At 33.8% G+C, this 72,089-nt stretch overlaps 3 protein-coding genes, 1 long non-coding RNA gene and 1 pseudogene across 4 annotated transcripts in view; 3 read left to right on the top strand and 2 right to left on the bottom strand.

Annotated features, from left to right (window-relative positions):
• The window catches only part of LOC143560223 (uncharacterized), a 1,118-nt gene extending 216 nt beyond the window's left edge, over positions 1-902 (top strand). Inside the window, exons 1-2 of the mRNA XM_077048566.1 lie at positions 1-546; positions 615-902. The exon at positions 1-546 is cut by the window's left edge and continues 216 nt beyond it. Coding sequence (XP_076904681.1) covers positions 115-546; positions 615-770 — 588 coding nt within the window. The 5' untranslated portion in view covers positions 1-114 and the 3' untranslated portion in view covers positions 771-902. The remainder of the gene's footprint in view (positions 547-614) is intronic.
• A 10,818-nt stretch (positions 903-11,720) lies between these two features.
• Positions 11,721-15,223, bottom strand: LOC143560222 (uncharacterized). Its single transcript, XR_013140085.1, has 2 exons — positions 15,092-15,223; positions 11,721-14,439 (listed from the first exon to the last, which is right to left on the bottom strand). It is a non-coding gene; the product is annotated as an uncharacterized LOC143560222 (long non-coding RNA).
• Positions 15,224-36,140: 20,917 nt separating this feature from the next.
• LOC143560221 (uncharacterized) lies at positions 36,141-38,693 on the top strand. The gene is made up of 2 exons (XM_077048565.1): positions 36,141-36,691; positions 38,011-38,693. Exons 1-2 carry the CDS (start codon positions 36,340-36,342, stop codon positions 38,025-38,027), a joined length of 369 nt encoding a protein of 122 aa, XP_076904680.1. The 5' UTR covers positions 36,141-36,339; the 3' UTR covers positions 38,028-38,693.
• Positions 38,694-42,805: 4,112 nt separating this feature from the next.
• LOC143560232 (uncharacterized) lies at positions 42,806-44,931 on the top strand. Its single transcript, XM_077048574.1, has 3 exons — positions 42,806-42,811; positions 44,521-44,677; positions 44,763-44,931. The coding sequence occupies exons 1-3, from the start codon at positions 42,806-42,808 to the stop codon at positions 44,807-44,809; spliced, it is 210 nt and encodes a 69-aa protein (XP_076904689.1). The 3' UTR covers positions 44,810-44,931.
• Positions 44,932-45,092: 161 nt separating this feature from the next.
• LOC143560230 (F-box only protein 6 pseudogene) lies at positions 45,093-47,390 on the bottom strand (annotated as a pseudogene).
• Positions 47,391-72,089: the final 24,699 nt, after the last annotated feature.

Raw genomic sequence — 72,089 nt, 5'->3', positions numbered from 1 at the left:
TTTTAATGTTGTTAATGTTGTTTTAATTTTCTGTCTTAGGGCCTAATTCCAGCATTACAAAACGTGTTCCCTAGGGCTGAGCATCGATTTTGCGTTAGACACATCCTTGAGAACATGAGAAAGCAATGGCGTGGAGATGTGTTCAAAAATATGTTCTTAAAAGCGGCCGGTGCCACTTCCATTCCTTACTATTTGAAAGCCATGGAGGAAATAAAAGAAGCAGATGCTACATTATATGATTGGCTCAATCAGATTCTAGCTAAATCATGGTCAAAAGCACATTATTCAGGTAGGGCAAAGTGTGATATGCAGTTGAACAATATGTGTGAGAGCTTTAACAAGCAATTAGTTGGAGCAAGGGACAAACCTGTGATCACATGCTTGGAGTATATCAGAAAATACATGACAAGGCGGATTATCAATGTGAGAAAGATGGTTTCAAAGGCTGCAGGCCCGTTAACGCCAAATGCTACAAACACATTTGAAGAAATCAAGACCGAGGCTTCACAATTGACTGTTCTTATGGTGGATGCTCATAATTACCAGGTAAAATACTATACACGCCATTTGTTATTCTTAATTTTTTATTCTAAAGTTGCTTTTTATATTGATAGGTGAACAGTATAAGGTCTCAATGCGTGGTGAACGTGAAATACAAAACATGCACTTGTAGGAAGAGGGATTTGACAGGGATGCCGTGTAAACATGCGGTGGCGGCTATAAATGACATGGCTATCAATACTATGAATGTTGGCATACCCGAGCAATGAGTGTCTGAGGTTTACTGGTTAAATACTTGGGAAAAGGTGTATGACAACCAAATAATGCCAATCCCAAGTGAAGATTATTGGATGCTTTCACGGTGTCCAACAACACTGATTCCACCAAAACATCATAAACAGGTAACAATCCAAATGTTATTATGTCTTTTGCATATATTGAAAAAAGTATTAATTCTACATGTTATTACATCTTTTGCATAGATTGATAGGCCAAAGAAAAAGAGAAACAAGTCATGGGATAAGAGGACAAATAGAGTTGCTGAGGAGAAGAGGACGAAAAGAGTTGATGAGGTTGAGAAAGTGTTTTCTAAGGGAGGAAGAATGACAAGAAAAGGAGGCACGGTAAAATGCGGCAAGTGTGGTGGTTTTGGCCATAATCGTAAAACCTGCACCGGTGCGCCACTTGGGTGATGGTCTTGACTTTTTATAGTTTTGGGATGGTTATGTGATATTGACTTTGTTTTGGACTTGGTTATGTGTAATGGTATTGGCTTTGTTTTGGACTTGGTTATGTGTAATGGTATTGACTTTGTTTTGGACTTGGTTATGTGTAATGGTATTGACTTTGTTTTGAACTTGGTTTTGTGTAATGGTATTGACTTTGTTTTTAACTTGGTTATGTGTATTGGTATTTAAATGAAACATTAACTATGGTCTACTTTATAAACATTAAAAACTATAAATAGAGTGAACATAAACAACTACCATTAACATTCAACCATTAAAAGTTTACAAAGTACAAATAAAAACAACACAAGAATCAAAACATACAAACGTAAACAAGGAAAAGCATCCAACTAATTCCTAAAACAATCTTCAACTTGGTGACTTCCTTGGCTTTGGTTCTTGCATACTCGTCTTTCTTGTTCATACTTTTCACCAATGCAGGGATCCTTTCACACCCGGGACAAGTAGGCGTATCCGCCCACCTTAGCCATCCACAAGAACCCTTCTGTAATGACCAACCACAATCAACCATCCAATATAATCAACTAATTTCTTTCGGAATTAACAAAAATACCAACTAATATCATTCAAAATTAAGTTAAAAATCAGTTGAATACATTAACAACACTTACACAACACAAAAAACGTCGGCCGGGGTTAGCATTCGTCCGAGATATACGATATCACGTACCCGCACCACATGAGCAAAACAAATCTGATGCACCGACACCTTGCGACCTAGATTTCGCTGACAAAGATGAAGAAAATTGTGACATTTTCGCAAAAATATTGACCGTGGCACCTTGTGATATACTCCTGATCAATCAACACCATAAACACATAATCAATTAATAAAAAGCAATCAAAATATCAAAGTAACAAAAACTGAAATTAAATCTCAAACCAGATTTAAACATACATAAGTGATGAACTGATTATGTAAACACTTGAGGTTACCTGATCGTGGCTGTAAGGGTTTGAGGGTGACGGGCTGTGGAGGATTGCTTGACGGGCTGTTGACGGAGGAAGGGACGGATTGAAGTCCAGCGCTGACTGTGATGAACGGGATGGTCGCCGGCTTGAGTTAATTGTCGCTGACTGTGATGAATGGCTATGATGGGCTGCTTAGGGTTCCATGTCTGAACAGGGCTTGTGAATTGATCAGTGAACAAGAAAGGGGGATATTTTATTTCTTATAATCAGTAAGGGTACGAGAGTAATTTCATGCTTTTTTGGATGGAAAACTTAACAGATCTTAGACAGAGGGACTCATATAGTTCAGTTTGTAAACCATGGGGATATAAGAAGTTCATAATTTCTGGCAGAGACTAAATGTGACTCCGTAGAAAGACCACAGGGACTCATTTGGCAATTTTATCTTTAATTTATCTAATTTACATGTTCTTTGTTGTTGGTCTATCATCTCCATCGCCGATTAACTTCCGATACTACCCACCATCGTCAAGTACATCAACGTCCCCTTTTTCATTAGACAAATATTTGTGATCATGTTTGTTCATTTAAAAAAATATCGTGTTCGTTTATATTTGTTCGTTAAAAATCTACACATCTCAATTGGAAAAACCCAAACGCTAAAAAATATAATAAAAAACTAATATATATATATAACAAACCTACGTTAAAAAATAAAATAAATCATCATAAAATAGCAAAACGATTAAAAATAAAAACTAAAACAAACTCTCGTAACACGGGAGGATCAAACTAGTATATATATATATATATCGTGTATATATATATATATAAAAGTGTTCAAATAAAAAGAAAGAGTTTCCTAAAAATGATAAGAACTAATAGATTTTTGACAAGTGGCATTACAACATATGGTGAAAGAACAATTCTAATAAACTATGTCGGTTATAGTGGTGAAAGAGTAATTATAGAAAACTATGTCGGTTTTTGGTAATTTAAATCTCAACCATTGATTAACATGATACAATGGCTATAATTTATTCCTAGTCTGTTTAGGAAACTACTTCTTTTTAGTATAACTCTCCCCTATATATATATATATATATATATATATATATATATATATATATATATATATATGAAAATTTTGAGTTGGGATGTAAATTATACAATTCTAATTTTTATTGTATTTTGAAAATATTAGCGGGTTTATAAAAGGTTTGTGCTTTTAATTCTAAATTTTTAAAAATATTATTATTGTTAATAGTATTTGAAAGCTCCGGTCTGAATGGACCCCAAGTGGTTGTCGAAACCCGTCACACCTAAATATCAGCCATGGAAATCATATTATGATTTGAAACTTTAGGACATGTTGAGAAATATACATGTATGAGTGATGATACATACGGGTCGGGTTTGTGGAAACCAAACACATTGTCTATTCTTTTATATATAGATAAATTAAATACCATTAAATTTTTTAAAAAAATGGTAATAGTCTTATTAATGTTTATTGAAACTATTTATCATAAATTGATATGTTTAATTTTGTTTGTTATTAAAAAATAAATAAATCTATACTACTAAATAAATACAAGTTTTCTTAAGCCACGTGTCATCCATTTACACCACTATTACACTCATATTCCCGCCTCCCACTACACTCCATTTAGAAACCCGTTTCCACTCCTTACCCGACTGGATTTACATCTATCAACCAGAACAACTCTTCCCCGTCTTTCATATAAGCCCTACCAAAATCCATTCTCTCTTCTCTTCAATCCTGCAATTGTTATCATAATTATCATCCATGCATCGACAATCCGGCCACCGTATTCTTCTATTTCGATTTGATCCGGCCACCATATTCTTCTATTACGATCAGATCTGGCCACCGTATTCTTCAATTCCGATCAGAGAACATTTTTGTTATATCTTGCTCTGGCGGTTTAGGTCACATTTCGTTCTTAATTGCTTCTTTCTATGTGTTTTACATACTTTTTGATGTATAGGCTTGGGGATGTATTTCATGTATACTACTTATGTTGGCTTCATATATCAATTATATTTGCTATCTTATACAAGTTTAGTCGGCTTCATATATCAATTATATTTGTTATCTTATACAAGTTTAGCCGATTTTGATTATTGTGTTTACAAATATGAAATTATAGTTATAAATAGCGATTTTTGTTTTGTCTACGGGTCTATAAATCATCTTTTGTTTTGGCCTAATCTTTTTTGTGCTCCATAAAGACTCTCTTTCACTTCAAATATTTCTTTTTCTGATATAGTTAATCTACCATAACACACTTGCATATCTGTTTGATGTTTGTTTTCGTAATTGTTAAATAAAATGTTCTTTTTCAATTTTGCAAACGATTTTGTAATTCGTATACATGTACATAACTTATAAATTTTTGATTATGTCGGTTTCCTGAAAGATATTTGTACAATTTTGCGTTCATATGATACCAATTTGATGTTCTTTTTTTTAATTTAAAATAAAATGTTTTTATACAATTTATTATCATATAATTTTGTTTTTATTACTTCAAACGTTTTTTACACGTTTGTTATATTGTTCATGTTTGACAAACGATCATTTTCCTGCCATGAATTGATTTTATCTTATTCAGTTGAATCAATGTTTTCATTTTTTGATTTGATCGATTTGTGCGCAGTGTGATGGGCTCTATTGTCTATAGATGTTATACTACTTCTATCAATATTAGATAAACTGAGAGTTCAGCTTGTGTGCAATCTGCGTCCTATTTGTGGGAAGTTTCTGAACCGTACATTTGTACAACAGCCAACGGGCTATCTAGCACCAGGAGTTTTTATTATTTTTATTATTATTGTTATTAGTATTACTTTTTTCTTATTTGATCGATTCAATGATTATTCATTGAGCTTTGATTTGATTCTTAATTGCCCTTTTCAGTCGTCCCACGAATCACGTTAGACGAAGATCTTCCTGGAATGGGCAAATATTATTGTTAAACCGCCGGTAAATAATTGAACTCTATATATTTTGTCGATTATTGATTTCCATGTTTTGTTTATTGTTATTGATTGATTGATGAATACTAAATCAATTTTGTGTTTCTTTTTTTAGTAACTTTGCTGGACATATGTTCAAGTTTGTAAGATTTACATGTTTGCGATTCCTTTTTGGGTATTCCTGCTGATGCAGTCCTTTTTTTGGGTATCCAATGACCATAACTTTTATTAATTATGAATATATGACTTCCATTATTTTTGTAAATTGTAATGGTAAAATTTAATATATGAATTAATGAATTAAGTATTTGAGCAAACTTTTATTATATCAATTAAGTATCTGAGACACCTCTATTTATACCTATGAATTAAGTATTTGAGCAAACTTTTAAGTTATTATATCAATTAAGTATCTGAGACACTTCTATTTATACCTGTTGGAGTTAAAGGTCATAACATAAATTTGAACTAGCCATACAGGCACTCACACATATATTTAAAGCTTATATATCATTTGTAATATTAGTATGTGTTAATGATTACAGGTACATTAAAAGGTTGAATCACCGACCAACTTGAGGATATCGGGTGCCAGATTATACTTGGAAATACATATATGAGCTAATAGATGAATTAGCTGGACTTCACAAGTTTATGAACTGGTCTGAGGCGTTTCTCACCAATTATGGTGGTTTTCATATGGTAATTCTTTACTCTTCATAACTCTGTTTTATTCTTTTTTTTTACTCATGACATGAATAACTAACTGTATTATTTATATTGTGTTTAGTCATATAATATTTGGATTAAACCATGTATGTGTTCATGTTGTTATTGGTGAATCATGTATGCACTAAAACAGATAAAGTTTTTCAAAAGGTATACCCGTTATAACTTTGGAATGGATTAATACAAACGCATAATTTCATTTAATATGTACGCTTTCATTTTAATTCGATTTGAATTTAATAAAGGAAATTATTTGAAGTTAATTTCCATTACAAATTGAAATTTAAATTTTAACTTATTTTTGTTAAGTTCATATTTTTTTGACAATTTACTTTAACTATGGAATTTATTTTAAATATGTAATATATAATTATCATGTTAACAAAATACCATTAAACTCATTCAATGATTGTTAATTATATAATGTTATAAATGCCATAATATGATTTCAAATATATATAGGATCTACTTCTCTACACCTTTTGGTAAACCCAATTTCTTGATCACAAGCATCCTAAAATTTAAGTTTTTTTGTTTACCTACCTTGCTAATCATAATTTGTTATATCTTATTAAATACAAAACACAACAAATAATTAGGTAATTATGCTATCAATGTTTCTAATGTTTATGATGTGACACCATTTTTTATAAATTCACCAATCGGTGAAATCCTTGAATTTAAAAAAAAAAGGTATATTATTATTCAACTACAAATATAAAATAATGACTATCTATGTTACATTTTATTTCTAAAAATATGTCTTGCTTATACTTTATGATTTTGTTATTCAAAGTTAGTTACTGAATATAATAAATAATGTTTCATCACACCAGTTTTCTGTCTAACATTAATGAAATTGATTTCATAGAGTAAATATGATACCTACAGACAACAAGATTCCTTTCAAATTTCAGAGAAGACAATTTATAATATCAATATGTTTTGTAATGACGATCATCAAAAGCCAACGACTGTCACTATCAAAAGTTGGTTTGTATCTAAAACATCCGATTTTCAGCCATGGACAGTTGTATGTGGCACTATCAAGAGTCAAGAACAGAGATGGAGTCAAATTATTAATATTTTATACAGATGTCAGATGATAAACTTACAAATAGGACATCTAATGTTGTGTACAAAGAGAGATTTCGAGATTTGTGATTTACGTTTAACTTCGGAAAATTTGATTGTAACTTAATTTCACCTTAGTTAATGTAATTTACCACCTTTTGTCCTATTTTTTTCACTCACTACATTAATAAATGCATCATTTATATTGCGTACGATCATATAATATTTTACATGTTTTATGATTAATGTATTACTAATTTTTTTAACCACAAAGTATATATTTTTATGATAGTTAAGATGTTTCAAACTTATAAAATTAAATTTGTTAAACTTGTGTTGTACACGGTTACCTAACCTAGTAAATAATACAACATACCCGAATCTCATGATACTGGGCCCACTTTAGCAATCGATACATCATCTCTTAACCCTTAAGCTCAACTGTGCGCCCACTTAACATATATGCTAAGCCCGATAAGATCCAAATGGAAGGAACACTTTTGATAAAAGTAAGAATGAATTTTTATGAATTACAAGAGAAGATTAAAAAATAATCATAAAATAAGATTATACTATTGCGTTGATTATACTGGATAATCATATGGCAGTCATATGGGTGGGAAAAAGTTAACAATTTTGGTTAACACACTTGTCAAGTTGTCATGTTTTAGTACGGATGACGACAAAATGGGCCGAGTTGGTATGACCCACTATCACTTTCTTGTCTAAAGTTTAATATATTTTGTGACTACATGATTAAAATAATAATACATTTTTTCAAAATGGATAATGCAAGGAAAATTTAGCATCCTTTGACCAATTTTAACACCATTAGGTGTGCATAAAAACAAAAAAAAAAACAAATAGAAACCGATAAAATTAAAACCGAATTAGAAACCGACGGGTCGGTTTTAAACTTTAGCAAAAACTGAAATATTGGTTTTGGTTCGGTTTTGTATTTTGTTAAGAACCGAAAAACCCGAACCAAACCTAACCGAAATAACCAAAAAATTGAAATAACCATAATATCTTAACCATAACCATTAAAACAAAATATACCGACGACCATTTGTTTAGTTTTAACATATGGTTAATAACTAATGATATTAGTACTTGTAGTTTAATTTTGATTTTTGATTTTAAATGTAACTTTTCATGGCCTTTAACATTTGAAGCTCAAATACTCAATATTCTGTTAATCATCAATTTAAAGAAAAAAAATATCATGCCCAATTTCAATATCTTGGGCCAAGTGTTTATTTTGCCCAAAATGTTTTGGCACGATTATGAAAACCGAAAAAACCGCATCCAAAACCGAATTGAACCCAAAAACCAAAAACAGAAACCGAATGGTTTTAAAAAATCATAAAATTGAAAGTTTGGTTTTGGTTCGGTTTTAGTCAATAACCGCACAGTACCGCACCTCCCACACCCCTACGACACATAATTCTAGATCGTTGAATTATTTAACATTAAACAAAACCAAAATCAACTCATCTGACTTATAAGAACCAGATCAAGAGTACTATCTCTAGTACTCTCATTAAAAACATGTGTTCCACCAATCCACTAACACAGACAATATATAGAACCAATACACAGTACTACATAAGGCCATGTTTGGATATTAATTTACATGCTAGAATGGTTGCAATGTAAAAACTTGTAACGGAATTTTGAGGTGGTGCGCGGGGGCAGAACTATAGTGTTCTATGGGGTGTTAATAGAGACTAATGACCTTTTTTTTAGTACAGCATGTAGAATCGAACTTAAAATAAAGGCCAAGGTTTTTTGACATTTCGTGAAAGAATTAGCGAAAACTAAAATGCGATATTTCTGTACTTGTTAATCCCATTCCTTTAATGTTTACTTTTAAGGTCAGCTATGCAAACCCTGCCTAGTGGTTGAAACCAGTTAAAATCTACGGGCTATTCCACTTGTTCAATTGATCAGGTGATCAACTTAAACTTGAGCAAGCTGACGTATTACCAATTTAGTTTAAACCGGTTTCAACTTATGCCAATGATTATCATATATGACAGCTAACCCGTTTTGAATATTTTAAACAACTAGATTATATAATATCATGTGAAAAATGGGAAACGTGTCAGCATCACTTCCACACATGATACATGTTGTAGACTTTTTTCTTTTTTATAACGGTATAGTACAATATGTTTGACAATGCACCAACTGAGTTTTAATACTTTTAATTATAACAGACTTACGGGATGTTTAATAGCATTTTAATGATTCTATTAAGAGCCAACCTATGAATCTGTCAAAGATAGATTTTGTTTGGTTTTACTAAAAAGACAATTCTTAAAGGTCTCTTAATAGGTAATTTCGGAAACATGTTGAATGAAACAGAGAATATATGTTATTGTTATTCAGCTAGGTGTCACGGAGCTATCCCTTTGACTCCGTGTGGCGCCCAAAGGCCAGCCAATCTGTCCGCTCATGATTAGGGCTTGCTGGTTTCATCTTGCCCTGGACTCATCAGGCGAGCGGCAACAGCTCGCAACCAGCGATGCGTTCGTCGTGCAAGCACGACTAGGCATGTGCGCCTTCTTTCCCGCTGAAGTCGTGCCCAATGATGTCCGGGACGAGCCAACAAACCCAAGCGTTACAACATAAATCAAGCATCTCGATCTTCAAATATTTGATCCATGACATAGGTCTCTCGATGATTCAACACAATATTGTCAAATAACACCCATGTTTTTAAAACGTGTTAAATGATTCAGATAGTACCTCTTAATCGGTCAAGTTTCTTAATTTTTTTATTTTATTTTTTTTGAAACGGTGACTTTTTCTATAATGTGATGTCACATCTCCTCTAAGAGGAGCCCCTCCACCCCACTCAGGCCAGACTATGTTGTCTAATCGGATCCACGCTGGTGTTCGAGTTTAACTTGGGCGTTCCCCGAAAAAATCCGATAGCCTCAACCCGCTCGAAGGCGCGACGGTCAAATTAACCGGACCAAAATCTGGATACTATGATAAAACCGGGAGGATCGAGGATTCAAATCCGGATGCTCCGGGTCATCCGTCACTTTCCGGATGAGAATGACCGCCCCACTAGCTATTTCTTAATGATCCAACACAAAATGCAATTTGGCTATTTTGTTATTTCAACATCTCAAAATAATGTAACGGGCACTTCATTTTAGCAGATGAAAATGAAAAAGAAAAAGGGAAAAAGAGCATAAAAAGGAAGCCTTGTGGGCCACGTCATCTCAGCAGTTGCCTTTTATGAAATCCACGCGCTGCTGCAACGGGTGGATCGTAAACGTGTGGCGTAGCTGAGTCAAATTAGATAAGGCTCCACGTCATCCACTAACGCCGATAAGCTCCAACATGAATGGCGCGCGTTTACCCACGCTCTGTTTACCATCCAATCAAATAACCACAACTTTAGTCCTCGGACTATCAATCAACTTTCATCCTTTTCTTTTCTTTTCTTTTCTTTTGTACTGTACTTGAAGTTTTGAACAACTTATAGATCCTGATTGTCTTGTCTCATTCATTCAAAGAGCTTAATATTCCTCCAATATTCTTTTTTTACACATGAATGCTTATTTCTCTTTACTATGACATTCACTTTTATTTCTTTTTGATAAATTATACTTATACTATTATTACTATCTTGTTTAAAATATCAACTTTAAGAAAATCAAAATAAAAAGTAGAAGACAAACGAGTAACAACTTGTACTGCTAATATTTTTTTAACTAAAGAGAAAAAAACAAGTCTTCTAAAAACTACATTCATAGATCTTAGAGTTCTAATATTACTATGCGATCCGACTAAGTAGCTCAACGGTCTCAGGCACAAAGAAACCAAAATTTCCAAAGAAGACAGTATAAACACGAAAATTTGATCTTTGAGACCCGATTAAGATTAAGTAGCTACACTTTTAGTCTTTAATCTAATATGGGTGCAACAAAAACATTTCTTTTATTTTTTTGTGATACCTAAGAAAATCTCATATCTTTTTTATTTATATTTTTTGTATTTTTTACTTTATGTTCTATCTATGAGAGAGATATTCGAATTTAAAATGTCTCAACTAATATCACTAACACGTCTTGTATATAATGTTGTAGTTGTAGGATAAATTCATAGTGAAATCAGAAGCGTGATTGGATGAGAGCAATTCACAATGAGAGACCTATCAGAAGTTTCTACTCAAAGCAATAATAAGTAGATATCTTAATTGTTCATGCAAACATTGAACAATATTAATTGGTATGAAAGATGAATATTACAAACTTTAACATGAATAACTAACTCAAGTATTATGATGTGTCAAACCTCATGCATTAAATAGTAATACTAATAGTCAGATACGTGACCACACTATTTTTATTCATATGTTTTTTAATTTTGTCACTTGAACATTGCGCTAGTTGTTCACGTATGGCATTTTTCTTCCTCAAAGTAAACTTTAGTATGACATGGTTTTTAACATGTGCGAGCATTCTTGTTTTGGACAAAAATCTGCTAATGATCGAGTATCCAAATTTGTTAGGTGAGGTAAGGTGCTAACTCGATAATGACAAGTGTGTAATCGTAATATTGGTGAACACAAAGGTTTGATCACGTGGGAAAAAGCCCTTAACCAAGATAGTCTTAGGCCCTGTTTGTTTTCAGTAAGAGAATTATGTCTTAATCTGAATACCACATCTGAATATTAAGAGCTGGTTAAAATGTCTGAAATCTGAATCATTAATGCTGTTTGTTTTTCTAAAACATCTGAATATTAATAAACGTCTGTTTGACCATTTTAAATGTTAAAACCTTTTGCAGTTAATTTAAAATTAAAGTTGTCTTAACATAAAACATTAAAAAGAAAAGTACAACCACAACTACAATGTTTCCAAAACATCTAAGCACTCAAATTCGATTTCGCATTAATTGTGTCGTGATTCAATCTCTCATGTTTATCATGTATTGTTGATCTGCACTACTTCCATGTGATTGAAGCTCATCATCATCATCATCATCATCACCGTTGTCGTCATCACCATCAATAGGCATTTGAGGATGATCATATTGAAAGAATAGCTCATCACTTAAGCCTTCTTTTCGTATATAGTTATGAATTGCAAAGCATGCGATAGTGATGTCTCTTCGTTTAACCAAAGGATATGGTGGCATTTTCTTCAAGATAGGAAAACGTGCCTTTAACACACCAAAAGCACGTTCAATAACATTTCTAAGTTTAGCGTGTGCGTGGTTAAACTTTTCTTTGCTATTCAATGCACGTCTTCGACGAAAATCTCCAAGGCAATATCTAACATTGCGATATGGTGCCATAAATCCCCGAGTGTGTTTATATGCAGCATCACAAAGATAATATTTATCTTGAAAGAAAATAGAAACTGTTAGTGTTTATATGCAGCATCACGAATATAATATTTGATATCGTAATGATACCTGTGGGAGGAAAGGGGAACTCAAAATCAGGATCAACTAATGATTCATTCAATATTCTAGCATCATGTGCGGTGCCTTCCCATCTGGCCACAATGAATGTGAAGACCATATTGAAGTCACAAATTGCCAAAACATTTTGATAACATTCACTCCTACCTCTTGCTCTATATAAATGTTGTTTATCACGAGGGACAATAGCGTGTATCAATGTTCCGTCAAGGGCACCAACCGCTCTCTGATTGAAAAAGTTTATTACAATATACATATACATAATACAAAATATTAGAGTGGCATTTAAACTATTGTTACCTTGAAAATTCGTCGTTCCCTCCTATTATTTCCAGGAATATTTGGATTAGGATTAAATGAAGTTGGTCGTATAACTTCTTCGGCAAATATCATCATTTTGTCCAATACTTCATGAAAATACTTATGAATCGTTTCTTTTGAGTGTTGAAACCTACACTTCATCCATACAAAACCTTGATTGTGACCAATTACCATCAAGAATGTAGCCATTTTCTCCTCGACTGTTACATGTTTGCTATCTTTTAACCAACCTTTTTCTTTGAAATGTGCACATAGTCGAACAAATGAATCACGTGACATGCGCAACAACTCGATGCATTGTGTATCATTTCCGTACAAAAGCTCCATGGTAAATTCATGGCCAGACATAGAGGATGTATTATCCCTATTTCGTTTCATACGCCTTGGCCGGAAGTACTTAAAATAAAAGTAAACAAAAATAACGAAAGCGAGCTTTTGAGTATTATCCATTAACCTGTTAACACAAATGCACAAAGTCACATACATACCAAATAGTTCATAGGATAAGCACCAAAATAATTCATGGAATAAGCACCAAATAGTTCATGGAACAAGCACCAAATAGTTTGTAGCATAAGCACAACTAGTTCAAAAAAAAAAAATAATAACCAACTAGTTCACATAAAACGTACCAACTAATTCTCAAAAAAGGTACCGACTAGTTCACAAAATGTATCATCTAGTTCATAACAAAGTCACAAAACACGAAACAGAACTACTTCAAAATCCCCAAAGTCTTCGCCATCATTGTAATCCAATTTTTAAGACCTCCGGATTCGATGGTAGAGTCATCCATGCCTCTCTATAGTTGTTTGAAGGTTGGCTAAAGATACCAAATGCGGCTAAGAAAATTGGATCTGTGGCTTCCAACCCAAGTCCCTTTAACTTATCATGACATTCATCAATTGTCAGCCTCACCGGTTTGTTTTCAGCTAAATTGGCAATTACCTTTCTCATGTCTACCTCTAGGTCAGTCAAATTAATGGTGTGTTTAGCCTTTTTATTGGCCCGAACCCGATCTTCCTTAGGAGCATTTGTGTGTTCGGGGATTGAGGAATCACCTTCAAAGCCTGTATCATAGCCGGTTTCTTCATATGTGTTTTCTTCGTATGTGTTTTCACCATCTAGACTCTCAATAGGACCACTATCAATCTGAAGAAGTGGAATGACAGAAGCTTGGGAAGATGAGGAAGCTCGACGGGGAGCAATGGGACGACGGATAGAACCTGTTGCTGAATTCTTATCGAATAGAGTTGCACAAAGCTCATGATTAGCTAATGGCGTGGTTTTCAATGAAGTTGCCTTAAGATGAACCTATATTTAATTTGGAGACGTTTACAATTAATAGGTAATATATATATATTAGAAAAGTATACTTGTAAACAAACATTGCAAACAGCGTCCCAATCTTCATTTGTTAGCGTAAACATATTTGTGTGAGGGTTATAATTGTTTCCAGTCTTTCTTTTCAGATAAGACCAAGCTAAATACTTTGCTCTGAGATAATCATACTTGTTTTTTAATTGTTTTTGTTCAACCGCCATGCCATATGCTTCCAATAGTTTTGTACCAACAGCAGCCCAAGACTCCCTTTGTAAGCTTACTCCCATATAGCCCACCCTAACCGTTTCTTCTATATATGTCTCTAAAAAGAGTTTTTCTTGCTCTGTCGTAAGTTTCAATCTCTTATCACCCATGCCTAAGATCAACAAAATAGGGCCGCTGACATAATATTTTTAGAAGGTTTCTAAGCATTTGACTTTGAAAAAATTTATGAAATTAACACCTAAATGTTAATACATTATATATAAGTTCCATGGTAAACTTGGGAATGCATCTATTTGGTAAACTTGTTGTACAAATATATTAAATAATAATATCAACCCTTTCCATATACATAAGTTCAATTACTAATGGCAATATTTACTTGGGAAGATGCAAGTCAAAATGTTTTGAGTTGGAAAAAGAGGCTTCAAATCGGATACGATGCGGCACAAGGTTAGTATCAGATTACTTAAACTTTGCATTCTACAAGCACATATATGTTAATACATTATATATAAGTTCCATGGGTTGATTGGGGATACCCGAGCTGCTGTGAAGATGCTTTCCGAATCATCAGCTCAAGGGTACAAGGAATTTCAGGCAGAAGTAAGTTTTCCATGAAAAGTTAACATCTTCTTAACAATCAAAAACACAAAGTCATAGATAATATTCAAAACCCTAACAAACCCATGAACAAAATAACCTTAAAACATCAAGAAATCAGCCATACTAATCAAGATTCAACTAGAAAAGATAACCCAGATCTACACATTCATACCAATAATAAACAATAGCATCGATCTCACCTGAAATTGGGGGAAAGAGGAAGACCGGTGGAGATGGAGGGCCGGCGGAGGTGAAGACCGGCGGAGGTGAAAACCGACGGAGGTGAAGACCGTCGTAGGTGGAGGGGAGGCGGTGGTGGAGACAGCGAACCCTAGAGAGGGAGGCAGCTCTGACCGTGTTTTTTGAGTAATAAGAGGTTTGTTTACCTCTTTTTCTTTAAGAAGCCATTCAGAAGTTTTACCTCTTAATAATAAACAAAAAACAAACAGCCGAACCTCTTAATTCCTCTTACCAAATCAGACTTCAAAGGCCATTAAGAGGTTTTTTTGAAAAACAAACAGGGCCTTACTTCGTTCAAAACTTATCAAGGTAATCTTTGGTCGAATCTCATCAATCAAGGATTAATTAAGTAATCGTTGGTTGAATCTTTTCGGTCAAGGATCAACAAGGTAACCTTTGGTCGATGAGTATGTGATTATCGTGGTCTCCGGCACAAAAAACCCCGGACGGTGAATACTATTACCGTCGTTTATATTAGATAAAAAAGGTGTTACAATTGTTGTGGAGTAAATGATCGAGATTACAAAGTAAGCTAGTGAATAGAGAGAATGCTTGTTTCTGCTCTAGTGTGTGTGATAATACATGTGTGTCCTACTCGATCATAGCTCAACTAAATAAGAAAATATCACTAACAATATTTACTAACTATCCGGAAGTCTTCCACTAGCCGCTCCACGACCTTTGACCACGTGCCAATAGCCGGCCAGTAGCGAGATAAGCGGGAGAACGAGTCTTGTAGCCGTTGTTGATATTTAAACATCTATCTTCACATGAGTTCATCCATTAACAGCTACATTGAATTAGGATCCTGGATCCATGCTCCAGCTAGAGAATGCTCTGTGAGGATAATTGATACAAGTATGTCTTAAAGCTGCCACACCTGTCTAACACATCACCATACTAAACGCAATCATTAGTAAACAAGTAATACCGAGGATCGTCGATCCTTTATATCCTGATACATATTTCAAGGATAAACTATCTATAAGACAATCAAGGATAAAGGATCCTCAGTATAAAATTCATGGCCTAACAATTGCCCCCAAAATGGCGGGTGACAGTGGAATACAGCTGTCATTTTGAAATTCAAAATTGCTGCGAAAACTGATAGATGGGACGGTTTTGCCAGAACATTTACCATTTAACCCCCAAGGTTAATTATAACCGTCTTTATATGCCGCCCTATATCTTTGATTATATACACGGCTTCTTCCGACGCATCAGGTATCCTTCCTACCTTTCTCTCTTATTTTCTTTAATCATGTTTGTTGCTTCGTCTTCTTCTTCTCCGGCTCCTTCTAATCCTTCCGAACAGATTTCCGATGACTGTGAGTTGTCAGAAATGGAACCTCAGTGCCTCATTGCCAATCCGTCGGCCGAGATTTGCAAATTTACGGATCCCGAGGTCGACGGTTTTCACTCGTTATTTCCTCCGAGAACCTTATTCCGACCCTACGAATCCAGTGTCAGGTGTGACGTATACTCCAAGGTTTAGATCTGTTTTCCGGCGACTCCATTTTTGATTGGCTACAAGTACCCTTTTCCATCTTTTACCCAAAGTTTTTTAGATTCTACCGGCATATCCTACATACAGGCTATGCCGATGATTTGGAGGGTCTTCAGCACTATCGAGAGAATCATCGAAGAGGAGAAAATCGATTTCGGCCTTCCCGAGTTATCATACTTATATACCCTCACTACCCACGGTCCTGCTTGTTTCATCTTCAAATCGAAGCCCCGACAGCCCCATCCGATCTCAAAAGCCACGCTAAATGATTCCGTGTTGAGGAATCAGTTTTTCTTCGTAAAACGCGACTCAATACCAGGGGGAACTGATCTTCCTTCAACGTGGGTCACGAAGGGTAGGATCCTGGATCCTTAAGGAATAGCAGGATCCTTTATTCTTCAATTTTAATCCTTATTCTTTCTTGTTGTCTGCAACTGAGAACTTCGCTTCATCGAGTAAACTACCTGGAACAGAAGAGAAAGCAAAACGGTTCCTAGAGCTGGATACCGAAGTTAGGACCTTTCAAGCTCGATTTGCTGAAGGTTTTTGTGATATCTCCTCAAGTTCTAGCATGTCAAGTAAGTTAATAAATTTAAGGTAAACAAAATAAAATAGTACACTTATCTGTCGACTTTTCTTCTACAGGCACCAAGAAATCAGGAAAGTCCTCTCTCAAGTTCTCCCTAGATGACATCGACTGTATGGTTACTTCTCCTGCTGTCAAGAAGGAGGCTTCAAAGGCTGGCACTAGCTCCGAGCCCAAGACTGCCACGACCAGGGCCAAATCCGCAGCTTCCAAGAGGAAAAGATCCTCTGATCCCGAGACCCATTACGACATTGTCAACTCTGTAAGTATACTGTATCTGTCCTTTAGTATTTTAGGATCCAGTATTGTCCCAATTCTGATATGAACTGCGATCGCTATGAGGATCACTATGAAAATATTATCCACCATATGAGCGAGAAAATATCAGGGTTAGGGAAAGCTGTGGTTGTTAAGGACAAGACTATGATCCAGCTCTCCATGGAGAAGAAACGGTTGGAGGATCAGCTATCCTTAGCCGAAGCCCAACGTCAAGAGGCAGTGGAGAAGGCAACTGATGAAGCCAAGGTGTGGGCTGCTAGGTCGATATTGCAGGCGCGGATCAAGATGGCGACGGAGGTCGGTGATCCTGCTTTTGACAAGTCGGCCTGGGATGGGGAGAAATGGAAGGTTGCTCTTGACGACCTTGGTGGTGAGGATGATGAGGAGATGGTGTAACATTCGTTACTTTTCAAACCCGAAAACCTGACCCATTTCAAATTTTCGGTTTGGTTTCTATTTAAATTTATATATTTTTATAATATTATTAATTAATCTCAATTTTCGTTAATGTATTTTATGTGATCATTTCTATGCAATTATACATTTCACCACCCTTGTAGTATTACATGCTCATTTAAAACAGTCATAATCAAGATCAAATATTTATGTACATGTCCCATGCAATTTACTAGAATTATTATTTAACAACAACTACTACTTTTATTATTTATAATTATTATTATAAATTTTATTATTATCATCATCTTTTCATATGTTACTTAACTAATAAAAACTAACGAATGTTTTAATTCAATAAAATTTATTAAAATAGTTAAACCTTTTGAATACCCTATTAAACAATTTTTAATTTATGTTTTAATTATATTAAATATGATTAATTTTCATAAGACATAATAACTCTATATTTTCAATATAAAAGGAAGACAAATCATCCATTATTTTCACACCTCAATCCATTATTTTCTTAAGTTTAAGAGCACTAACAAGTAAGTTGCTACCATTTCAAGCATTTGATAGCTTTCGTTTTGATTTTATCTTGAATGTTCATACTTGTTCATAAGTTGTTCTTCATGATCATGTTACTTTTATCATAAAAATATTATATCTTGATTTTAAGAATCATTATGATCATTGATATCCAAGATGAACACTTTGATTTTTCTAAATCTTGGATCAAGCCTAGTTATTTTGCAAGAACAAACATGAATATATATTTATCTAAATCTTATGATTTGTTTATAATCGTAACTTATAAACTTTCTTTCAAATAAGATTATTTATAAAAATTTCTTTTATTTAAAATATTTTACAATAGATATAACATACTTCATATCTTTGAATTAATAATTGAGTAAATTAATTATTGTTTATTTTATTTCAACATAACTACTATTTATAATTTTCTTTAAGAGAATTCATGCAAAACATTTAAGTTAATTAATTAATTATGTTACTTGGAAACAAATGTTTAATCATAAATTGTTATTAATATTATTATTTAATCTTATATTAATAAGTTATAATTATTTGTCTACAAATCATTCTTCAACTAATAAACATCATTATGATTTATATAAATTTTATTCATTTTTGTTAAACTCACTAAAAATCCCCAAGTCCCCATTTACCATAAGTCAATTAACTTTATAATTCCGGTAGCTAGTCCTTGATTTTTGTATCTTCGTTATTATTTATAGTTTCGTGAGATTCAATTCCTTCGTTTGTTAACTCGCTTTCGGTTATTATTTCAAGTTGTCTCCAATATCAAAGGTGAGTTTCTCACACCCCCTTTTTACCCTCTTTAACTATTTTGGGGGTAGCATATATATCCTATCAAAAATGCAATTTATTTTATTTATTATTTACAAACTACAATTCGCATCATGGACTTGTGTGTTTACTTATTACTTGCTCAATTATTACGTGCATGGATTTCTTTGATAAGTATGATCATACGCCCCCCTTTGCACCCATGGACCATTTGTTTCTGGTGGAAAAGGAACTCCGATCTGAGTACGTTGGTGCACAATCCCAACTGGAAAAGACTTTCATTTATTCTTTACACTCATGGACCATTGTTTCTAGTGTAAAGAACCCTTATGTGTTTTTCACAAGTTTTCATGGAATTGTATGGTTTTTATGTAGTATTTAAACTGTGTGAACTCGCCAACTATTCAATTAGTTGACTTTATTTTATATATATGCTAAGGGTACTTTCATTAGAAGGTGAAATGAAGAGGATACTAGAAGTTAAGTTATCTAGATAATAAACAAGAAGATGTTTGTTTTGTTCCTTTTCCCTTGTGTTTGTTCATTTGAAATAAATTGTGTACTTGATGCTTTGGAATGAATTAATGATAATATTGTCCCTTAATAGTGTCACATGTGTTTTGGGCAATCTGTACGTCACACTCAGGCGTTTCCGCTTTAGCCGGGGTGTTACAGATTGGTATCAGAGCCGTGACTATAAGATAGGACATTAGAAGTAGTGTTCTAGTAGGTTATAGTTTATTTGCTTAATTGTTTAGGTTGCATGATTAGAAATTATGTGAGCCTTATTTGATTGTTCAATGCACATTATTCAGTTATTATTAATTTGTTTATGCCTCATATACGCAAATACTATTATACTGATGATTCAATTACCTCGATTACACAGGCACACACAAGTCCAAAGGTTTATGTTTAATGCAATGATTTTCAATAATCAAATTTTCGATATTTGGTTGTCCGATATATTTTTTCTTCTTAAAGATGGTTTCGTTATGGCGGGTATGTAGTAAACTATAAGGGGGGCGTGCCTGTTTTCCGAAACTCTTGACACCAAGGTTATTGAAACCTAAGGATAAGCAATGCGTATAAATCTCAATCAGACGCGGGACCCTGTTGCTTACCTGGAGAGTTAGGAAAGAGCATGAACTCTATTAAGCCAAAGCATACCACTTTCAACGCCATATGAATCACAACTTTAAGTTTTCAAACGCGACCATGTTCTCTTTGTGAAAAGAATATGGTTGCACTCCTCTATGTTTTACAATGTGTTTTAACTGGAAGTCTGTACACGAATACCCAGCTTTCGGTTAGATTTAATTATGCATTTTCATACGAGAATAGTTAAGTTTTTAAAAAAATTTTGTGACACGTTTTCTTTATTTATACGCTCATTTACAGCTTAAACTTTTAAAAGTTTGCAAAGTAATAACCAAATTTCAAACGATTCCTTTGTTATTTTACTATTATGTTTTAGAATTGAAAATTTTAAAGTTATGGTGATACATAAATGGTTGGATTTCGATTTGATTACTATATTATTTTGTTTATTTACTACTACGTTTTAGAATTAAAAATTCGAAAGGTCATGATGATACATGAATGGTCGAATTTCAAATCGATTACCATATTTCCATATTCATTTACCCTTATGTTTTAGAAGTGAAAATTTAAAAAGTCAGGGTGGTTCATGAACACTCGATTTTCAATTCGATTTCACTATTTATTGTTAAGTTTAATATTTTTTCCATATGATTATTCAATAATTTATGAGGTTTTCGTTTATTGAAAGGTGAAAACTCATGACGTTTCATGGGGATTCCAATTTCGATTTCATATTTGTTTCATGCGATTACTTTTATGTACTTGTTTTTATTGATGTATTTATTAGTCATTTTCACACTTACGTCCCAAGTCACGCGAATTCTTCAAGTTTCGTATCGCGCCTTCTCGTTTTCCAAGTTGTCGCGCTCAACCCACAAAATGACAATCCGAGTTATCAAGCAAATGGCCTCTGCGATCCCAATCACCCCACGATTAACCATACCCACCTTCATCGCTATAATAAATTCAAATTCAAACCAACACCATTCTTGGTAACGCAAGCTAAACTCAACCGAAAAGCCTCGCGCTGAAACACACCCTTTGTACAGTATGTGTAAATCCCACCACTTTACTTCCCTGAAACGTTGATATACTTCAATATGTGGTAGATTCAATTACCACTTATTTCTAAAACCCACCCAAACTCAACGCCACTCACCCATCTGCAAGACCTGTACCTAACCATTTGTCTCAATCACATGTTTTACCTCATGCTTCAAGCCTGCTATCATTGTGGTGACCCTAGCACACCCGCTATACTTTGGAAGGCCTAACTTGTTTCCGCCATGCAATATCCTCACCCCGCATCCTTTGTCGACCTTACACGATTTTCCGGTTCCAATACTTAGATCTTTACAAAACTTATCAAACTCGTCTATATTTTTTTTTGCATACCTCCCTACATTTTATTTCTTTTACTAACGCCTCACGCCTAATCCCAAATCCTTAGTTATTTTAATCTTCATTCAAATTGATTTTATTTAGAAAGAATTTATTACCTCTATTATTATTATTATTATTATTATTAAAGTTATTAATATCACCATCATTATTAATATTACTACTACTATTATTATTAGTACCATCACCGTTACCATCATTATTATTATTACGGAAATTATCAATATGATTATTATTAGAATTGTTGTTATTATTATTATTAATATTTTTTTATTATTATTGATATTAGTAATATTATTATTACCAGTATCATCGTCACTACTATTATATAATAATATTTAAAGTATAATATTTGCTTCAAACAAGTTTTGAGCCCTTTTGAAACTATTTTTTTATTTAATAATATTTTTATTATTATTATGATTAGTAATATTATTATTACTAGTATTATCTTCACATCTAATAAGAATGTAATTATTATTTCAAACCGTATTAAAAGTAAACTTTTTGTTTCAAACAAATCTTAAGCCCTTTTGAGGCTATATTTCATTCAACAAGTCAGGTTATTTGACAATCTCTTTCCTAGGTCGCTGGCCAAAAGAAAACATTTATTTTTACGTTAAGGATTTCATAAAATTCTCAAGTTTTAGTGCTAGTTAAAAACGTTTTGCCTAACTAAAATAGAATAATCTTATTTCACCATGAGATATAAAAACACCACGATTTACAACCGATGTGATATATATATATTCCTTTCTTTCCCCTTCATTAACGCCAATGAGTTTCGGCTAAGAAATCATGGCACCATCTCTCACGTAAACTTTCATACCCCAAACAAACAGACACTTGAGATGACAAACGTCGAAAGCTACATTTACTTTTTTTCTTCACGTATGTTTCGAACTTACCCAAAGTGATTTTTATATCCACTTCTTTAGAATATTGTTTACGAAGTTATTTCGATTGTTCATTGATCTTTGATCCATATTCTTTTGTATTTTACGAAACGCAAATTCGTACATCATCCTAAGTCGCATTTTGTGAATCGGTTTACGTTTGTTACCTCGGGATCTATGACCAATTTCCCATCAATGTAATCGTTAAGTGGAAATTGAGACTATGAACATGTATGTGTACATAGTTACCTAATAGAAACCGTATTTTCATTTTTATTTCTACATTTTACTATCGGTGACCGGTTCTCCCCAAACGAATTCGTTTACTTAGAACCCCGAACTGTGTCCCATGTACATGCCGAGTTTATGTTACGTTATATTTTTACACAAATTGTTTTGCTTATTCGGGTACTTCTCTTTCACTCGATGTTTTATTTAAACCATTTTGTGGTTCTTGATTTCATCAGTTTGGAACAAATGCTTTATTATGATTTCGAAATTTCAATTATTTACTTTGATAAACTCAAGGTTGCTATTGGAACTTTTATTTCACAAACTTAATGGATTTCCATATTGTGATAATAGAATATTGTTTATCTATTTTATTTCAAATTATTAATTTATATGTTATAATGTTCACTTTATTTCATCTCAATGTTTTATTTGAATCAATATATTGTTCTTGATTTCATCAATCTAAGACAAATACTTTATTTTAATTTTGAAGTTCTAATTATATACTTGATAAGCACAAAGTTACTATTGGAAAAATTTTCTTTTCACAAACTTAATCGATTTCAAAATTTTAATATTAAAATTTCGTTTATCCATTTCATTTCAAGTTATTATCAATTTACATGTTTATAAGATATAATTGTTTATTCCTCTCGACGTTGCCATTGGTCACGTCTATGTTTTATTGGAGATTTTCATTTGTTAAACATCATGATATTTTGATACTTAAAAGTTTCGTTTATTTAAGCTATTCTCGAACCTAATGCGTTATCAAGTTAAATATTCATATTTCGTTGGTTAAATTCCACGTTTACTTACCACGTTATCCTGGACCCCATAATTATTTCAATCACATGTTACGATGTTCATAATTCTAAATGCTTCATTCTTTAACTTCATTACCTCGTTTATTTCGTTTTTTTTTAAATCATTTACTTGGTTTAGACTCGATGATATTATTTACTTGACTTACTGTTTCGCGTCGTCCTTAGTCTGAATGGTCTATCAATATGTTTTAGTAATGCTTACCCTTTAAATTCATTATGTTTTTTTTTATTTTCAACGTTCTATATGAGAATTTTATGTAATTATAAAGTCCATGTCTTAGAACCACACAATAGAGCAAGTTATATGGACCATCCGACGATAGAGGTAATTATGGGTCGACACGTAATTATCAAAGTCCTTGCATGAAAAATATAATAAGTCCGCTTGTGCGAAATAACTCAGAACTTGGAATGATTTTTGGAGAACGGGGCAAATACAATATGATAAGGGCATGGTGGATACGCCGCTGGTACATCCTATATATAAGTGTCCTTGTCATATTTTCTATTTGTGCGTTCTTTCGGGTCATTCAAAGATCTACATTATTTTATTTTTAATTATGCATGTATAAATTTCCAACAACTCCGTTTATTAGTTGTACTCTATTAAAAAAAATTTATTTTAATTTCGGGACGAAATTTCTAAAAGTTGTAAGTCCTGTAACATTCGTTACTTTTCAAATCCGAAAACCTGACCCATTTCAAATTTTCGGTTTGGTTTCTATTTAAATTTATATATTTTTATAATATTATTAATTAATCTCAATTTTCGTTAATGTATTTTATGTGATCATTTCTATGCAATTATACATTTCACCACCCTTGTAGTATTACATACTCATTTAAAACATTCATAATCAAGATCAAATATTTATGTACATGTCCCATGCAATTTACTAGAATTATTATTTAACAACAACTACTACTTTTATTATTTAAAATTATTATTATAAATTTTATTATTATCATCATCTTTTCATATGTTACTTAACTAATAAAAACTAACGAATGTTTTAATTCAATAAAATTTATTAAAATAGTTAAACCTTTTGAATACCCTATTAAACAATTTTTAATTTATGTTTAATTATATTAAATATGATTAATTTTCATAATTTCCTTAAGACATAATAACTCTATATTTTCAATATAAAAGGAGGACAAATCATCCATTATTTTCACACATCAATCCATTCTTTTCTTAAGTTTAAGAGCACTAACAAGTAAGTTGTTACCATTTCAAGCATTTGATAGATTTCGTTTTGATTTTATCTTGAATGTTCATACTTGTTCATAAGTTGTTCTTCATGATCATGTTACTTTTATCATAAAAATATTATATCTTGATTTTAAGAATCATTATGATCATGGATATCCAAGATGAACACTTTGATTTTTCTAAATCTTGGATCAAGCCTAGTTATTTTGCAAGAACAAACATGAATATATATTTATCTAAATCTTATGATTCATTTATAATCGTAACTTATAAACTTTCTTTCAAATAAGATTATTTATAAAAATTTCTTTTATTTAAAATATTTTACAATAGATATAACATACTTCATATCTTTGAATTAATAATTGAGTAAATTAATTATTGTTTATTTTATTTCAACATAACTGCTATTTATAATTTTCTTTAAGAGCATTTATGCAAAACATTTAAGTTAATTAATTAATTATGTTACTTGGAAACAAATGTTTAATCATAAATTGTTATTAATATTATTATTTAATCTTATATTAATAAGTTATAATTATCTGTCTACAAATCATTCTTCAACTAATAAACATCATTATGATTTATATAAACTTTATTCATTTTTGTTAAACTCACTAAAAATCCTCAAGTCCCCATTTACCATAAGTCAATTAACTTTATAATTCCGGTAGCTAGTCCTTGATTTTTGTATCTTCGTTATTATTTATAGTTTCGTGAGATTCAATTGCTTCGTTTGTTAACTCGCTTTCGGTTATTATTTCAAGTTGTCTCCAATATCAAAGGTGAGTTTCTCACACCCTCTTTTTACCCTCTTTAACTATTTTGGGGGTAGCATATATATCCTATCAAAAATGCAATTTATTTTATTTATTAAATACAAACTACAATTCGCATCATGGACTTGTGTGTTTACTTGTTACTTGCTCAATTATTACGTGCATGGATTTCTTCGATAAGTATGATCATATGCCCCCCTTTGCACCCATGGACCATTTGTTTCTGGTGGAAAAGGGACTCCGATCTGAGTATGTTGGTGCACAATCCTAACTGGAAAAGACTTTCATTTATTCTTTACACTCTCGGACCATTGTTTCTAGTGTAAAGAACCCTTATGTGTTTTTCACAAGTTTTCATGGAATTGTATGGTTTTTATGTAGTATTTAAACTGTGTGAACTCGCCAACTATTCAATTAGTTGACTTTATTTTATATATATGCTAAGGGTACTTTCATTAGAGGGTGAAATGAAGAGGATACTAGAAGTTAAGTTATCTAGATAATAAACAAGAAGATGTTTGTTTTGTTCCTTTTCCCTTGTGTTTGTTCATTTGAAATAAATTGTGTACTTGATGCTTTGGAATGAATTAATGATAATATTGTCCCTTAATAGTGTCACATGTGTTTTGGGCAATCTGTACGTCACACTCAGGCGTTTCCGCTTTAGCCGGGGTGTTACAGATGGTCGAGAACACCGAGGCTGGGACCAGTGGCGTTAAGGAGGCGGTTGAAGATGGCAAGGGAGAAGGTGATGCTGCGGTTGAGGATGCAGCTTAAGTGGGCAATGAAGGATATCAAAGACAAGGGCCGAGCCCAATTTTTTGTTTAGTGTTGATGTTTTTATGAACAATTTCTATGGTATGTAATAAACAATAGTAATTAGGATAAAGGATCCATGATCCTTAAGACAATCTTCGGGGGTGACAAAGGTGGAGAGATCCTCTGTTTGTGGGGATGAAGCCTTTGTTGCCCCTGTTTTTAATTTTCCTGCACTTATGTACTGTTAGTAACTCTTACTTAACCCGGATGGATGGTCCATCTTTTGCGTAGTGAAGTCCGGGTTAAGAATTTTGGATAAGTCCTTGCGGCTTATTTTAATTAATATATAAATCTTTTGACTTTTTACTTGTTGTTTATTTTCAAAAATTTGTTAGATATAACTTTAACATTGTTGATAGTTTGACAAATAGTTTTAAGTAAAAGATTTTTAGGATAAAAGATCCTTATGAAAATCGTTTAGGATAGAATATCCTTAGGGAAAAAATATTAGGAAAGAATATGCTTAAATAACAAATATTAGGATAAGACATGTTTAACAGTTGATAAAATTTATATAAGAGAATTCCTTCAAAGGGCACATTTTTGGATAAAGTCTCCTTAAGATAGGCAAAATTTTTAGTATTAAAACAATTTTAAGGAAATAATCCTTTTAAACTGAAAGATCCAAAATTATTGCAACAAATATCATACATAAGTTAATTAGCAGAGATCATACCAGAAGGTCTAGATAGACCTAAGTTACCAGAAGTATTGAACTCTTAATGATCCTTAAAGGAATATAGATCCTTAGTTTCTTGATCTTCAGAAGGAACTTAGAAAATCTGCTGCAAATAATTTGTAATATTAACTGGGATCAAACCCATTAAGCTGGGGACAAGCTCAAATAATATACTGGGGACATGCCCGTGCAACTGGGGACAAGCCCGTGTAACTGGGGACAAGCCCGTGTAACTGGGGACAAGCCCGTGCAACTGGGGACAAGCCCAAACTGGGGACAAGCCCAAATACGGATGTTAACCGGGGACTCGCCCAAACCGGGATTTAGCCCAAACGTGAGATAACGTGAAAACATTATAAACCGGTGGTATGGTACGTCTACCATAAATCGTAGGATCCTCCATATAGCCGGAAACAACGAAATTGTCAGTCACTAAGCGTGTATTGGTCCCGCCGCCCCGGACTATACATCGGATAGCGTGCGCTACTGGCGATCGTGAGAAAGGTGAAAACCTTTAAACCGTAGGGGATATGACCATCGGGGGTCACATCCAAACGTGGGCTAGGCCAAGAGAAATAAGATAATACCTCTAATGCAAAGGAGAGGTGGCCAACCTCTTGAACATCAAATGAATCATTATAATCCTGCATGGTTATTCAAAACTTGGAAAAAATAAAAGTGTTAAGAATATATTATCCTTAAATTAACATTAATAATTCTAAAAGAATAATTGATCAGAAAGATGTTACCGATTTAAGGATCCTAGATCCTTTTTTGGATAATATATCCTCTCGGGATAATGGATCCTGATCAGAAAAAATATTTCTTGAGGTGGATGGCATTCCATGCTCTTGGTAACATGTTGCCTTCCATTGTGAGCAAATGATATGCCCCCTTTCCTGCTTCTGACTCAATTTGATAAGGTCCTTCCCATTTGGGCGATAGCTTCCCATCAGCCGGATTTGTTGTGTTTTGGAAGGCTTTCCTTAACACTAGATCTCCTTCTTGAAATCTTCTGATTATGATATTTTTGTTGTATGCCCCAGCTACCCTTTGTTGATAAGCTGCCATTCTGATCTTTGCTAGGTCTCTGAGTTCTTCTATAGTATCCAAGTCTTCAAGAAGGATTTCTTTATTGGCTTCAGGATCACGGATGCTCGTTCTCGCAGTAGGAACCACCATTTCTGTGGGAATTACTGCTTCGGATCCAAACACCAATGAAAAGGGTGTTTGGCCTGTTGCATTCTTTGGAGTTGTCATGTCTGCCCAAAGAACATAAGGAAGTTCTTCAGCCCATTTTCCCTTCTTAGATCCTAGCTTATTCTTTAAATTTTTGACGATAATCTTGTTGCTAGACTTTGCTTGACCATTGGCTTGACGATGAACCGGAGTGGAAGTAATCATTTTGATGCCCCAACTGTCACAAAAGTTAGTTATTCTATTCCCGATAAACTGGGAACCATTGTCACAAACAATTTCAGCAGGAATACCAAATCTAGTTATAATATTTCATTTAATAAAAGATATTACTTCCCTTTCTCGAACTTGTACAAATGCTTCTACCTCAATCCATTTGGAGAAGTAGTCAGTCATAGCAAGCATAAAGACTTTTCCACCGGGTGCTTTTGGTAGCTTGCCTACAATATCCATACTCCATTTCATGAAAGGCCATGAGGAGGATATAGGATATAAAGGCTCCGCTGGCTGATGAAGGATGTTTGCATGTCTTTGACAAGCATCACATTTCCTTGAATACTCCACTGCATCCTTCTTCATTGTTGGCCAGAAGTATCCAGTTCTAAGTATTCTAGAAAATAATGCTCTTCCGCCTGGGTGATTGCCGCAATCTCCTTCATGAAAATCCTTGAGTACTTCTTGGATCTCAGGATCCTCAATGCATCTGAGATATGGACCTGCAAGGGATTTCCTATATACCATATCGTTTAACAAAATATATTGGGATACCTTGAGTTTGAAGGACTTGGGATTTTCTGTGGCTGGAATTTCTCCAGTCTGAATGTAGTTCTTGATAGGATGGATCCATGATCCTTTGTTATTTGAGGATAAAAGATCCCAGAGCACGATTTCTTTATCATTTGTTATCTCTCCAACTTCTTGTTCTCCTATCGCTGGCAAGAGAATGTGGATTATTGGGATTTTAAAATCCTCAGGAATCTTCAGAGATGAGGCTAAGTTTGCTAAGGCGTCTTCCCCAACATTTTCTTCCCTTGGTACCTGTGTAATACTAAATATTTCGAAAGATTTCGATAACTTCTTCACAACATCTAAATATTTCATTAGTTTCTCACCTTTAACAGCATACGAGCCATTAAATTGGTTAGTTATCAATTAAGAATCTACATAAACTTGAAGATACCTGATCCTCATGCTTTTGGCTAATTGCAAACCTGCGATTAGAGCCTCGTACTCTGCTTCGTTGTTTGTTGCTTGGAATTCACAAGCTATGGACTGGGGTAATATGTCCCCCCTGTGGCGATTTCAGTAGGATCCCAAATCATGTTCCTCTCACGTTGGATGCTCCATTAGTGAAGAGTATCCAAGGATCCTTGGTCTTTTCCAGTTGTTGGACCTCCAAGTCAGCTTTTTTTTGTAGATCACTAGTGAAATCAGCCACAAAGTCCGCCAGTGCTTGAGATTTGATTGTTGTTCTTGGCTCGTATTGGATATCAAATGCACTTAATTTAACAGCCCACTTGGCCATTCTACCTGATAACTCTGGTTTTCTAAGAACATTCTTCACAGGATAATTAGTTCTCAAAATAATAGGATGAGTTTCGAAATAATGTCTCAATTTAGTGGAAGCCATAATGAGTGCAAGAATTTACTTTTCTAAATGAGAATACCTGGCTTCCGCATCTAGAAGACTTTTACTTACATAGTAAACGGGATGCTGTTCACCTTCATGATCATTTACCAGGACGGCACTTACTGCGTTTCCTGAGACAGCTACATACAGGTATAAGGATTCTCCATCCACAGGCTTCATTAGAGCTGGAGCTGAGGATAAGTAATCCTTCAAGGCTGTAAGCGTAGCCTCATGCTTTTCCGTCCATTCAAACTTTTTATTCTTCCTAAGGATGTCATAGAAGTCCTTGCACTTCTCGGAGGATCTTGAGATGAACGTGTTGAGGGCAGCTATTCTTCCTGTGAGCCTTTGGACATCCTTTGTGTTTGTAGGAGATTTCAATTTGAGGATGGCTTCAATCTGCTCGGGGCTTGCTTCAATTCCTCTTTTAATCACCATATATCCCAGAAATTTTCCAGCCTTAACACCAACGTGGCATTTTGACGGATTCAATTTCATGTTATATTGGTCGAGGATATTGAATGCTTCCTCGAGGTCTCTAAGGTGATCCTCAGCTTTCTTTGATTTCACCACCATATCATCTATGTAGACCTCCATAGTCTTACCCAACTGATCCTTGAACATCATGTTGACTAATCTTTGGTATGTGGCCCCTGCATTTCTTAGTCCAAACGGCATAGCGGTATAACAGTATATGCCGGTAGGAGTCATGAATGTTGTATCCTCTTGGTCGGCTGGTTCCATCTGAATTTGTTGAAATCCAGAGGAAGCATCCATAAAGGTAATCATTTCATGTCCTGCCGTAGCATCCACCACGGAATCTATATGTGGTAATGGGAAAGGATCCTTAGGGCATACCTTGTTTAAATCGGTAAAATTGACACACACCCTCCATTTTCCATTCTTTATTTAAAACAACGACCACATTAGCTAGCCATCGAGGATATTGAACCTCTCTAATCATACCGGCCTTAAGAAGTTTTTCAACTTCTTCTTGTATGATCTTGTTCCTCTCAGGAGCGAATTTTCTTTGCTTCTGATGGACGGGTTTAAAAGATAAATCAAGGCCGAGTTTATGAGTGATTATCTCTTTTGTAATACATGTCATGTCCGAGTGCTTGAAGGCAAAAGTAGATCTTCTTCTCCCTAAGAAGGATATTATATCCTCCTCAATCTTACTGGGGATACCGGATCCTAGGAACACCTTTACTTCTGGATCCTCGGGGTCCAATGATATTTCTTTAAGGTCTTTCTCCCGAGCTTCCAGCACGTCCCTAGTTGCTATGCTATAGTTTGCTTGGCTGTTGGCTTCATTGACGATGAATAATAGTTCCTAGCCTCCGCTTGGTCACCCACTATCTTTACAACTCTCCAAGGCATAGGTTTCTTGATGCATTGGTGATAGGTTGAGGCTACAGCCTTCATTCCACGGAGCCAAGGCCTACCTAAAATAACATTGCAACAGGAAATGTTATCTATAACACAAAATTTTTGGTATGAATTTAACCCTTCGATATAAATTGGGAGGTTGATGTCCCCCAATGTCTTCTTGGTTTCACCACCGAAACCGACTAGCACCGATGTCCTAGGAATGATTTCTGAATCCGGGATGTTCATCTTCTTGAGGACATCATGTTGGATAATGTTGATTGAGCTGCCACCATCAACTAGGATCCTGCGTACATAATGGTTAGAAATAAATAAAGTAATAATCAAACCGTCATGATGAGGATCCTTAATGTTCAGCTTGTCTTCCTCATCGAAGAATATTCTTTTGTCTGTTGTTAAGGTGGTTGATACTATTGGTCGATCTCCATTATCCATCTTGATTTCTTTGGCAAGTCTTTTTGCTGCAGAGAAAGAAGTTCCACATATGTTTGAACCTCCCGAGATGAAATTGATCGTTTGCACATCCAGCTTGTCTTGATGAGGATCCTGGATTCTTGAATTGAAAAAGATTATCTGATCAGTCACTCGGGTAGTGGAGATGAGTGGTCTTCTCTCATCGTCCAATTCGAATTCTACTACAGGATTTTCTTTTATGGCACAAGAATCTTGAAACAATTCGTAGTCTCTGGAGACAAAGTTGATCACATGAGCATCTGGTGGTGGTGGTGGTGGTGTTGCTTTCTATGGAAGGTGTTCAGGATCCTGGATCTTGGATTTTTTTCCTTCCCAAGAGTTCTTTAATGTGACCCTTGCTCAAGAGGTAACCAATTTCACTCCTTAAGCCGATGCACTCGTCTGTCGTGTGGCCAAAGTCTTCGTGGAAAGCGCACCACTTAGATTTGTCCTTGAAACCGACAATCTTCTCATTCTTTCGCGGACACCTCGCTTTTTCTCCCAGATCCTTCATGGCACAGATCAAGCCATGAGTGTCTACAGAGAAACAATAGTCGGAGATGCAAGGATAGTCTTCATCGTCATCTCCTTCTTCAACTGCTTGTACGTTTTGATTGTTGAACTTGGTGTACGGCTTCGAATTGTTGTTCCTGTTCCAGGATCCTTTATTCTTTTCGGGGTTTTCTTGTTTTGTTTGTCCCCCAAGACGATCCTAGATCCTTCTGTCTTCTTCCAATCGGATGTATCTCAATGCCCTGTTTCTGACTTCGTCTAATGTCCTGCATGAAGTCATCACTAAATCATCATAAAAGGGGGAGCTCTTCTGAATTCCCATCTTGAATGCTTCAACAGCAGTAGTCATGTCAAGATTTGGGATTTCTAGAGCTTCCTAGCCAAACCTGGTAACGAAATCCCTAAGAGATTCATCACTAGGTTGGATAACACGATATAAATCACTGGTTAACCTCTCAAATTTCTGACTACATGAAAATTGAGCGTTAAATAAGTTAACTAAGTGAGAGAAAGAAGTAATTGAAAAAGGAGGAAGACTTAGCAGCCATTTTAGAGCGGCTCGCGTTAGTGTGGATCCAAAGCCTTTGCATAGGCAAGCTTCTTTGAGTCTCTCCGGAATAGGATTGATCTCCATTCTTTCCCTATACTGTGCTACATGTTCTTCAGGATCAGTGGTTCCGTCATAAGTCTTCATATTCGGAGTCTGGAACCGCTTCGGGATTTCAGCATCACAGATAGGTGGAGCAAATCTGGATAACTTGTGGCTTCTCTCAGGTATCTCGGGGATTGGTCTTATGACTCCGGGAACACTGGATATCATATCCTTGAGCTTCTGCAGCTCCTTGGACATAGCTTGGTTGATACCTGCATCCTGCATGGAACCACGGTTAGCATCCAAGGGTAAAGGATCGTATAAGTTACCTCTTTGCTGAGTGAAGGTTGGCATCTCGGATGAGTAGATGGGATAAGAGGAGTCTGCGATAAGAGTTGGTCCTCTAGAGGCTATGGTCTGCATGGGGATTATGTCTCCTTCATGGACTTCGGAGGATCGTTGATGTTGGACGCCTGAGGATCCTTGATTTGGAAAGAAGGATCCTTGATTCGGGATGAAGGATCCTTGGGGTTGGGTACTGTAGGATCCTTGTGGAAGGATAGTTGATCCTTGCCGATAATATGAGGATCCTTGATTCTGTGACCCATGGATCCTTGTTGGAGGATAGATGATCCTTGCTGAAATAGCGAGGATCCTTGGGTCTGTTGACCCATGGACCCCTGTTGAAGGATAGATGATCCTGGCTGAAATAGCGAGGATCCTTGGGCCTGTTGACCCATGGACCCCTGTTGAAGGATGGATGATCCTTGTGAGAACTGAGCCATGGATTCTGGACTGGTGAAATCCAACATCCTTGGCATCAGGGGGGTGAGATCCTCTGCTGGCCTCTTGTTCTTCTTGAGATCTTCTATTTCACGGAGGATCCTCTGGTTGGTCTTGTTCTGCTGCTCCATGTATGCTTTAACCTACGAAAACATAGATGAAACATCACTGTTAGTATTAACCACCGGGGCAGCAGCAGCGGTTTTTGAGCTCTGGAAGACTGGTAGTTGCGTCTTGCTCCCAGCAGCAGCAGGCCGTTGCGTTCCCGTGATTGGGGGAGGCATCGGTGGCAAAGTCCTTGATGAGAGAGGAACCGTAGCCGGCATGGTTGATGAAGCAGAGGTTGATTGAAAGGCCATTGATAGTGATATGGGTATAAAAAAGTTGAGAATGATAGGAATAATATGGATTATAGCACCAATTTCCCCACGGTGGGCGCCAAATTGTTTTGGAAAAAAATCTGCTAAGGATCGAGTATCCAAATTTGTTAGGTAAGGTAAGGTGCTAACTCGATAATGACAAGTGTGTAATCGCAATATTGGTGAACACAAAGGTTTGATCACGTGGGAAAAAGCCCTTAACCAAGATAGTCTTACTTCGTTCAAAACTTATCAAGGTAATCTTTGGTCGAATATCATCAATCAAGGATTAATTAAGTAATCGTTGGTTGAATCTTTCGGTCAAGGATCAACAAGGTAACCTTTGGTCGATGAGTATGTGATTATCGTGGTCTCCGGCACAAAAAACCCCCGGACGGTGAAAACTATCACCGTCATTTATATTAGATAAAAAAGGTGTTACAATCGTTGTGGAGTAAATGATCGAGATTACAAAGTAAGCTAGTGAATAGAGAGAATGCTTGTTTCTGCTCTAGTGTGTGTGATAATACCTGTGTTTCCTACTCGATCATAGCTCAACTAAATAAGAAAATATCACTAACAATATTTCCTAACTATCCGGAAGTCTTCCACTAGCCGCTCCACGACCTTTGACCACGTGCCAATAGCCGTCCAGTAGCGAGATAAGCGGGAGAACGAGTCTTGTAGTTGTTGTTGATATTTAAACATCCATCTTCACATGAGTTCGTCCATTAACAGCTACATTGAATTAGGATCCTGGATCCATGCTCCAGCTAGAGAATGCTCTGTGAGGATAATTGATACAAGTATGTCTTAAAGCTGCCACACATGTCTAACACATCACCATACTAAACGCAATCATTAGTAAAAAAGTAATATCGAGGATCGTCGATCCTTTATATCCTGATACATATTTCAAGGATAAACTATCTATAAGACAGTCAAGGATAAAGGATCATCAGTATAAAATTCATGGCCTAACAATCCTTAATAAGGAGTTTTTAAAGTTGTTTTGATGTGTTTTTACATGTCATCGGCTTTTGCCTATTGTGGACATCATTTTCATGACTCACTTTTAGACCATGCGTAGTAGTGCACTACCCCGCCCCATGGAGCCCCCATAGCTCCGAGAAGACCACCCCCGGGACGCTATGGGCGCTAGGGGGAGGGGGTGTTGGTTTTAATCGGTGGGTTGATTTATTTTATTAATTTTTAAATAATAATATTAATAATAATAATAATAATAAAGAGAATGATTAGTATGGATTTTATTCCCTACACATATTTTAGTCATAAAGCCTCTATGATGATGTGGCATCTCATGACGCATAACGTCCTCATAGGAACTCCATCTACTACGCTTGAATTTAGAACTTGAGTAAAAACTTGAAATAAAGTTGGGACTTTTGCTGGTTGTGGGGCTGAGTTGGGGTTTTGGGTGCAAAAGGTGGTAATTATTTGATAATGTTTTTGGGTGTTTTAGAATTCCTTATCGGGTGGTTTTTACGAGTTTTAAAGTAATGAAATTTTTATGATGTTACAACCGACTAAACGTATTTTTTTTTGTGTTTTTATACTTACTTATTGTGATACTTTTAATGATAGCCAAATTGAAAACAAACAATCTCATATTTTGTGTATTGTCCTATAATAATTCTACCTTTAAAAACCACTACCAACAGTCAAACTTTTCAACTATATTCGTCTCAATAAACCTCCGTTAAAAACACTTAACATCGTTAAGTTTTTTCAAGTTTCAAATCGATGTTTTAGGGCTTTTGATCGGAAAATAAATACGTTTTGACTGGTGTAAAACTTATCTTGGAACGGTGTTTCAAACGGGTGTCAAACTTATCTAGAGTTGAAGTAAGGTGAATAATATAGGGACTAAACTTGTAGGTTACGTCTTTATCTTCTTACGTTATCTTCTTTATTTATTTAAAGTTTGAAGAGAGAATAGATAACCCAACCCCATCATAACATAACTTCAACTGCTGTTCTGTTCTGTATTTGATCTTCTGATCTGCATATATATGCAACTCGACTCCAGAAGTTTCCACAAATCCACTTGCATACTCAATTAATCAATCAATCAATCAAACCCCAACAATAATAATAATAAAAAAGTAGTTTATCCAACCGCCTCGAATTTTTCAATCCGAGTGATATATTTTCTATCATATTTAGTTAATTAACTCAACTAGATCTGTATACCATATCATACCATCATGATGACGAGACAACGTCACCAAGATCAACAATCCAAGGCTTTTTACGAGCTATCCGCTTTGATCTTAAACCTAATCCGGTACTCTCCGCCTTCGTCGTCGATTGAGGTTTCTACGCCGCCGACGCGGCAGATTACGCCGGCGGGATTGGCGTCGATGCTATTGGGGGTGTCGTTGGCTTTGATGTTTTGTGGGTCCATCACGTTTCTGATAGGGTTTTTGTTGATGCCTTGGGTTATTGGATTGGTTATGTTGTTGTATGTCGCCGGAATTGTTTCGAGTTTATCGATACTTGGTCGGGCGATTTTCTGCCATACTTTGTCCCCGGCTTCGCCTCGAAAGACCGTTCCTGGTATGATTTGATTATTTTGTTGTTGATTCATTACTTGTATTATAATTTCAGTTATTATTATTGTATATATTTATTTATAACCTAAGTTTGTTATAACTTAAGTTTTATCGTCTCCGAGATTTCGGGTGCCCACGCAGTACAGGCCCTTATATGTTTTGTTTTAAAAAAATGGATGTTGGTTGGAAATTGTCGCTAAACAAAATGGGTATTGGATTGTCATCGGTCTTTCACTATTGGTCTTTCACTATTGGGCCCTCTTATGCTCTTATATGTTGTTTAATTGGTTTAAAATAATAAAAAAATTGGACTAAAAAATCATCATCATCATCGTACTCAGTATATCCCACCATAGCAAAGCTATGGTAGGGTCTGAGGGGGGTAAGATGTAGACAGTCTTACCTCTACCCCATGGGGGGGATAGAGAGGCTGCTTCCGGTGAGACCCCTGGCTCGATAGTAGTTTTGCATCAAGCCTTGGACATATTACATAAGGCACATAGCACTCAATCATCGGGACGCCGGCTGATTGGTGCATGTACCCTTGTCTTTCGGCTATCAACGCCACCACATGATGTCTGATTAACCTTCCATCACTTTTAACGTTATTTTCACAAAATTAGTAAAATAACGTCAAAATTAGTGCAATTTTACTTTTGCCCACCCGAGGGTTCACACATATATACATTATATGCGCGCACCGCAAGCAGGGCACTGGACTAAAAAATTATAAGTGTGTTTATTTGTTTGTTATTGTTTTAAAATTTTAATATATGTATAAGTTCTAAAAAAATTCCGCTCCTATGCGATAAGTGGCGGTCAAGGGCCCTGAGCTGGCCCTGACTTACATTTTGGAATGATTTTAGAAATATTAGATGGTGTTTAGTGGAAATTTGGAGAGTCCTAAATTATAAATGTAGATGAACATTTTTTTTTTAAATTAAGTGTTGGTTTGTGGATATTGTTGTATACATTTTTGAAGGAAAAGATAGAGTTATAGATTTGTGTGTGGTCACATACGAATGATAATGAAGCTATATTGATTGAACTAAAATCATGTACATCAATTTTAGATTTGAAAGTATTATGTTTGATGAACTTGCACAATGAGTAGGAGTGTAGGACCAAAGGGGTACCAATGTACCATGATGTTAAATATGTTTCTAACATCTTTCAAGAGTCTATATTAAATGCACTTTATGTTGTTATTATGTGTGAGATGTTAATGGTCCACACTTTAGATTTAGATGCCACTGAGTACTGGTCTTGAAAAGATTTGAGGTTGTGAATTTGTGATTAATTGTTAATATTCTTATCATGTAGCATGGAAGCTGTTGTGAACCGGGAGGGAGATTGTTGAAGTGCCCGGAAAACAGTTAATAGAGCTTCTTCAAGTATTAGTGCATGGAGAAACTCTGGATGCTGAATTATGTATGAAGATATATACAATATATAGGCTTTATGTTTTTTTTTTCTTTTTAAGAAAGTTGGTGGTGGTGGTGGTGGACTGGTGGTGGTTGTGGGTGTGCATTCTTTACTTGTGGAGGTGAGCTGTGTTTTGGTGCTTATGATGGATGATTATTATGTGTGTTAAAGCTTTAATTAAACATGCCACTGATGGTGTTATGGATTTTTTTTCCCCTTTGTACTTTTCATACACATTCTTTTGTGGTTTCATTTGAATACTGATTAAACTCATATAACATCATTGTTCTAATTTGGAATGGATCATAATTCTGGTATGATTTTACAATGCCATCTTAACGTTGAAGGAGATGCCTGAAGTGTTTTGTTTCTTGTTGCCAGAAATGTGATTCCTTCGCTCGATACTAATCGTTAATTGTTAGATCAATACTAGTTGTTACTTAGACAAGTATACTCGATCCTAAAAGCAATTTCTGCCTTACGATTTTAGGTGTCTAGAATGTTGGAAGAACTTTGCACGTAGATGTAGCTACGCAGATGAAACCATGTATGAGCCTTAAAAATTCCTTTCAAGCTAGTGCAAAATATGCCTCGCGCCTTTCAGACAAGTACCATGTCACGAACACTGGTTCACAGGAGCAATCTTTTGACTCGTATTCCTGATTCTGGTCATCTTTTGACCTCTAATTGTTCAAACATGCTAAAATAGAATTCCAGTTGGATCAGACTCTCATCATCTGCTGGTGTGGAAGCAGTTGAATTTAACTAAATACATTCTGAAACACATCTTGCAACGACGATGATCACCCCTCTTAGAAACCCCTCGGTTGCTGTGAGGATGCTACTCTGGCTGCGGCATGCATGCAACATGCTTTCACAATACTCTTCTAAATATGCAGACAGGGTACAGAGTGAAGGGACTTTCGGTCAAAACGTGTAGGTCAGGTTGATACAAAACGTGTTCTATTCATAACATATAATTTTTTTGTTACCGTTCAGTTAACTGCTATAACCGAGAAAAGGTTGACTGCACTTATTTTTACATTATGCAATTGCTTTCCCCATAGAAAGCCAAAGCCAACTGCATATATAGCAACAAAACGAAAGGCAATTATTTACCTCTACCTGACCAACATGTTGATCGATTTGCATAAAAGTTTCAGTTTGACAAATCGTCTAGATTTTCAAACATAGTGGCTTAATGTTTTTAGAAAACTGATTGTAGAAACACGAATAAGTGCACAGAACGTATATCTATCGATCAACCTTTATTATGGTCCAAAACATTGCAAATTAACACATACTTCATCTCTGCATGCAAACCAATGGAAATGATATCATAGCGCAACAAAACAAAACATCTCATATTTGATCTCTTAAAACACATCATAAAAAGCATATCATCATGTCATGTATTCCCTTTGAGTACTGCCCCAATTAAATTCTTAGTTTTGATGAAATACCAAAAATGAAACAATCATAACAAAAAAATCTTCTCCAGTAAGGTGACAGATGTAGCCTGATTAAGCTCAAGCATAATTCAACCGGAAGATGTCATTGAGAACATAAAAGCTTGACTGTGGTGTCGGCATTAGATGGAACATCTGAAAACAAGAAAAGAAAGAATACTTATAGATTAGCTGAAAAACTTGCCACAAAATGAGTGAAATAATGACTAAAGCAATAGGTTATGCTACTTTCAAGCTATAAATATGAGAAGTTAAACTAACTAACTAACTAAAGGAATTTGGAGTTGCTTATTCCAAACACATGTTTCAAAAGGTGATAAGGAGATTAGAAGTTACAGTGAGCAAGTCTAAAGCACCCCTTTAGCCAGTAAAGAGGTGAGACTGATATAAACAACTAAAATGTAAACACATCAAATATAGAAACAGCACGTATTTGGATTCTTGGTTTTTGTAAAGTATTCAAACGCTGTGATAGATAGGTCAATGTTCAGAAGTGGCAAGGTATGTCAGCTTGTCATAAAACCAGAGATGTTAACACAACCAAATAAGAGTGATTGAGTAACAACAAAATGCTAATGATGGATGATGATTTCCCATTGATGAATTTGTAACAGATGTTTATTGTTGAAAGGCAGAAAACTTACATAAAAACTTAACCAAAAAATTTCACATGAAAATGAGATGATTAAATTGTCTGATGTTAATGAATAACTTCCATGAAAGAATTCTTCAGAGATGCTAGCATAAGAAAAAAAAACTTAAATGGATGTGACCTTCAACACAATAACCACATACATTTGCCTTCATACATGGGTGTAATAAATTAATAATAAAGGTTGTTATCTCAACTTCACATTATTTTTCATAAATTTAATTATTACAAAGTCAACAGATAAGCTAATGACCCACCACATTAACAGCGTTTGAGATTACTTATTATATTTATCTCTTATTCAACTAAGCACCCCAAAACATGCAAATAACCACTAAACAGTTGCATCAAGTCACTTGGAGGCGCGAACGAGTTGAGCTGCTCGCGAGCTACTCGAGATTGTCTCGTAAAAAAGCTTGATTGAGCCGACCTTAAACGAGTCTGACATCGAGCCTAAAAGTAAGCTCGTTTAAAAAACAATCCCGAGCTCAAGCCGGCTCGCGAGCTTAAACGAGCATGTAATTTATATATCTATATAATATAATATATATGAATATGTAATATACAATAACTATTAATTGATATATAAATATATATATATAATGTTATGAAAAAATAACTAAATAATATATATTAAAAAATGTTATACATAAAAGTATAACTGAAAAAAATATATATATACAAAAAATTATAAATTTATGAATATGTAAAAATTAATTAATAATCTGTAAACAAGCCAAGCCAAGCTCAAGCTTGAAAAAAAACGCGCAAACCGAGCTCGAGCTTAAGAAATAAAAATAGAAACGAGCCAAGTTCGAGCTTAAGAACTGTGTAAGTTATACGAGCAGAGCTCAAGCCTAGTCGAGCTCGGGCTAGGCTGGTTTGCACCACTAAAGTCACTAAACAAATTCCTTACAAAGGTTCAATAATTAATAACCAAACAGTTCTTTAGATTAAAAGTGCAAACAATTCAAACAGCTCGGATCAATAAAAAGCTCGAAACAAGACAAGCTTAAGCCTCAAATAAAGCTCATTTAGTTATCTAGACCTTATGTATTTTTAAATTTGACCTAATTTGTACTTCAATATTTTCTAATTAATAATTAACTAACAAGACAAACCCTAGCTTGAAAAAGCAATTATCATCACAATTTATTAAAGCACTGGTACAACAGACACTTCACAATGTACCTGGCTGAACTTAAGAGCGTGTTGTTCGCCGGCGAGTTGGAGGTTACCGGAAACGAACACAAGCTTGCCGCCGGAAGGACCGGAAGGCTGGCAGTCAACGGTGGTGATGCTGTGCTTGCACTGTTGGAAGGGGAGTGACGTCAGCTTGGCTACGATGTTGGTAGAGCCTTGAGTCTTTTATGAGAAGATTGTTTAGCTTCGACGAGCTTTAACGAGCCTGGTGTGATATTCAGTTTTTACTCTTTTAAACTTTCATGTACGCCAACAGTAGAGTTTGAGTTGGGCTTTGGCTTTAGCTTATTCAAGGTATTGCAGATGAGCTCGAACTTGTAAAAATGACTCACGAGCCGGACTCCAGCTTTAGAAAAAAAAAGGGCCTAAAATAGGTCGCAAGTTCGAGCCTGGTCAAGTGGAGTTGAGTTAACCTGAGCTAGTACGAGCTCAAAGTCAGCTCGCATTTAAATTTTAAATTGAGTCGGATTGACTCTAGTCAAAATTTTAAACTGAGTTATAAAAGTGAAGTTGAGTTTTGGTTCAATATCAGAAGAAAAAAAATAGAAAATGTTGAACTATTAATTCAATTACATTATGATAAGTTGAAGAAAAAAGTGATTATGAGATTGTTTTTTTTAATTGGCCCTATAACAATGTTAAAGTTCTAGTTTACTTAACCAAACTAATCTTGGCTTGTCTAAAAACATAACCAAATTCAAGCGAGTTTCTTTCAAGTAATCTTTTCCAAATTTGTTTCGAGCCATGAGCTATTTGAGCCTGGTATTCATCCGGTCGTTCTATAAACCAATCCATTATTATTTTGGAGTTTATGAGAAAAAAACTGATTTATTAAATCAACTGGACTAAAAGTTTTGATACATTAATTAACTTATTTAAAATTTAAAATAATTTGAATAAAACTAGGTCATACTACTGTACCGAAACCAATAGTAAGTGAAGATATTAGACAGTAAAAAAATTTAGAAATTCAATATTATTTTATCTATAACTAAGTCTGATTGATTATTTTACCTAGTCAAAACTTGATTTTTTCAACTTTTGTGAGTTTAATTGTTCAATGTACATACTTTTTGGTTAAGTTGATTCAACTTAAAAATAAGACTAATGGGGTGTTTGGGATTCTTTATTTTTAAATCCTTATACCTTATATAAGGAGGTTTTCATAAGTTACAAAATCTTAACTTACAAAAACTCTTTTTTTCATCTTTAAAATGGTTAATAAGTTATATTACCCAAACATTATTTTAACTTGTAAAAGTTAATAAGTTATAAGGAGGTAAAAAAAGGAAACCAAACACCCCCTAAGACTTTCCGTATCAGAGTCATCCATGACTTATGTGAAAAAGATTTGTGAGAACGATAGAAAATGCAGGTATTGTGATGGTTGAGGTGTAGTTCATCCATCCTTGAAGATCATTCATCATGGACGGTAAAGAATAGTGATTGGTGGGTCTATAATATTTGTGATGTGAAAATTATGAATTTGTTTGCGGGAAGACTAAATATTTATTGTTGTAAGTAAAGGTGTTTGTGAAAAGAATTAATGAAAAACTTATGTGACATGCTAACTAGGTTGTTTGTGAAAAAAATTGTTTGAATTGATACATATAGTCTAATTAAATCATGTGATTGACTTAGTTTGGGATACTCTATCGTGTTTCATTATGCGATTTTTGGTTATTTGTTGTATTAAAAAAAATCAATGTTCAAACCTACATTGTTTGTGTTGATTTATACATTAAAAAAATTTCATATATATATATATATATATATATATATCAGAATCTTTGTTTTAACTTTTAAACTAGCATTGGCACCCCCGCGTTGCAACGGGGGCGTCAAATCGTCTAAAAATACTAACTTGTTTAAGTTAATTACGGTCTTTAACCTATTCAACTCATTAAGGATATGAATCAAAAAGTCTTGAACGTCATAGCCTTTAATACATCAGTGCTAAATATGGTACACAATATCAACGTCCTATCGCCATAAACAATTGGAAGTCTAAACGTTAACGGTGGTGTGGCTTGAGGTAGTGGCGGAGCTAATGGTGGTGCCGATAGTGATTTCATCGCAATTTGTAACTGCCAAGTATTGGGTTGGTTTGGAGACATCATTTCCGAATTCTAATTGTTTATTATCGTAAAACAACCGTATCTCCTAATTAGGATCACCACCGGAACCGCCATTACATCACCATAACGTTGCCATAAATAATCATTCAAATCAAACGCCCATCACCGCCTGTTGCCGCCACCAACTGACGTATGCTAAAATTAAAAACCGACCCCCACAACAGCTCTCATAAATCCGTCAACGGAACCTGCTGAATCAAAATAACGTAACCAAACCAACTAGAATTAAATGACTCGTCTCCTTTATCCAATACCCTCTTAACACATCATCAAAATATGTGGTCTAACCAATCATCGCATTACACGTGGAATATCTGTTGGTGTAAGTCAACAACAAATCTCAACCTCTCCAACCTTTAAATCTTCATCTACACCTCCATTGTTTGGCCATCTTTCATCAACAAAGCTTTCAAACACAATAATCAAGGCCTTATTCTCACCTTTCTCCGGCGAATCTCTGTACACAATCATGGTAATATTATTATTCACATATGCTCTGAATTTATTGTATATGTCTAGTTTATAATGCAGCCAGCATTATTGTATGAATTACAGATGATTTCTTCCGTTTGAATTGCATTGTCCTGCCGTAGATGATTATTTAGATTCGATTTGATTTAAAACGTAATTATTGCATCGATTTATAGGATCAGGTTTAACGTGTTTCTGAAATAATTGATCGGTTAATCGATTTAGGAATTACGTGCTTTTAGAAGTAGTTTAATCGAATTAGGTTTAACACATTGCTGAAATTAATTGATATATTAATCGAATTAGGAATTACTGTTTTTCAAATTAGGTTATTGCATCATCAATTCATTGAGTTAAGTTATTGCATTGATTCATCGAATTTGGTTATTGCATCGTAGCGTTGAGGATAATGATGTGATTGTGCGTGATCTGCCATTGAACAATGCTGATTCTTTTTGTATTATTATTGTTGCAGACAACATCAAGGCGTCTTGCAGATAAGAAGGTGGGAAAGTTCGATAAGAACATCACAAGGCGTGGATCTGTGGCCCAATTATCCACCAAGAAGGGCAATAGCTATCCTGTTGGACCTATTATGCTCGGCTTCTTTGTGTTCGTCGTCATTGGATCATGTAAGACTAATCACCATGCCGAATCATAATAATCTTTAATTAAAAGATCAACTCTAATTCGCTGTTACTTTTGATCATCCTCCAGCTCTGGTTCAGATTATCAGGACGGCTACAAGTGGTGGAATGGCTTGAAGATCAAATACAATTTCATTAATGGCTGTACCATTTACTTTGTTACTTTTACAGTTTTACACTTTTTAGAGAACCATCGTTCCCTGACTATTCAAAATATATCAATCTGATTTACCCTGCTCTTAGAATCTGTTATTTTTATTATTAGTCAAGTGTCTTGCAACACCACTCAGAGATTGACTTGCTAAAAGCTCAAAACGTTACATATTGAGCTTGGTTACGAGGGTCAGCTTGCCTCATCTCATTAACACACGTAGAAAAAACTTTTAACAAATGATGGACTTACAAACAAGTCTTTATTTCTCCACAGAGTTTACAATTAACATACACAAAATGAAAATGAAAATGAAAATACAAAAACTGATAAGGGAAACATGATTATAACCAGGAACCTTCAACCAATATCAAGCTACTTGAGTTAATGATGGATGAAAAGCAGTACCAATAACAACCAGCCCCATGCGCTCACAATTAGGAACCTTCAACCATTCCTTCTTCAATATATCATAAGTAACCAACCGTCTCTTCGTTCCGTATTCTAGACATAACATAATAAATCCCCTGTTACCCAAACAGGACATCTTAACACGTTTCCCATAAAACTCTAAACTCATTACATTTGGCATTCTGTCATCCTCCTTCCACAAGAGAGTCATCTTCTGAAGCTCCCATACAGAAACACAACTGGCGGCGCTCTTTGTCACCAGCCCCACCATCATAATCCTGCCACCACATTCCACTAATGCAAGGTCCCTCGACAGTGGCGGTTGTGGGACCAGATACTGCTTCCAAACCCTAGACTTCATGTCATATGACACAATGTGACCTTAAGATATATATCGACCCATTTGCGGTCACAGTCTTGAACCTTATAGACCCTAATGTAAATGGCACATTGATACAATCCGGCATGCTTCCTAAACATGTCCACTTGTTGATTATGGAATCATAAACTTCATACTTGCCTTCAGTTGTAACCAACATGATTTGATAACCATAGCCTCCATTATTTGATTTTTTTGTTCAACATCATTGTAGCAGCTGGTTGTGCCCAAAATCTATTTGGTCTTGCGGGTAATTCTTTGAAAGAGTTGGTTAGAGGATTACATACATAAAAGTGTTTAGATCCATTATCATTAAAACAGAGTAGACCACCAGCCGAAGCATCAGGAAAAACGGACATTTTATTTCTAGCAGGCAACTTAGGAATTAAAATGTAGTGCCATTTTGTAGCAACGGGATCATACATGGCTCCTGTGTTGCCATTTTGATGATGCATGATGTAAAACCATGGTTGTGGTGGCATAAACTGAGCATATTGAAGTGTGAAAGTGTTGGAATTGAGCAACGAGTTCCAATTTTGGCAAACAGATCTGAAACGGAAGAATGCGGGTAGTGGAAGTCTTGCAAGTACAATCTCGTGTAACTCTTCTGGAAAGTTTCTCCAGATTTCTTCCTTCAAAGACTCAGAACTTTCGGTTTGTTTTCGGTTCTTTTTAGTTTTCTTTGGTCTCGTGGCCTTCATTATGATCTTCTCACAATCGTTTTCACAAAAGCTGTTTTCAAGGTTCATAAAACAGCATCTGCAAACAAACGTATGAAGAACATGTTATAAAAACAATTGTTTTGAGTTTTAAAAGTTGGCAAATCTAGAGTACTTAAGGATTTAGAGGTAAAGAGATAATCTGAATAAGTTTCGCACTTTCACCATGACCAAACGCTAGAAACTAACTGTGTGCTGCATCATACTTCATACATGAACATGCAATAATTTAAGATTCGCATTGCCAAACACACCCCTACACAAATCGCAGATAGCAGTGCCATTAAGCTAACAATACTGAACAATGAACACACAGTATGGCTACAGATAGGCATTTAAGCTTTGAATCCACTGTTATGTTCAGAACAAAGGCTAACTGACTAGTTCTCATAAGTCAATTGAAAGTAGTGCTGCAAACAAACCGAACATCCGCCGGGAAGTTCGTTTGTTTAATAAAAGAACGAACATGAGCAGGAAACTTCATTCAACTAACTAAATGAACAAACACGAACATAGGCCATGTTCGTCCAATTGTGCTTGTGAATGTTCAATAATGTGATCATTTACATCCGTTTATGTACGTTAAACTTTTGTATGTTTATGTTTGTGCATTAATTTTAGTACTTTTTAATGACTTTTCTAAATCAAATAAAATATAGTTTGTGGTCGTGAACCGTTCCGATCAAAAGCTTAACGGAGAAACATTCACAAGGGCTTGTTCAGTTGGTTTACAGCCTAATTGATTAGTTCTCATTAGCATCAATTTACTTTCACCGACAATCAAAACATAACTGAATAAAATATCGACGACACATAGACAACAGTAAGTTGATGAGTATCAAGTAATCAGAGTTAAGAAACCCTAATTGAAAACAGTAACCGTCGATCGGAACAATTAGGTAACGTGAAGAAGAAGAAGAAGAACCTGTCGTGAGCGACGGCAGAACGGTGGTGATGGGAGGAGGAAAACCACCATGGAGATCTACGAGTTCTTGGACTTGATGAATAAGTTGCCTGAACATCTAATTAAAACCAACCCAACATTCATCAATTCTCTCTGTGTCTTATTTACACAACGCCATTTTGTTTTATTTTATTTACCGCAACTTTTATATTGTAAAGTTTGTTAGTGGATTACCACATAATCAAAGAATATTATTGGTTGTTTGCATTATCGTAAAGTGAATGGAGAGTGAAAGTGATTTATACTAAATGGAGTTTTTTTAAATGTCGACCATGATTTTGGTTTCTAGATTCAACAAATTGTTTGTGAATATCTCACTTAGTATTAGTTGACATGAGGTCCATTATTTGGAAACTTTAGTTGGTAATAGCTATATGATATATAAGACGGTTATAAGATTGTGAAATTGTGTTTCTCATACTAGTTTGGTTATCTTAACTCTTAAGTATCCGATTTACAAGTGTATTACTTGATTTTTAAGTTTTTAACATATTATTAATTTTGTGTTCTAACTCTAAGAACCCTTTATTGAAATCTCAATAAAATAATTCTGATTTTATATACTCGTTTAAAGCAGATCAAGTTTACTTTATTCTCACTTAATTTGTTTTTTGTTACTTATTTATCAATTAATTTCCGAGGTAGAATTTTTATTTTCTTACCTTTTAGAATGACGACAATAATGTTAGAAAGCAAAGACTAACAAACTGTTAGCAAATTCTTACCAAGAATAAAACAAAGCATCACACAAAATCAGCATCAATCTAATTAAGCGTATTATTTAATGTCGCAATGAATTTGATTCAATTGAAAGAAGATAACTTTATATTCTCCACATTTTCGATGGGACAAGTGCCTTTTATAAAAACCAACGTGTTTATTGTCTTTCAAGTCCACAATAAAATCCCATAAATTAGAACCCTTCTTATTTTGGACATGTGAGTCAATAAAGAAAACCGTCCACCAAGGCTAGATGGGCAGTTAACCAACCGAGGTTGAATGAACAAAGTCACTCCACGAACAAAATCATTCCTAAATTGAAGCCGAGGAATCACAACAGAAGAAAATATGATCAACATCTTCATCCACCGTAACATGGAATGGACATGAACTATCACTCCCCTTGAATATGGCAGATTTAGTGTTTTAAGTTTACGAAAGACCTAAGAGTGATATTTCAATCGACATTCAACATATATAATGAAAGAAACTTTGATTTTCTAGTAATAGTTTTCAGTTTAACACTTAAAAGAAAACATACAACTATTTTATAGGAGTGATATTTCAATCGGCATTCGATATATATAATATAAAAACTTCTTCCGATAATAGCTTTCAGTTTAACACTTAAAAGAAAGCATACAACTCTTTTATAGGAGTGATATTTCAATCGACATTCAACAAAAAAAAATAGTTAATTAGCCTACTTTTGTGCTAAGTGTCACACCCTAACTTAGGGCATAGGAGTGTGACCACAAGCTATAACATGTTTTGTAAACATATAAGAGTTTTAAAACGAAAATATTTATTTAATATATATTATGTTTCAAAGTCGGGAATTAAACACCCGTTCCGTTTACAAAGGAGTTTAGATGACAAAACCATAATTTATATTATTTTATAATATAAATCTTCAAAAGAGTCATCAGATCGTCTAATGGCTAGCTCCCATCTCCCAACATCCTATTCTTGATTACCTTTAAAACAATTTTATAAGATACGTCCGCAACACATGCTGACTTTAAAATATTTATGAAAGCCTTTAGCTCATACTCGAAACAATTAGCGACCCTCTAGACCGGCATACCATTTATATCACATTAGTCCAACCATCATAGCCCTATATACTGGCACAATGAGGTAGGGACCTGGTACCACGTGTGGAGGCGTATGCCTACCCTCTACCACATATGCAAGGATCCAAACACAAGTATAACTAGCCAAATTGCTAGCAGATACTAAAGTTTTAGGAAAACAATACCACATGTAAACTTTGGTTTATGGGTAAATGAGTCGTTTAAAGAGTTTATAGATATGAGCGTACCTTTGATATGATCGGCATTTTCATTGATTATGATTTGAAGTTACATTGGAGCTATAGTACGAGAATACCTTGTATAAATATGATGTGTTGTAATACACACTAGTTTTCCTCGCTATTTATCATTGTTTTAATCGCTTACTTTTATAATATTTAATGTTTTTAACTTGTGTTAGTATGATCTTACATGAATATGTATTTTGTAGGTTACGGGGTTATAGAGAAAGAAACCGAGCTTTGAAATAGATTTAGAGGCCTTTTATGCACTATTATTGAAGAATCAAGTTAAAGGCCCGACCTATATCCATTTTGTGAAGCCCGTATGTGTTATAATATAATAAACAACAAGAAAACAAACCCTAACCAGCCCCTAATCCCGAAATTAGCAGCTACACCAAGAAGAAAAGAAGAAAAAAGTTATAAACCCTAGCTTTTGTGAAGGTCCGATCGCAACAACTAAAGGAGTAATAAGAGAAGTGAGCCGCCAAGTATTGAAGTATTTTTCAAGTGTTGAAGTGTCCAAGAGCAGCCACTAGCATTCTATTACATCTTCATATACTTTGGTTTGGTTTATGGTTCATATTTACTTTGTTTTTTTATCACAGAATTGATTTCTTTTGCAATTGAGTTAAATATTAAGTTGTTCTTGATTATACTTGATTGTTGAACTAAGTTATTGACCCGTGTACGACACGGGTGAAAATATAGAAATTGTCTAACAAACACATGTAATCTGAAAGGACAATATAATTTATAATATGTTTTCTGGTACGTCAACATGATATTTAGTTGTAAATAATACTTGTACGAAAGTACATGATTGTCATATATAAAGTTAAACTAAAATAACATTCAAAGTACAATGTTAAGAAACATAATCAAAAGTTGAAAACGTAAATTTCATAAACTACTAATATTTCCTTATAAACGATATTTATTGTTTTATTTGTAATTTTACATTCCTTGTCTAATAAAAGCATTTTAATACCGTCTATACTTTTCACTCTTGATAAAGTTACATAAAGTTGACCGTATGTAAACACGGGGTCTCTCAGGTATATGTCAGCTCTTGTTAGAGATAGGGATGGCAATGAGTCGGGTTTAGGTATTCCCAAACCCATACCCGGTTATGAAAGTCGGTCCCAAACCCGTCCCAAACCCGTCGGGTTTTAATCGGGTAATTACCCGTCGGGTTTCGGGTTTTCCCATCGGGTTTCGGGTTTCTTATCGGGTTTTGATAAAATACCTGTCGGGTATACCCGGCTCAATACCCGCTAGGTTTCTACAGGGTTTTGACAAAATATAACTAATCGGTTACAAAGATGGTTACTATAAAGATAAATTCTCTTAAATAATTGACATAAACAAGTTTCGACAAATAATACATTTGGAATATAGTATATATATATATAATAATAAGCTATATCGGGTACATCGGGTATATAATCGGGTAAATAGGTTTATGTTATCGGGTAATCGGGTCGGGTAATCGGGTATATTAGAAATCCCAAACCCGTCCCAAACCCGCGAAAAATTTCAAAACTAATCCCAAACCCGTCCCAAACCCTAATGGGCCGGGTATTACCCGTCCCATTTATGTCGGGTTTCGGGTTTTCTCATCGGGTTCGGGTTTCATTGCCATCCCTAGTTAGAGACTGACCTTGACTTTTATTAATGGTCATTACAAAACAAATTATAACTGGAAACTACATTCTTTTCGATTTAAATGAAAGCTTCTTTTAATCATAGTGAAGTCTTCTTAACAATCAATGCCCTTTTCTCACCAAGATAAACATCAAACTTTGGAATACAAGCCTTCTTGACTTAAGTCAGATTTGGAATACCCCGTTATATAATTAATGTAACAAAAAAGCTTGTAAATAAAATATAAAAAATAATAGTTATTATGTGTAAGTAGTAACGAATGTAAAATTAGATTATATATGTTTGTAAATATGAAATTAGCATCTCGTCTTGCAAAATCATCTCTATGGACCAGTCTTTGTTATTGTCCTCTAGACACCATAACTTCAATATACGAACCTTGAGAATGCAATCATTCTTAAGAACATCCAACTCATTAAACATGGTTATGTTTGTTGGCTCCATTATGTTGTTTGTAAAACAATAAAAATACAAAGTATTAAATTGATAATTAAAATGTATGAACAATATCAAGAACATGAATGAATAAAATAACTGGAGTAATAGAAATGAACCTTATAAGAAATATGAAATTATAGAATTTAATAAATGAAAATGTGTGGTGTAAAATTTCTTGTGTGAAACTGAATATATATATATATATATATATATATATATATATATATATATATATATATATATATATATGAACATAAATATTTTTGGTTAATTAATTAAAAACGAAATATCATTCTCAATTGCATTCAAGATTTCAACATAATCTGAAAGATTTTTAAAGATGCAAAAAATTATGAAAGTTCATACCTATAATTGATTTAATAAATGTTATTATTAATAGTCGAACGATCTTTAACGTAAAATGGTTTCATATTGATTTGATTAAAAATAAATATCTACTTATTTAAAATTCAAACTATTGAATGAAATTAGAATATACCGTATAGTATTTATTTAAAATAATTATATTTTAACATTTTAATAGTTAAATTAACATTTCAATTTGATCAAAAAATATATATTTTGAGGTTATATGAAATATCATAGAAGTTAAAATACAAAGATTTTTAATGCATAAAGGTATTAAATGTTTCTTCAAAATAGAAGTTTATAAATTTTTATTATATTCAAAAAAATCATAGACGTAAACCTGGATATCTTATTGCATTCATTTTAAAAAAAAATCAACTAATTTAACAACTAATAAATAGTTGTTTTCAAATATACAAAGTTAATTGATTGTGCAAGTTTTAAAATTTATATTATGCATTTTTAATAGTTAAAGGTATAACATAGTGTAGTTTTTTTTTAATTAATTTGAATTTTCTAGACAACCAAAAATAGTAAAATATATAGTGTATTGGTTTTTATTAATCTCAGTTATCATCTTTTGGTCGTTGTCGGTCTATAAAATTATATTATATATAAATGTACAAAAAATTAGAAATATAAACTTGTAAATGTTATTGCATTTATTTAAAAAAAACCCAACTAATTTAACAACTAGTAATCAACTTTTCAAATATAGAAAGTTAATTGATTATGTATGTTTTAAAATGTTTGAAACATTAATTTATTGGTTACTAGGGTATAGACTCGCGTGACACGCGGGTAGAACAACATGTCAATACAAAAAATCAACTTATACATAGATTTAAGTTAACATACTACTTCTTCGTATTTTGTTACCAAAATATTTATAAAATTACATTGTCATAAGATTCAAACTTCAAAGTTACAATAAGTTAATTGAAACAAAACAACCAAAAGACATTAACAAAAATACTAAACATCTTCTTTGATATTAAAACATCATCAAAATCTTCAAAAGTTATACAAACATAAACTTCCACTTCCTAATAACCTGAAAAGTTATAAAAACAACACAATATTCAATTAAATTAAACTTAACATAACAACATGTTTAATACTCCCTCCGTCCAATTATAAGTGTCATAGTTTGACTTTTCAAGTCTTTCTTTTGCAACTTTGACCGTACATATTTTTGTTCATTGTAGCATCCTAAATTTTATAATATTGAATAAATAAAGACTTCGTTAAATGATTGAGCGTTTAAGCAAGAAATGATCATGGACTTGGATTTAATTAAGATGGATTAGGGGTAATGGGCCTTAGGTCCATGGGCCTTGAGGAGTATAAATACCTCCTTAAAACACCTTTAAACCCTAAACCCTCATTATTTCCATTTTATTCTCTAAATACTCCAAACACACTCACCACCTCCTACGGCCGAGAGAGAGAGAGAGAGAGCGGATTCGAGTCCGAAGATCAAGCCAACCATTATTGGATCTTCACTATACGAGCTAGATACAATATACCAAGCCAACCGCTACCGCATCGATCGCATAAAGGTAAGCCTTTACCTTAAAGTTTATGTTTTTAGGATCGCTTAGCCTCGAAACTTAGAACGGAGATAGATCGAGTGTAAACAAAATGTAAAGTTATAAACTTGATGTTAAAACGAACCGAACGAACCCAAGAACATAAACGGCTCGTTAAAATGGAACCCTAAGATCTAGTGTTAAACGTTCTAGCTTAAAGGTCCAAACTTTACACTTATCCGAGTCAAGTCTTGTCCGAGGTTGGCTATGGGAATGTTTACGAGGACGGTTAAACGGTTTATACGTTGAAATATAGCCGATTAGCGGAGTTAAAACCAAACCAGTGGCCATCACTGGATAACTTCGCTGTAAGCAGGTTCATGGTAGGCAACTTCGCCTGCAACTAACTTCGCCTGCAACTAACTTCGCCAAGCAAGTTCGCCTAGTATGTTCGCCAAGCCATAACTTCGCCTGGTGACAAGTTCGCTTAATGTTAAGTTCGCTGAACACTAAGTTCGCTTACAGTAAGTTCGCTTAATGTTAAGTTCGCTTAATGTTAAGTTCGCTTAACACTAAGTTCGCTTACAGTAAGTTCGCTTAATGTTAAGTTCGCTTATTGTTAAGTTCGCTTAATGATAAGTTCGCTGGAGTTAGCAAATTTGAAAAATAAATTAAAAACCTGATGAAAAATGTGTTAAGACAGTTAATGGAAATAAAATTTTTCCATGCTGACCTGGCAGCTCGACCCCAACCAGGGGCTCTGCCCCTTGGACCCTGCTAGGGGCTGCCGCCCCTAGACCCCGCTACCAGGGGCGCTGTCCCCGGACCCCCGTTCGTTGTGGGTTATATAAAGATAGAAATACTACACGAGTAGTAGTAGTTAATTGATACATGTAAATATTATACAGTTAGCCGTGCACAGCTCAAGAAGGGAATAACGATTAACGGAGAGCGTAACAGGATTCAGGTGAATTTCTAGCCCCATTTATGTGTTATGTTTTCGGGGCTGTGTGCATACTCAATATGTTTGTTAATACGCTTATCCTAAGAGATAAGTGTATGCCTTATGTGAATAATGTGAAATGTATGAATGATTGCTTGATGGTACGTGAACGATCTTCGGATATTGCACGTACTGTCAGGTTGTAACGCTATGTATAAGGTAAGTATGATATGTACGCTTATGTGTATGAAAGTGATAAAGTTAATAAAAGAAGGAAATGATGGTTGTATGGTTACGAAAAGGGTACCGAGCCCTAATAATACTCGAGGTATGATGTATGGTTGTATGGTAACGAAGAGGGAATCGAACCCTACTAATATTCGAGAACTAGGGAACCGAACCCTACTAATATTCGAGGAAAGAGGTTACCGAGCCCTAATAATACTCGAGGAAAGAGGGTACCGAGCCCTAATAATACTCGAGGAAGGAGGGTACCGAGCCCTAATAATACTCGAGGAAGGTCTGTACCGAGTCCTATTAATACTCGAGGAAGGAGGGTACCGAGCCCTAATAATACTCGAGGAATGTAGGGCGTAATGCTCTTTATAACGTAAGATATGAAAGCAAGTTAGTATAAAAGAAAGTAAGAAAGTATGAAAGTATGAAAGTAGGATTGAAAGAATATGAGTTTGTGTGTATTGTATAATGTATGATTAACTAGAACTCACTTAGCGTAGCTGACTTTTAGTATGCACGCAGGTGAGTAGGATGAGGCAGCTCGCTTGAGGGGACACGTGGCGTTGAATAAGAGACTGGCATCAGAAGGCTCAAGACGTGATATGTTTTAATTACTTTGTTTTTGAAAGACAAGTTGTTGTTTAAGACAAGTTTTGAATTGTTACGAAATGTTTTATGAAAGTTTTTAATGTTCCGCGAATGTTTTAATTAACTCTGATATTAGAACTGCGTTTATGAGTAAATCCAACACGAAAGTAGGGCTACCGGCAACGGGGCCTTACATTCGTGTCATATAATACATGATGGAAATTATATCAATGTAAAATACATTTAAAACACAATCCATTCATATATTTTACATCAAGTATTATATAACACAAACAAAAATATTGTCGGTCAAAAGTTAAACAAGAAAGACTTGAAAAATCAAACTATGACACTTATAATGGGACTGAGGGAGTAATTACTAACATCTAAGATTACAAAGTTGTTATGTACAACCTACAAATCTAAAGTTCATAAAAATACTTATTAGTTGGTCTAAAAAGATGTTGACAATATACTTCTTTTATTAAATCTATGAAGAATATCTAAAGCATTAATATATTACCTTCTCATTCGTCATCGGACAACAAACTGTCAGGATAACCATCATAATCACTTTCATAGTTTGCACACTTGTCTAAGCATTTAACCTTCAAACCAACCTCCCTTTCCAACTCAACATGTGCATTTTCTTTTCTATGATTAGATAACTTCAACATATCTAGCTCTCTCAAAAGAAACAAATCATCACATGACAAGTGTTGTTTAGGATTCAAATTTTTGTAATGGCCATTCTCAAACTTTATAACAACTTTGTTTTGATTAGTTTAAAAATACCAATCCCTAACATGTTTAAACTGTAAAACATCTTGGTGAAGATCAGCAAGGTAATGATGTAAAAGATTTATGAGATTGGTTTCCTCTAGACATGGTAAAAGTTTCCGAACACCAATCTCATGAATCTGATGTTTGAGGAGGTTATTAAACATCATCACATATTCAATATTATCTTTGTGTATCATGAGTAAATCACTAAACAGAAATTCATACTTACGTAAAACAATAGAGAACTTCCAATTGACAATGGTAGACATTTTTTCCCGATTAATTTTGTTATGAAAACCTTTAGAGTGTAAAAGAATAAGAAGAAGAAGATGATGATGAATTATATTGATAATTATAAAATACAAAAAGGAAGTGACGGTTTAGTTTTCCAAAGATGTAAATCATTATATCTATCTAATGAGTATATCATGCATAGTTACCCTATATTTGTAATATTTTATTAAATATTATATTTACTATTTTTAATACTTTAAGTTAAAATTGAAATACTCATATAAACGATGGTATGTTATTAAACATTTGAATCCGGAATTTTTTTGTATATACTAACATTAAATATTTATTTATAACTTAATAACAATTTTTAAGATATGATAACAAACAAAAGTATAGAACAAAAAAAGTATAGACCAAAAAAAGTTACATGATAACAATAAGTGTAGAATAGAACAATTTCAAAGAGATGACAAATTCACTATGTTTTCATTCTACGTTTCCAAAAATCTCCTTGTACACAACATTTGTTGTTTTATTTGTAAGCTTTGATTCTTTGTCGAGTATCACTAACTTAATACCATCTCGACTCTTCACTTTTGACAAAGAAACATAAAGCTGACCATGGGAAAATACTGGATCTTTAAGATACAATCCAACTCTTGACAAAGATTGATCTTGACTCTTGTTGATTGTCATGGCAAAACATACTGAGATAGGAAACTGTCTTCTTTTTAATCTAAAAGGAAGTTTCTTATCAGTTGGTGTAAGAGTAACTCGACTGATTAGAGTACGACATCCTATATTCGTACCAGAGACAACTTTAGCATCAATTACACGCCTACCGAGACTAACAACTTGAAGGCGCGTTCCATTGCACAAACCCTTTTTATGATTAATATTCCTTAATAGCATGATTGGAACACCAACTTTGAGGACCAATCTATGATTGGGCATTCCTGACATCTTTAAACCATTTAACAAATCAGGAGAGTACAAGTGTGGATCAAAATCCTCTGAAACGTCTTCACATTCAGCTAAACTGTCGAAACTTAGATACTCGACTTCTTCACCAGGAAATATGGATAACATACGTTCATTAATTTCTTGAACAACCTCATTCAGAGGTGCCAACAGTGCACAATCCTGAAAGTAAGTAAGTTCGTTGAATCTATCTAATATATTAGTATATACAAAGGTTATTAAATCACCCATGGGATCAACTGAGTTCAATATCAAAAGATCGTCTGGAATATCAATAACCGACTGTCCGTCATTTGGACCACCAACGTTTCCTTTACCTATGTCTAATAGCCAATCAACAAACTCTCTGATGTTTTCAACGTCTAAAGATCGACATTCAACTGTAAGCCTCATGTTCTTAGTTAGTTTAAGAACTTTGCATTTTGACCAGATATAAGAAGAATTTATGCAAGCATTGACACATTCACTTCTTGTACCGTTGGTAACAACGGGCAAAATTTGACGAAAATCATCACCAAAAACAACAACCTTACCTCCAAAAACGGCTTCAGAAGAATTACCAGAATCACCATGCATAACATCATTTAAAGTCCTATCCAACGCCTCGAAAGCATGCTTATGAATCATGGGTGCTTCATCCCAAATTATTATGCTTGTCTTTTTCAATAACTCATATATGTCGGTATTTCCTTTAACCTATTTTATGAAAGAATAAAAAAACATAAACAAAGTAAGATATTTAAAAGTAAATTGATTCTGGAATAAAAAATAAACCCATATATACTCAAAAAGTGATTAATATAAAAATTAACATAAGCTGGGTTGTATTATTACTGGACAAATGGAATCTTCGGTCAAATTAATAGGTATTAAAAATCTCGAATGTGCGGTTCTTCCACCCTCCAAAAGCAAAGAAGCTATACCACTTGAAGCGACATTCAACACAAGTTCTCTTTTTGACCTTATCGATGCAGATAAGGTTTTCCATAAATAAGTTTTTCCAGTACCGCCGTAACCATAAATAAAATATACTCCACCTTTTTTTATCAATCAAAGCACTCATTATTTCGTTATAAACCCCTCGTTGTTCATCTGTTAACGAATCAAACAGATTATTAAATTCGCTATTCATGGTCTCGGTATCATATGAGAGCTCTTCCATCATTAACGGATTAGTTGCTCGTGAAATTGTCTCCATATCTGGAAATAACATTTGTTGATATCTTCTAAGACTGGAGTTGTTTGAAATTAAAAAATTTTCAATTTCGAGGAGTGCTAGGTTTTTTAACAGTTGTTCATTAAGAATCAAACCTAAAAATAAATAAAAACAAACTAATTAAATAAATATTTATGAAATATTAATGGATATTACATATTTTCCATAACTGAAAAAAATTAAAAAATGAGTTAATCGTACCTGGGTTATTTTGATCTTTTTGTTGTTTATATAGTATACCGTCAACTAAAAGTTGCCAAGTGCTTTCTTAAACAAAATGAGGTCTAGATAAACTATAAGTAATCAACATTGTAGCAAATAAATTCTTAAATAATATCCGGTAGATGTATGACTTGCTTCTTCAATGGCTTTTATGTATTCCTTGTCATCATCTAAAAGACCTCTTTTGTAACATGCATCTCGAAAAGTTTCAAACACAAATCCATCAACTGTTCGAATATCTTCAAAACATTCTGGGCCTTTAACCTTATTTAATAATATCCTTAGATAGTAAGCCTCGTCGAATGCTGGCGAAACAGCATGAACTCTACCTATTGCGAAACCGCTTAGGCAAGGTTCCCATTTACGTAACTGTTTTTTTCCATACATACTTTGTTGGAAACTCTACGTATGTGAGAGTTTTTGCAAGGTCATGGTTCTTATTACACTCAAACCAACCGGTAAACATCGAAGAAGCATTAGTTGTCTTGTTTAAAATATCTTCAATATCTTCGTTAGCACCATATATTACCTGTTGCTCACCGGGTAAATGAAAAGCAAGTCTTATAACATACGGAATCCTATAATGTACATCAAATGAAAATATCCTCCATGTTGCCTCGCGTGCAAAGACATATCTACAATCATAAAACGCTTTGATTTCATCTAAATTAGGATCCGGGTTATCATTGTTATTTTGTACAAGAGAAATTGTTGCTTGGTCTGGACCCTTATTAATGTATTTGAACAAATACTTTATCGATCCATCTTGATTACACCACTTAACATTAATATGTGCTTGAAATTTTTTTAATAAAGTCTTGTTGTATGGAACAACAGTTCTGTTATCCATCATTATATCTGACTTAACAACATATTGCCCGCTATCTCTTCTTTTGTATACCGGAAAACCTTGCGAATCAACAGCTGTCTCATCATTAAACATTTTAGGAAAACCTTTGGAGCATTTTTTGTTTACCATGCAGGTACACTTCGGATTAGCATCACCACACGAACCGTGAATCATATGATCAGATACAAGCTTGTATAGGTCTGGATCAGTGTCTTTGTTTGGAATCTCAGCAGAAATAAATTTATCTACATCTTGTGGATTATGAATCTTGCTACGTGGATGCATAAATATGCAAATATGAGCATGCGGTAGCCCCCTTTTTTGAAACTCTATTGTGTAAACAACTGAAACATACATAATAAAAGTAAAAATTAATCAACTTTTATTAGTTAAACAAATAATCTGTTTGTTTAAATTGATTTTTAACTCTATAGAAAGTAAAATATTCAAGTAGGTCATGTTTATAATTTTATACTCATCAAATTAAATAAAATTACCTGCTTGAACCTTTCCAAACAAAGACTTATCCTTCACCAATTTAATCATTGCATCAAGTTTGACCTTAAAAAGCCGACATAAAATATCAGGTCTATCCTCCGACTTTAATGTTGTATCCTTAAGAAATCTTTTAACTTCTGGCCAATTGGGATTACATGTTATGGTTATGAAAAAATCAGGATACCCAAACCATCTACTGAGACCCATAGCGTCTAGATAATTTTGCATCATATATCTTGTTCCGCCAGTAAATGAGGATGGTAGAATAACATGTTGACCAGCGGTTGACACATCAGTATTCCCAACAGATTGCATACCTCGTAAACTTTGGTAAGTATCACATCGAAGTTCATGTTGTTTACCGCGTATAAAATGTAATGTTTGAGCCTCAATCATCGTATATTTGTCAACTAAAATTTGCTGAAACAAACGCCTACCATTTAACATGGTTGAAAACTTATTTGGCCTATCTTGAATATGATAAGCAAAAAACTCATGCATTGTAACCTTCTTTCGTCCTGCGGTTGATGAAGCGGAAACATTCTTATGAAGTATATTAACCTGATAACCATCCTCACCAAAAGGATGAAACAACGGGTATTGAAGAAGTGTATACGATGGATGAAGTTCACTAATACGCTTTAACGAACCAGATTGCTTGGTAACAATTATATCTCGGTTGTCGACAGCGTGACCAATATCACCGACAATTAAAGCGGCAACTTCAGAACTGGATGGTAAGTTATATTGTCTCGCATCATGTTGTCTTGTTCCAATAATACGCAACTTCAAATCGAGTTGTGGGTTTTCTTCAAAACAATCTCTTACCATCCAATAAGCTTGGACCAAATGATTATTTGAATCGAACATCGTCTTCAAATAATTAATAATATACATCTCTAGCTCATCGTCCATTGAATTATTATCACTGTCCACAAAAAAAAAACATTTCCTAAGATTATAAATAATAAAAAATAAACTAAAAATTAATAACATAACAAAAGTGGACGAATATCGTTAAAAGTATTTACCCAAAAACACCCTGACGGTTAGAAACCTCGTTTTCTGTGTCGTAAATGTAAAGTTGAGAAAACTGTGGTTTACAACCTTCTAATGGTAAAAGACTTCCCAAGCAATGATAGTTTTCACCGCTAATTCGAAACGTTTATGGCGCGTTGCCTCTGTTTATGGAATGATCAATCTTTCCTCCCATAGATGTAAACGAAAACATCGAATTGAAACGTCTAGTGTTTTTCAAGAAATACTTACTCATGGCACTCTCACCACGAAATAAGTCAAGATAAGTATCATCTGGTTGTCTAACATCGGGAAGTTCGACTTTTCCATTATAACAACAAAGTGAAAAAGCTCCTTCTTCATTAGCACTACTTGGTTTGTTAACTTCGGTTTTCCACAAAAAGCATTTTAACTTGGACACATAACGGATTGATTTCCATGATCAACATATTCTAGTACAATTTTAACATCAGCATTTGGAGTTACTTAGTATACCTAAATACATAATAAATGATTTCAAGTAAATTATGAAATATATATCATACATGATGATATTCCTTTATAAACATCTACAACATTATGATAATAAATAGTTGTAGCATGTTCATTTAAATCAGCCATAGGTATAGGTACTATAGGAGTTCTTTTTCTTGACCTTCTACGAAAGGTTGTAGACGACTCCGGAATGTCATCAACAACACAAGACGCATTTGATCCTTCTTGAACATTATATTTATTTATACGACATGTTCAAAATTAAAAAAAGAAAGTTATTATAAAGGTTGTCAACAAAATTAAAAAAATAAAGTTATTAAAATGAAAGTTATTCAAATTGAAAATTATATTCAAATTATTTTATGTTAAATTGTAACATGTTTAACTTAACAAATTAGGAAACGTAAGATTGAAAAATTGTTTTTTGTTTCATTCAAAAAACATACATAACAAAGGACAATAATAGTTCAATTTGAAAAACAAATTACCTGAAGATGTATTTCAGAGACCAGCTTTGTTTATTTCAATAAAAGCAATTCTTTTGGAATCTAAAATTGATCGTCTTTCTTTCTTTTTGGACGCAGCAGAGTTCACAAATGGTGTACATGTCTTAGAGTCTAGAAATTACAAAGGTAATAATATCAATATTTAAGCATAACTAAAGACTAAATAAAACATGTTTATTTAAAAATATTTTAAAACAATAACCATTGTTTAATACAATTGAAGAGGAGACATTTGGCGTTGTTGATGGAGACAGGTTCTCGTTATTAGATTGTAAACGCGTAAATTGTGTGGATGAGTGGATATTTTTCAATTTGTCAAAATTTATATTAACTGTATCATTTAACATATTAATCATAAAAATAAGAAACACAAATTGATGATGACAATAAATAGTGAAAAACAATTTAATAACATACCAGGGATACAAGGATTAAATGATTTATATGTTGTATTCGGAAAATTATTTGGATTGTTGCTTAAACCACTAACAGGTATATTAGAAGCACCTGAAATAGACAATTGATTTGTTAATTTTCATTTGTAATAATTTTTATAATAACAAGTTATAATTTTAATACAATTTACATACTTGCGAATTGGTTTCTGTAACATCCCGAAATTTCAAAGTGATATTAATTATATTACTTACTAATAGAGGGAAAGTTTACTCGGGTTGTCAGGAAATAAATAATAGAGTAGGAGTTGGTATGAGTCGGGCTAGTGTTGGATTAATGGAGACGGGTTAAATGAGAATGGGCCTTAGATCCATGGGATTTCAGGGATATAAATATCCCCTAAACCCAAAAATATCTTCATTTCCTTACTTTCTACACACACATTCAAAACACACACACCATAAACGAGCAGGATCCGAGAGAGAGTAAACGTTAGTTGGTGCTAGATCGTCGTGACGAACCAAAGCAACAAGACCAGCTCGTGTTCGTAAGTTCGACTCGTTCAAGGTACGTTTATGGTTAGAAATCGTTCGTATAGGTTCGGTTTGATTTGAGAAATGGTAGATCTGAGTTTGTATGGTAAAAACGAATCCAACAAAGCTAAACTTACTGAAAATGGTTATGATTTGATGGGTTAATCGATTGATAAAAAGGACCCGTAACCTATATGCCTAAATCGCACCCTCTAAACATCGATGTTAGGTCGATTTGATAGTTGGGGTTTGTAGGCGCTGGTCAGACGATTCCATGGGTACCTAAATCGAGTTATTTGGTTAAGGAAGGAAGGATTTAAGAGCGAACAGAACCTGCAGACGACAACTTCGCCTGCAAGCTAAGTTCGCCTGATGAACTTCGCCTGCAAGCTAAGTTCGCCTGATGAACTTCGCCTAAAGCCAAGTTCGCCTGATGACAACTTCGCCTAAAGCCAAGTTCGCCTGATGACAACTTCGCCTAAAGCTAAGTTCGCCTATGGTTTAACTTCGCCTAAAGCTAAGTTTGCCTAAGGTTTAACTTCGCCTAAAGCTAAGTTCGCTTAAGGTTTAACTTCGCCTAAAGCTAAGTTCGCCTAAGGTTTAACTTCGCCTAAAGCTAAGTTCGCTTAAGGTTTAACTTCGCCTAAAGTTAAGTTCGCTTAGAAAATAAATTAAAAACCTAATGGAAAATGTGTTAAGACAGTTAATGTAAATAAAATTTTTCCAAGCTGACCTGGCAGCTCGACCCCAGCCAGGGGCTCTGCCCCTTGGACCCTGCTAGGGGCTGCCGCCCCTAGACCCCGCTGCCAGGGGCGCTGCCCCCGGACCCCCGTTCGTTGTGGGTAGTAGTTAAGACTGGAAAGATGATATGAGTAGTGATAGTTGTTTGATACGTGTACTTGTTATACAGTCAGCCGTGCACAGCTGAAGAAAGGGATTACGATTAACGGTGAACGTAACCGTGTTCAGGTGAGTTTCTAGCCCCATTCCTTGTTATGTTTTCGGGGCTGTGTGCATACTCGATGTGTTGTTAATACATTTATCCTAAGTGATAAGTGTATGTCATATGTGATATGTGCGATAGATATGAATGATTGTTTGTCGGTACGCGAACGATCTTCGGATATTGCGCGTACTGTCAGGTTAAAAATAAAGGTACGAATATTATATATCGAAGATGTATGAATATTTCAAATGAATACTTGTCGGGGCGTGAACCTTATACGTGCTGATTTTGTAGCATAGTGGAGGACTGCGAACCTCGTACGTGCAATGAATTAGGTTGCAACATAGGGAAGGACTGCGAACCTTGTACGTGTTGTGGATGTACTATGGTATAGGGAAGGACCGCGATCCTTGTACGTACCATAAATGGTGAACATAGGTAAGGACTGCGAACCTTGTACGTGTTCACGACCTTGAGTACAGGTATAGACGGTGAACTATGAACGTACTCTCGGTAGACTGAGGTTAGTGATTGTAGATATGTATGTATGTATGGTAGCAAGTATGTATGTAGAACAGAAGGGTAACTAATGAAGTATGGATATGTATCTACGGATGTGTATGTATGTGTATGTATTGTATGGCGTTCGATTAACTAGAACTCACTCAGCGTAGCTGACTTTTAGTATGCACGCAGGTGAGCTGATTATAGAGTTAGCATGAGGATGACACACGGCATGGATTGAACGGCTGGCATCTGAAGAAAGAAGTAAAGATGTTTTAAATATAAAGTTTTGTGTTATGGTATCAAAGAAAAGATTTAATTTTTTGTAACAAATGATTGATGTTTTATATTCCGCGAAAAGTTTTAATAAACTCTGATTTGAAGGACTGTGTTTATGAGTAAATCCGACGTTAAAGTAGGGCTACCGGGTTCGGGGCCTTACATACATTCTGAATGTCCACGTACCTTGAAGACGTTGAAACACCAAATAATCATTAACGACAAGCTTACAATGCTTGGACATCTCTTCCCACATACCAGTAAAACCAAATCTCGGAGTAGTCAGCTTGACGCACTGAATGTACAGATTCCATTTAAATCCATCAACAGACTCAGCAATGATTTCATCATACTGTCCTTGCTGTAAACTAAAGTAGCTTCTAACCTGATCTTCTCTCAATGGCTACAAACAAATCAAAAAAATAAGATCATAAATAGTATAAGAAAAATTAATACTATTATAAATGACAAAAAGGATTATTTATTAATTAATAAAAAAATTTAAACTGTTACTTACAAGATATTTAAGAGTAGGGTAACGAACCACAGCATCAACAACCATGTTGTCATGAACTGGATGATCTCTAACGTAAACGAATCTCCATTCATTTTCATTAATTGGAGAGAAAACCAAGACATCTCCAAATATCAAGCTATTGTCTTCAACAAATTCAGCCCAACCATTTTGAAAAACATAACACCGTTTGTGAATTCAACTTCAACAAACCAATCTTTGTCTTTCTGATACAAAACAACCGGGTGCATATTAGCACCTGGTTCAAAAATTTCTTGACAAAACACAGCTGGAAGTGTCTGAAATGAATTTTATGTTGTAGGTAAGTATAATGGAAGATGTATTAAAATAAATAAAGACTTTATCGTACATGCCGTCTCTCCGTTAAAATTGTGATAGAAAATGCAAACCGCAGGAATAACATTCTGTTTAGTAAAAATTTAATATTAGCTAATAAAAAATTTGAAATACACTAACTGATATTTTATTAATTTAAAAATTTTTATATACATATACTGTCATTGATAATTACATGATTGTGTTAATATAGTAATTAGTCCTATTAAAACATGCTTATACCCAAATCTTAACAAACAAAAAAATCCAATGACACATAACAATAATAGACTTGGAATCAAAAACCAATAAGTTGTTATAAACAAACTGATAACACAAGGATCGCTGCTTAAAAATAAAAATATTACAGTTAACACCCTCAAGCATGCACATAGAGTATAAGCAGTTCATAATTTAGTTGAAGACGAACTAAATAGAAAACCTTGATGTTATAACTAAACCCTAAACAACAACATTAAAGATTATCACTAAAAACAATCTTCGGTTAATATAAATTAGGGCTAAAAAGATTAGAACAGTATTAAATAATAATATTAACAAAATTAAAGTATCTCACATTATAGTACTTACATTATCCATCGATTGATATATATATCAAAGAGGAAGAAGCTTTTTTAAAAGTTCAGTCGATCTTATGTTCTAGTGGCCGGAATTTCGAGAATAAGCGAGGTAATAGAATTTTAGATGATAATTAAGCTTAATAAACGAAGAGTCGTGTATTTTTAAAAAATTAATACAGAAAATATGGGTATGGGCCTAATAGAATGGGCTTTTTAATTTGGATCATGTTAAATCTTTAAAAAATTAGCCTATATCTTTAACAAAGTTATAGAAGTTAGTTAGTAATTTCTTTTACTGATTTGTTACCAAATTAAAATTTAAAATCAGTATTTTATAAAGATAGTGATAAATATATGTTACAAATAATTAATAAATAAAATTTTTATTTATGTGTTACATTTAGTAAATTATAATACAAAATCTTTTTAAAATATACTGCATATTTGTAATACAAAAATTAAAACGAAACCGTTGTATACAAAATTAGACAAAAGTTGAAAATCAACAACTAATTTATTGTTATATTATAAACGTGTTAGAAAAAAAAAGTTTAAAAGCAAAAACTATTTTATTTACTTGCATGTCATATTATAAATTATTAGATTATATATAGACCAAACAATTAAACGGATTACATTAACAACAATTCCAAAATAATAATATTTTGGCTTAAAATAAGTTTATACATAAATAGAGATATCATATATAGTACAATTTAACACAATGGTTTTAGAATATTTATTTATGAACATTCAACCTATTTTTGTATTTAGTTTTTAATTTGGTCAATTGCTAATTTATATAATGCATAGGAAGCATATGATAGTATATATAAAAATCAACTAAACATTAAGTTAACAAATATAAAATAAAAACATAAATACAACCAAAAAAACAAAGAAGAATAAATTGTTCATCTCAACCAACATTCAAGCATAATCGTTTAAAAAAACAAAAGAGAAAAACCAAACATAGAATATCCAAATGTCTCAAAAAGGTTTAACATAACTGTAAACCAACATAAATGAAATTGTTCACCTAGATTCCTTCTCGACTTTAGGAGTTAAAAGTGCTGCACCTTCGCATGATTGATTGGTGGTTCCCATCTGTTCGATATTCTTAGACTTCAACTTAGTGGCCGACATGCTATCATCATCGTCAACTTCAAAAACTTCAACCAGTTTTCTCTTAAGTTTATCGTCAGAAGACGTTGACATTCCTTTTGTATCAGTTGCCAAATCCTAAGCATCAACATTTGAACTTGGAGTTTGATTATCTCCAATATCAGAAAGCTGTAATTAAAAAAAGTAAGAGGCAATAAACAATCATGTTACATATCTTTATGTTAACCAAGATGTAAAAGTTTGAAGTATTAGATTAAAGAAAATATCCATACCTTACAAGAAACCGAACCAGATGATTGGAATTCAGAAATAGATGCTCCCAATGTTACAGGAGTAGAATCTGATTGCTGATGAGACAAAATAGGAAAATCAACATATATTAGTTGAAATAGTTATAAAATTAAGTTTAATAATAAAATATAGTTAAGAATTTATTATTACCAAACGACCGTTAAGCCTTTTCTGTAATTCTGTGATAATATTAGTATCATCAGTAAGCTTGTTTATACTATAGTCTTCGACATTGTTTCTGAAGTTGAAATCTGCCACATCGACCTTAAAAGCAAATATTTTTTCTAAGAGACAATCCAAGTCAGCAAGGAATCCACCATTGTCAACCTTATTTTGTAATAAAATTAGATGACAAAGAAACAAATCTTTAAATTATAATATTAATCGTTGTTAAACTTACAATCTATTATATAGATGCCAATTTATAAATAACAAGTATTTTAATTGAAAACAAACCTCTTTTTGAGAATCAATCAATTCTTTTGCTGTTTTGTTAGTCAACATCTTAGCATCTCTATCAAACAGAGTCAACGACACAACTCCAGTTGAATCTTGCACCCTTATCTTGATCTTGAACCTAAAAAAGTTTAAAAATAGGTAAATAGCAAGAAAAACATATACTTTTATAATGCACAAATTACACATTTAAATTTGAATTAAATAAATATCTAGGTGTAGGGATAACACCTAAAACATTGCATCTAACTGTTTTGCATTCATACTCCTTTCCACCTTCACCATTATTTTCCATGAGCTTACGGCTACAAGTATTACAACAAATGTAATACCATTCCGTGTCTGGGCAGATGGCCTTAATTGTACCAAGGATAATGATACTTTTAAGCTGGATTAAAGTATAATGTTAGTTAATAAATATTCAATTAGGACTGAAAGATATTTATAATAACATTAAAAGTGTAATAATTAACTTACAAATATAATGGTACAAATATCTCCGATGTTAAAAAAATCTGTTGCTCTCAAAAACTCATCATAAACAGAAGACAACATCTTCACTGGAATCGGTTTACGAACAGAAACATCATTGCCAATTAGCAAATCAAACAAACTACAAAATTTAATATTGAATCAACTTAGGAATAACTAACATTATATGAAATTTAAAAAACTAAGTACATAAATAAAAATATGATTATTGGTTTAATAATATACCTGTTTTTGTATTCTTCTATTTTAAATAAAAAGTCGTTTATAAAGAAACGGCTAACATTAGATCCAAAAGAATTGGACACATACACTTTCTCTAACAAAAATGAAAAATATAGAACGACACATTAGTTTAAGTTAGTGACATTTATAACTCAAGAAAATTAAAAACAGTTAAAATACTTACCTTTACCATCAGAACTGGTATAACACTTAACCCTACCAAACTGCAGAACAATAATGGCCTGGCCTTCATCAAAATGTTCAATTACATATTTGGATAGCTCAGACGCATAATGATCCCATAGAGTTAGATACACACAATTCCCATTGAAATAAGAGAAGTGTTACAAACAGTAATAAGTATAAACTGTTTTATTACAAAAACATGTCAGCATATGTTATGTTACAAACAATAATATTAATACCTTAAATCACATAACTCCATTGTATGCTTGTTTTTTTCTTGACGTTTGAAGTATTGCTCTTGAACACATGAACCACATGACCAATAATATCTAAAACAAACAAAAATAAATAATTAATTAGCAGATTAAATGGACATCTAACCCTAAATATATAAATCCGTTTATTTGAATGAAAACTTTTATATACCAACTGTGGATTTCAAAGAAACATCTTTATTGATTAGTGATGCAAAAGAAATCATCTTAAAACCAAACAGCCGACCATCAAACCCTTGACATGGATTCACATGTGTGTTTGGTCCCAACACCAATTTGTTGGGACAGTCAATGACACGGTAATTAGTACCGTTTAGACCAACGCTCGGATTAACTATAGTCAGAGTTGAGCTTTCCTTGAGGAATCTTTTGAATCTAAAGATTTCCTGTTTGTAAACTGTTGCTTGGATACGATTCTCCTGTCATTAAAGCCAAAAATATATATGAGAATTAAAATTTCAAGTGAATCAATAATGAATAAAAAAAGTTGAATTTGTAACATATATACAGATTCATAATTACATACGTACATTTTCATCCATGAGCACCATTTCGATCAGAAAATCCTCATTCACATTTTTATTGTCTTTTATGCTCCAAAGTCTTATAACTCTAACCTTAAGAGTTGATGGTGATGTTTTTATAACATCAATCTCATTAAGCATGGTAAATTTTTGAGCTTCTATTGTCCTATGAATAAAATTAAAACTTAACAGATTAGACAAAAATAATTGAAACATAAAAACAAATATTAAAACGGGAGGAGCTTACATTGTTGAAGAATTTTATAATTCAGAAAAGTATGATAAAGGCTTATGTGATTAGATATATGTTATATAGTAGGATGTAGAAAATAAAAATTTTGGTAAACTTATTATGTTTAGAAACTTTCTAAATATAGACTGAATATAATTTAAGTGGTTATATGTAATTCATTATTCCAAAAATAACCGCTTGATAATTTTATGAAAATTATATCTATAATGTATTAGTATACAATAAAAATATTTTAAATATTAATTAAAGGTAACTGAAAACCATTATTAATATAACTACACCTGTTTATTGAATTTATTTTTTCCAAAAATAACAAATCGAATATTGAAAATTTAAATTTAAAATGTATTATTATACAAAAATATTTGATTTCAATATTTAAGGTTAGAATTATTTTATTTTATTTTATTATTATATATTGATTAATGAAATCAGTTACTGAAATCATTAATTCTTTACTTAATTACTTAATTATTGTTATTATTGACAATTATGATTTTGAAAGCTTACTAAAATTATAATATTAACAAAATTAAAAGTTTCTGTTTTTTGATAAAACAAAAAATAAATTGGCCGAAAAATAAAACTAGACGGAAATTAGCCGGAAATCATAATTAAGATTGGACAAAGAAAACTATTATAATTTTAACACAAATAGATCATAAAATTGGTCTGATAAAAATAACCTAAAAGAATATTTCCATAACAATACAAAAACAACCGGGGAAATAAATTGAACGGAAATTAGCCGGAATTTTAAATATAAATATTTGAAAAACAATACAATAAGAACAGGTTAGCCGGAAAATTTTAATACTGAGACAAAGAAAACAATTATAAATTATTATATAGAAAGATATCTACAAATCGGTCGGATATAAAGTATTGAAGGAAACTTTTGCGGGAACAATCAGTTCACATCAGAAAACAAAAAAAAATAATAATAATTGACCGGAAGAATCAGTAAACATAAAATAGGCGTATGCTAGATTTGCCGGAAAGATTGAGAATGAGAATTTTTTAAATAAAATAACTGTATTTGCAAAATTGGAGTGATAGTTACCTTCAATATAATCATCGGATAATCAAATCCCACTATTTTGATGTCTCCAATCGGTTCGAATCCAAATGGCACAAATACGGCTCGAATTGTTGATAAACAATGTAGAGGTTCGATGGTGGATCTGAACGACGGATGTAGGATTCGTATATTCATAGAAAAGTTACAACAAAAATCAGTGGTAGAATTGATTGTAGATCTCGCCGCCGAAATTAGGTTTGGTGTAATCATCGGGAGATTAGAGAGATAATCGATGGTGGAGATCAATAGTTTTTGTGAAAAAAAAACCGGGTTTTGATTTTTTGTGACTTTGGAGACCAGGACACGTGGCGCAATATCAGACCTTCTGAGAATGGTAACTTGCTGACTGGATGGCACATGTGGACAGCCTAGTTGAAGGCCATGTGTCCACGTTATTTAAAGATTTATGTAAATACCGGATTTAATGTCTAATGTATTTCAATTAATATGATAACATAATCTTGACATAGTACAAATAACATTAGTTAAAAATCTTCAAACAAATTAAAATTCAAACACAAAAAATAAAGTTACATGATTTAGATGGGTGTAAAGTTACTACAACTCATCCAATCCTACATTTGTTTTTAAAAACAGGTGAACAATGTAAACAATTTAAAACTGAAAACATTAATGTATTACTTTTTAGGTGAATTTCGTTTACATGATTTTGTATTCCTATAGCATTCATTTAACCACCTAGCATGTCACATAAGAATTTTGCTAACAAAATTGGTATGCATCTTTTGTTTGTACTCCACTATGCAAGGATTTTGTACAATGGAAGCTCCATCTACTTAATACATAATCATGTCACATATTAAGTTGTGTTACTTTTAAAAGATGGATCTTCATACAATAGATTTTCAACAAGAAGCTATCCATAATATTGGTCAACTGTTAATTTGCATCTTCAATCAAGTGAAGCTTCCAATATGAAAACATTTATTAACATGTAATTAGATGTGGGTAAATAAACTGGTTTATCGAACCGACCCCGAAAATCAAATCGAAAACCTTCGGTTTGAAACCGATAATGTAGAAACCGGTTTGGTACCGATTGAAATCGTAGGTTCAAAACGGTTTGTAAATTTCTCCAACAAAGCGGTTCCAGGCCGGTTAACTGAACCAGAACCGGCTAAATTGCTAAAAATGGCAAAA

The sequence above is a fragment of the Bidens hawaiensis genome, unplaced genomic scaffold, assembly GCF_021521415.1.
Source record: "Bidens hawaiensis isolate Kalapana, Puna unplaced genomic scaffold, B.hawaiensis_p1.1 tig00020241_1, whole genome shotgun sequence".
NCBI lineage: Eukaryota > Viridiplantae > Streptophyta > Magnoliopsida > Asterales > Asteraceae > Bidens > Bidens hawaiensis.
Note: the sequence above shows the minus strand (reverse complement) of the source record. Positions and strands in the feature narration are given on the sequence as shown.

Bases quoted from the DNA above. Each gene is read 5' to 3' on its own strand.
- LOC143560232 (XM_077048574.1), top strand. The intron at 44,678-44,762 runs GTAAGACTAATC...ATCATCCTCCAG, and splicing joins GTTCGTCGTCATTGGATCAT to CTCTGGTTCAGATTATCAGG.
- LOC143560221 (XM_077048565.1), top strand. From the start codon at position 36,340: ATGATGACGAGACAACGTCACCAAGATCAACAATCCAAGGCTTTTTAC.